This window comes from Sus scrofa, chromosome Y, assembly GCF_000003025.6.
Source record: "Sus scrofa isolate TJ Tabasco breed Duroc chromosome Y, Sscrofa11.1, whole genome shotgun sequence".
NCBI classification, from domain to species: Eukaryota; Metazoa; Chordata; class Mammalia; order Artiodactyla; family Suidae; genus Sus; species Sus scrofa.
Window position 1 is genome coordinate 5,923,252 of NC_010462.3, and position 66,800 is coordinate 5,990,051.

Genomic DNA, 66,800 nt, shown 5'->3' on the forward strand with positions numbered 1-66,800 from the left:
TGGCTGAGTAGTATTCCATTGTGCAGATGGACCACATCTTCTTTATCCATTGCTTTGTTGATGGACACTCAGGTTGTTTGCACGTCTTGGCTACTGTAACAGTGCTGCTATTGTAACATACCAGGACCTTGTGGTGACTTCCCAGGGCAGCCCTTCCCCCACATGCTGGGCTTTTGCTCCTCTCTGAAGTGTAACATGTATCTTGTTGGAGCTTGACGGGAACAGCGTGACCTGTCCTCTGTGGGCAGCTGCACCAACACAGGATTTCTGCACGAGAAGTTTGCAACGACCAACCATTTCCCTCCCTGACCTGCCTTTAACAAGGCTTTGCAATTGTGGTCCGGGAGTTCAGGAGATGTGGGGGGCATGAGGCACCTGTCTCCTTGCCTGCCTCTGGTTTCAGTTTGTTTGACCTCCCTGTGCGTGGGGCCCATGGACTTGCAGGACTGCTGTGCACATGGGGTGAATATTGTGTTGCCATTTCTTCCCGGATGTATGGCCAGGAGTGGCGTTGCGGGATCAGATGCGATGCTGTCTTTTCCCCTAAACGAAAAGAGCAGCCACACCAAATTGCTTTAAGCCGTCTACTGTGGAGCTCAGTGAAGTCGCTGTGGGAACGTAGAAGCCATGGGGTCCCACTGGCTTAACATGCTAACTGTTTATTCCTCACTCCCCTAAATCATCCAGGGCAGGCGGCAGGGGGACAGCAAAGCTGCTTTGCTGACTGCATGAGCGTCCCTGACCAGGTGGCCAGCCCCTGGGGCCAACGGCTGGGCGCTGGGGAAAGGCTGTGGGAATCTGGGGCCTCAGGAGGAGCTTAGCTGGCCCCTGGGTGCCCGGGTTCCCCGTCCTGGCAGAGATTCCTGGGCCCCCCAGCATATGGAGGGATGCTGATTATGGCTGGAGGGGGTGGGGGGAAAGTAGAGCTGAGGGCATCTCTGATGGCTCACTTTCCTTTCTTTTTTTTTTTTGGCTGCATGGAGGCGTGCAGAAATTCCCAGGTCAGGGATCAAACCGCCACCATAGCAGCGACGAAGCCAGATCCTTAACCCACTGAGCCACCAGGGAACTCATGGACCACTTTTCAAGTCCCCTGAAAATGGAGCATGACCCAAATTCTTATGAGACTCTCGGGAGGGGAGGGACCACAGAAATAGGCAAGATTGTGTTTCCTGGTGGGTGGAGTCTAGGAGTCAGATTTAAGTTCATTTACATGGAAATTAAAAGGATGCAGCTGATGCAGAGTCCAGCCGTAACTCCAAAAGTCCACCATATACATACGAGGGGACCCAGCCATGGGTCTCCTAGGTGGAAGCACACAAGAGACAGGAAAATACATGTCCACAAAACGTGTGTGCACATGTGTATGTCATGTTCGCAGCAGCGCTGGTCACCACAGCCCCCAAACGGAAACCACCCAAATGTCCCCAGATGGATACACAGAACGGGGTCCATGCCCACAGTGGACTCTGACTCCGCCATGAAGAGGAGTGATGCTCGGACGCAGGCCGCCTCGTGGATGGACTTGAACCCACGATGCTCAGGGAGAAAAGCCAGACCCAGAAGGACACACACGGTGTGAGATTCCATGGCCAGGACACATCCAGAACAGGGACAGAAGCTGCATGGTGGCAGAGGCTGGGAGGAGAAGAGGGATTGAGGGCCAGCGGCATATCCCATTTGTAAGAAGGCTCAGTTCCGGAGTTCCCGTCGTGGCACAGTGGTTAACGAATCTGGCTAGGAATCATGAGATTGCGGGTTCGACCCCTGGCCTTGCTCACTGGGTTAAGGATCTGGCGTTGCCGTGAGCCGTGGTGTAGGTTGCAGACACTACTCGGATCCCGCGTGGCTGTTGCTCTGGTGTAGGCTGGTGGCTACGGCTCTGATTGGACCCCTTGCCTGGGAACCTCCATATGCCGCAGGAGCGGCCCTAGAAAAGGCACAAAGACAAAAAAAAAAAAAAAAAAAAGGCTCAGTTCCTACTTTGTCAAAGTGAAGGAAGCTAATTTGTTCTGGGTGGTTGACAAAAAAGAATGATATGTATTTAAGGTGCACAGCGAGAGGTTTTGATATACGGAGAAATTGACCACAGGCTAATTGGCATATCCATCACCTCAGGGAGTTACTGTGGTCTTTTGTTCCTCCTTCCCTCCTGTCTTTCTTTCCGTTTTTTTCTTTTTTTGTCCTTTTTTGTGTTTTTAGGGCCGCGCCAGGCTAGGGGTGTAATCAGAGCTGCAGCTGCCAGCCTCCACCACGGCCACAGCAACGCAGGATCCAAACCATGTCTCCAACCTATACCACAACTCAGGGCAACACCAGATCCTTAACCCACTGAGCGAGGCCAGGGATTGAACCCGCAACCTCATGGTTCCTAGTCGGATGTGTTTCTGCTGCACCACAACAGGAACTCCCTTTCTTTCTTTTCTTTATTTAAATTTTTTTTTAATTTTGTCTTTTTAGGGCCACACCCATGACATATGAAAGTTCCCAGGCTAGGGGTCGAATCAGAGCTTCAGCTGCCGGCCTGCACCACAGCCACAGCAACACCTGATCCGAGCCGCATCGGCGACCACACCGCAGCTCATGGCAATGCAGGACCCTTAACCCACGGAGCAGGGCCAGGGTTCAAACCCGCGTCCTCATGAATACTAGTCGGGTTCGTTACCGCTGAGCCACAACGGGAACTCTTCTTTCTTTCTAGAATACAGACTATCTCACAAATCCCCAGTATTACCGTAAATGCAGTGGTGTTGGCAGCAGGTCGAGGCTGTGGAGTGGATCTCGGAAGGCATTCGTCTGCCACACCCGAACCTTTGTGCCTTTGGCCAACGCTTGCCCCTCCGCCTCCCCCATTCTGCTCTCTGCCTCGATGCCTGTGGCCATCTCAGAGTCCACCCACAAGGGACAGCTTGCAGAATTTGTTTTTAACTTACTGCACTTAGCATAACGCCCTGCCGCCCTGCCCCCACCCCAGGACCGTCCACTTCGTCCCAGCTGGAGATTGTTTTTAACTTACTGCACTTAGCATAACGCCCTGCCGCCCTGCCCCCACCCCAGGACCATCCACTTCGTCCCAGCTGGAGATTTCCTTCGGGTTTAAGGCTGAGCCATATTCCATTGTATGCAGACACCACTTTTATGGGTCCATTCCTCTGTGGATGGACCCTTAGGTGGTTTCCATGGAGACCTGGTGGGTTGGTTTGCTGGGTTTCTCTTTTTTTGGCTGCCCCACGGCATAAGGGCTCCCTGGCGAGGGCGCAATGGCCACTTAAGCCACAGCTACGGCCACACTGGATCCTTTTGCTCACTGTGTGGGGCTGGGGATCGAACCTGCGTCCCAGTGCTCCAGGGACGCCGCTGATCCAGTTGTGCCACAGTAGGAACTCCTAGCCCTGGTTCTCACTCATAGGACTGCACTTAAACATTCAGGTCAGCGTGTCTTCCTTCCTGATGGCCACGCACCGCCCCCTGCAGCCCTCTGAATGGGTGCCGTGTTCCAGAGGAGACGGTGGGCCTCGTTTCTGGCTGTGTCCCCTTCTCCTTGTGGGTGACAGGTGGACAGTCAATGAGGCAGCCCCCGAGGACACCTCAGAAGCACAGCTGGAGGAGGAGGAACCAGCAAAAAAAAAAAAAAAAAACCCAGAGTTCAGGAGCCCATCTTTTCCTTGAAGGAGCTCAGACCTTGTCCCGTTTGTCCTTTTGACATGAGGTAGTGACGGTGGAACCCATGAGGGGGAGGTGTGTCCTCATGAAAGAGACCCCCATAGAGTCCCCTTGCCCCCACCGCCTCGTGAGGTCGCCGCGAGAAGACACCATCTAGGAGTTCCCGTCGTGGCGCAGTGGTTAACGAATCTGACTAGGAACCACGGGGTTGTGGGTTCGATCCCTGGCCTCGCTCAGTGGGTTAAGGATCCGGCGTTGCTGTGAGCTGTGGTGTAGGTCACAGACACGGCTCGGATCCTGCGTTGCTGTGGCTCTGGCGTGGGCTGGAGGCTACAGCTCCGATTGGACCCTTAGCCTGGGGACCTTCATATGCTGCAGTGCGGCCCTAGAAATGGCAAAAAGACAAAAAAAAAAAAAAAGACTCCATCTAGGACCCAGGAAGCAGCCTCGCCAGACACTAAATGTGCCCCCTCTAGGCCTGTGAGATATGCATTTCTACTGTTTATAAACCACCCAGTCTGGGTTATTTTTGTTGTAACAGCTTTAGTGGACAAAGGCGTCCCATTTTAGAGGCTGGGACCTGCCCAGGGTCCTTCAGCCTGAGGGTGGAGTTTGGCTTCCGGCTGCAAGAGCACATGAATTCACCCATTGAGAACAGGAACAGCAACTGGCTTCTCCAAGGTCCCCCCCCTTCCTCCCCGCCTGGAGAGGCCACAGCACCCGGGCTTTTGTTGTTTGGTTTTGGTTTTGGTTTTGTGCACTTGTGGCATGTGGATGTTCCCCGGCCGGGGATCGAACTCTCGCCCCAGCAGTGACAACACCAGATCCTTAACCCGCTGGGCCCCAGGGAGCTCCACCTCTGTGGTTTTGTGACCACCAATGCCAGCGTCGGGCAAAGACCAGATTTTTCACGCAGCACATTCTTTGCCCATTTCCAGTGGCACATTTCCCTTCCGTTCTTAGCGCTCCAGGAAGGAACACGTTGCCCCTGTGAAAACACCAAAGGCATCCCCAACCTGGCTGTGGCTCGTTTGCTTCTGGGGTTGCCGAGGGTCTACCATTGTTTTCCAGAAGAACAATCCCCTTCGCCCCTGCCCCAGCCCCCTGCGTTGTCCACACTGTGTGTGCCACGCAGCAAGGAAAAGCAGGCTCCAGCATGGATGACAGCCCGATGGGCTCACATCTGGATGGAGCTCAGGTGGCGGGGGGAGCAGGGCAATGTCCATTTCCAAAGTGCGGTGGCTCTCCTGATGGGTGTCAAAGAGCCCCTCACTTATTTTCCAAGAGATCTTTCCACAGAGGGGAACATCAGCGAATGGGTGACCTTGGGGAGGTCACCCGTTGCAGGAGGCTGACAGTTACAGCTGCAAAGTGGCGTTTCGATGTGGTTGTGGTAACAGAGGAAGCTAAGTGGTCCGGGTGGTTGTGCCTGTACGGGCGGTGTCTTTGTGGGCATTCATGAAGACGGCTCCAAGGATGGGCGATGTGGGTGTTCCAGGAGCACCGTCAATCGACAGCAGTGTCCTCAGAGGAGGGTGGATGAGTCCCAGGAGCCTTTCGCTCACGTGCTTTGCGGGCGGTAGCCACACTCCATCCTCAGGCTGGCTCCCCCGCGGCCAAGACCAGATCCCTGTGCCAGACAGCAGGACCTCATTGCTCAGCCATTCTCCGTGTCATCGTTTGCATCTGCTGATCCCAAACTCCACGTCCATCCCACTCCTTCCCCTTGGGAGTTTGAGTCTTTTGCCCGCGAGCTGCCCATACACCTTTCTTAGCATCTGCAATAAATGCGGCCCGTTTTCTCCACCACAACGCAGTGTCAGTAGATGGGCTTTCTTTGCCTGGGTGAGTGGCCCCAAGTTTGGTGCAGCCCCATTCTCTCTTGCCTCTTCTTTGAGACACTCCTTGGGGACGTCCCTCCCCCAGGCACAGCAGAGAGCTGGTGGTCATCTGCCATAACCACGACCCACTAAGGCCAGCTCTCCGAGGGGCGATGCACACACACCCCCTGAAGCTGGTGGAAAATATAAACCTTCAGAGTTGGAAATTTCTCACTCATGTTACCTGTTCAGGTGTGGTCAGCCAGATCACAGGTGCTTCTGATACTGAGATCAGACATCCTTATTCTGTGGCTACGTGGATAGGAGCAGCTATTCTCACTTTTTTTTTCCCCCGGGAAGGTAAGTCTCCCGATGACCCTGGCTTTAAATATTTAACTAGTCAGTGCTCTGAACCAACAGGAGTGTCAGAAGGAAAAATGAAAAGGAAAAGTGGCTCTCCGTTGGGTTGTTTCTCATTAATAAGTTCCCAGGGGCAGAAGATGTTCCGTCTTATATTAAAAATATAAAGAACCTCTTGACTTCTCATTAGCACCTGAAAAACATCACAGTGATTTCTGTGATATTAAAAATGCAGACGTTCAAGAGGCATCGATTGAAGGGGAGCAGAAGGAGAACAGCGCCTTAGGTTGCCTCTGGCCACGATGGCTGCCTATGGATTGAATTTTGTTTTTTAAATTATTTAAATCGTTTATTCCCTAAATGGTAAAATTCACATTCAGCATTCACTCAGGGCACTTGAGAGTTTCAGATGGTTTTCTCTGCCAGCGACGAATGCAATTAAACAGGGCACCCGCCCCCCATCTCTCCCCGGGGTAGCTGGAACACAGAAGATCTCACAGGAGCTCCTTGTTCTGTTAGTTGAGAATTCAATTTGGACTCTGACCCTTTGAGAATTAAAAGGTGTGGTGAACACCAGGCGAAAGACCACACCCTCAATGAACTGATTTAAAAGTCTTTTTCGGAGTTCCCATCGTGGCACAGTGGTTAACGAATCCGACTAGGAACCACGAGGTTGCAGGTTCGATCCCTGCCCTTGCTCAGTGGGTTAAGGATCTGGCGTTGCTGTGAGCTGTGGTGTAGGTTGCAGACACGGCTCAGATCCCGCGTTGCTGTGGCTCTGGCGTAGGCCGTTGGCTACAGCTCCGATTAGACCCCTAGCCTGGGAACCTCCATATGCCGCAGGAGCAGCCCAAAGAAATAGCAAAAAGACCAAAAAAAAAAAAAAAAAAGTCTTTTTCTAAGCAGCTCCCTTGGCGGTGGACTCTTCGCCCTTCAAGGCACCCTGTGATCTTTCACCAAGAGACGCTCTTCCTCCTCTGGGTTTTAGGTCCGCTTTCTTTTTCCAATCGCCACCTGCTGGGGACAGCTTGGGGAGGTTTGCTCCCAGAAAATTTGCCAATTAATGTCATCCATGCTCTTTGTGGTGAGTGAATGAATAAATACGGTAGAGAGAGGTCGATGCATGGGTGGATGAAGGGCTGGCGAGGTGGATGATGGATGGAGGGAGGGACAGAGGGATAGAAGGATAAACGATCGAAGGATGGACGGAGGGATACATAGAGCGTAGACGGATGGATAAAGGGAGTGATGGAGGAATAGATGATGGGTGGATGGATGGGTGGGTGGAGGGGTGGAGAGATGGTGGCTGAATGGAGAAATGATGAAAGGACTGAGGGGGAAGGGATAGAGGGTTGACCAATGAATGGATGGAGGGAGGGATAGAGAGAGAGATAAGATGATGAGTGGATGGAGAGATGAAGGGATGGAGAGATGATGAACGGATCGAGGGAGGAAGGGGTAAATAGATGATGATGGATGGATGGGGGGACAGAGGGATGGAAGGATAAATGATGGGGGGGAGGGATGGAGAGAGAGGTGATGGATGGACGGATGGAGGGAGGGGTAAAAGAGGCATAAACAGATGATGAGTGGATGGAGGAATGGAGAGATAGATGGTGGGTGGATGGATGAAGGGATAGATAGATAGATGACGGACGGGACAGATGAGAGATGGATTGATAGACAGACAGACAGACAGACATATGGCGGGCGAAGCAGCAGTCACCTGCAAAATACTCCTGACCGGAAGGCCAGCTGCCCAAGAGCCAAGAGCCAGGCCAGCCCCTCTAGGTGTGAAGACTCCCAGCGCCCCCCACCACTAACGGGGGCTAGCGCCTTGCCCTCGGAGGAGGGGACGGATATGTGGGAACTTCCTCATGAGCCCACAGAGTCCCAGGCTCCTTCCATTGACTCTGTGGAATCCTCTCCGCACCCAGGGAGGCAACCACAACCACACCCGTTGCCAGATCCATCAGAAGTCGAGGAGGTCAGGCAGAGCGGATCAGAATCCTCGCATCCGTGAGCACAGCCCGCCGGGAGGGGCAGCGTTGGGCAAAGAGTCCGCGTTTCTGAGGACCCTGGCGCCCAAGGCTCTGAGCGCACCCAGAGCCCTCGGGGAGGCGAGAGGAAGGCTCTCCCCGTGGATTCGGCCACGTTGGGACTCACTTCTCTGTGCTTCTTCCTCCGCGTCTGTGCTCCTTCCATGGTCTTCATCGTTCCAGGTCTCGGCGGACTGTTCTCAAAAGGCAGCCTGTGTTACTAAGCGGGGCAGGCAGAAAACCGAATTTACGGCAGTTTTAATGGCAAGAAAATGGACCCCCTCCCCCATAACATTAAACTTGTGCTAAGTGTTAAAAATGCTTGGAATAGCTTACACATGATTCAGCTTTTTCTTCTTCGGCCAACGCCTAAAAGATGAGTCAGATTATTTCTTGGGTGAATTCAGGCTTTCCGTGCCTGCACAGTTTCTGGTTTTGTTTCTGAAACATGCATAAAATTGTTTACCCTTCATACCATCCCCCTTCCCACCTTTACACAAGGAAAACAAAACAAACAAAAGACGTGTGTCAATTGTCCTTGTTTCCCCGCCCCGACCCCGCAAGTCCTGGGCAGACCCCGCAAGTCCTGGGCAGACCAGACGGAAAAACACCCAAGTATGAAAACCCATGTTTAGTCTCAAAATTCCATGGTGAGATGTTTTCAATCCTTGCCCTAGGGTTTCTCTCTTTCTCTCTCTCTCTGTCACACACACAGAGTCTATATGGTTTAAAACCATCAAGACGTTTTAAATCCTTGCCATAGGGCTTAACACACACACACACACACACACACACACACACACACACACACACACAACTTGAGAGTAATAGAAATTTGCTCATCTAGGTTTAGATCTGAATACACGACGTGTACTTTTGGACACAAAATATTTGTCTTTGGTTTGTCCACCTGCAGACGCATGTTTTTGGACTTTTTAAAGAACCCCCACTTCTTTTTGGAATAAGCAATGCTTGAACTGGGACATGGACCCCTGTCCTTGTGACATGAAACCACACCAAAAACTCTGTGTTTTTTTGGGTTTGTTTTTTTCTTCCAGGAAGCACGCACCCTCCCCGCTGCTTTTGCAGATGTTTGGAGGCTCCTTGAGGTCAGAGGGACGATCCCCAGAGGGGACACTTGGTTGCTAATGAAACCAGAACGCCCTGGGTGGCTCCCACCCCCACCCCAGGTGCCACACCCCGAGAGGCTTCTGGTTTCTCAAGGAGCAAAGGACACGGAGGGGGTGGGGTTCCAGGGCACGGCCGGGCTCTAACGCGTCCTGCACACCCGGTGGGGATCCTGCCCACTTCCTTCACCTTGGCCAAGGTCGCGTCCCAGCCCTGCTTGGTGTTTGAATCCCCCGTGGAGCTTAAAACACCAAAGCTGGGGGTCGCCCCCTCCCCTACCCCCCGGGCCCTGAGATTCTGGTGTTTTCTGGGCAGTCTCTTCATCGAATGCCCCCAAAGGGCTGGGCCGTAGGAAACCTGGGAGTGACAAGTCTGTGCTACACCCAAGGGCGTAAGACAACTGGCCTTTGGGCTGAATGGCCACGCAGGGCGCTAGAGATCAGAGTGGCCAGTTACAGGGTCCCAACTCCTCTCGTTTCATGATTCAGCCCCCACCTCCAGGTGGCCAGGAGGCAGGGCTCAGGGATGCAGACAAGCCCCTGGGGGGATGAAGGATGCTTTAGCCCGAGGGGGGCAGAGGCAGAAGGGGGGAGGGGGAGGGAGGGGACAGGGGCACGGCTTCATTTCCTGCCGCTGCTGTGACCGTCCCCAAGCTTGAAATGCCAAGGTCTTCTCTGACGTTTCTGGAGGCCAGAAGTCTGAGATGGGTATTGCTGGGTTAAAATGACGGCGTTGGCGGGGTCGCCGAGTCTCCCCGGAATGGCTTCCGGGGAATCCCATCCTTGTTTTGTCCACATTTCAGAGGCCACCTGCATCCCCAACCTCCATCCTCAGAGCCCGTCCCTCAGACCTCACTTTCCATCAGCACGCTTTTTTCTTTAGGGCCACACCCGCCGCGTAGGGAAGTTCCCGGGCTAGGGGTTGAACGGAGCTGCAGCGGCAGGTCTACACCACAGCCACAGCCGCACCACATCCAAGCTGCCTCTGTGACCTATGCTGCTGCTTGTGGCAACGCCGGTTTCTTAACCTACTGAGTGAGCCAGGCCAGCGATGGAACCTGCACCCGCACGGACACTACGTCTGGTCCTTAACCGGCTGAGCCACACCGGGAACTCCTCCGTCAGCCCATTTTTTCCTGGGGTCCAATCTGCCCCTTACAAGGACCTGTGCGATTCCGTGGGGATCACATCGCAAGCCCACCACTGTCTCTGCATCTGACGATGCTGCCCCTGATGCCATCAGCCACGTCTTCCTTGTCAGGGACGCTAACACCTCCGCAGGCTTCAGGGACTAGGCTCCACGCATCCTTGGGGACCGTTCTCCAGCCCACCCCGCGGGGTCCGAACAACCGATGGTCTCCGGGAGTCTGGAGAGGAGGGTCTTCCGGGCCCACATGGACCACGCTGCGGGGGCAGGGGGTCCAGGGAGGGGTCTCAGGGTGACCCCTGAAGGTAGCGGGTTAGCAGAAGGGAGGGGTCTGGCAGGGGGACCATGGGGAGATCCGGGAACAGTCAAGGGGCCCTTCCAATAAAGAGAGGGTGCCCTCTGCAGGGAAAGGGGCCTTTGGGTTTTTTTTGTTTTGTTTTGTTTTTTTATTATTTTTTTGCCTTTTTGTCTTTTGTTGTTGTTGTTGTTGTTGCTATTTCTTGGGCCGCTCCCGCGGCATATGGAGATTCCCAGGCTAGGGGTCGAATCGGAGCTGTAGCCACCGGCCTACGCCAGAGCCACAGCAACGCAGGATCCGAGCCGCGTCTGTGACCTACACCACAGCTCACGGCAACGCCGGATCCTTAACCCACTGAGCAAGGGCAGGGACCGAACCCGCAACCTCATGGTTCCTAGTCGGATTCGTTAACCACTGCGCCACGAACGGGAACTCCATTTTGGGTTTTTTTGTTTTTGTTTTTGTTTTGTCTTTTTAGGGCTGCATCCAAGGCATATGGAGGTTCCCAGGCTAGGGGTCCAATTGGAGCTGCAGCCAGCAGGCTACACCACAGCCACAGCCACAGCAACACGGGATCCAAGCCACGTCTTTGACCTACACCACAGCTCACGATGGTGTCAGATCCTTAACCCACTGAGTGAGGCCAGGGATCAAACCCACATCCTCATGGATACTAGTCGGGTTCGTAAGCCACTGAGCCACAGCGGGCACGCCAGTAGGATCCAATCTCAGCAGCTTACAAGAATGGAGAATCAGGACCTCAACCAGATGGCTGCCAGCAATACCCCTGCTTTCCTTCAAGGGCAAATGTGAATGGGGTGGGTTTTTTTTTTTTTTTTTTTCTTTTTTCCCTCCTTTGACTGTATTCTGCTTTCCTGGTTGTCTGTCAGGTACAGATGGCCTTCAGGGTGGGAAAACTATTCCAGCGAAGGATGTTATAGCCGTGAGACCACAGGGAGAGGAGCAGCTGAAAAGCCCACGCTGAGAGCAGAGAGACAGGGCTGTGGGCAGGCGGGGGGTCCAGGGGAGCAGGCTGGAGGGGGACCCTGGGAGCCTGGAAAGCAAGGATGATCCCTGGGGACATTTTCAGGATTGGGGACTGCTGTGGCCTCCGTCTGCTCACTTCACCCCCAGCCCCCACCCCCCAGACACACTTCTTTCTCTCCTCAGGCAGCCCCCACCCCATTGCCTGCTCCCCCACCCGCTCCAGCCGCAGCCCTGGCTCTCTGCTCTCTGCTGTCTTTCGATTCCTCTGTGAGCCACTGACACCCGCTTCTCCCTCTGCTGTCAGCTCCCTTCTCCCTTCCCCTCTCAGGGTCCCCGCTAAGCCCCTGCCAGACCCCCAGGCTGGACCCAGAGCCCCAGGTCCCCCCTCACTGCTGGTCACACACACCTGCTTTATACACCGTGGAAGGTCGGGCTCCCAGCCTCTCGGGCATTGCTTTTGAAGCAGCACAAACATGCGTGTCTGGTGGATCTGGGCAGACCCTGGGCATTTGATGCTTTTCATTTTTCTTTTTCCTTTTGTGGGGGGTCCCGAAGGGAGAATGACACCCCCAGCCTGTGTCATGTCTCCTGGTGTCCAGAGAAATCCCAGTACAGATGTCGCAAACCCCACGCACGGAGCCGGCTGCCTCTTGGGCCAGGCGGCCTTCACCAGATGCTTGAGCTTGTCCTGGGTTTCTGTGCCCTCCATCCACCACTGGCTTTCCAGCTTCTCCTTCTCTGTGCCACGTGGCTCTTCGGGGCCCGGCAGGGCAGGCTGGGCCCCCCTGGCCCCCGCCGGCCCACAGCCCCTGTGTGTATGGGCCACATGGGGAACTCCAGAAGGGGCTCAGGTTTCTCTGACAGGGCTGTTGTGGGAGCACCCCACCCACGAGTGCCTGCCCGTGCCCCCTCCATCTTTGCCTTCCTGCCCGCGGTGGCCACGTCCTGACACAGGCACCCTTGTTCAGAGCTTGCTGACCGGGCACCATCGGCTGAGTGGGAGCCCCGCCGGCAGGACCTTTCTGCCAAACGCGTTCAGATTCCTGGTCTTTGACATCCTGTCTGCAAAGACGTTTGTACATTCCTTCCCCCCACCCCCAGGCACACGCCTTCTTGTCCTTTCATTGTCACTGCTGGGGGAGGGGGGTGTCTGTGCTGCCCACGGGGTGGGCGGAGACATGCCCCCCACAAAAGAGGGATCAGAGCGTTTGGTGTCTCCTAGAAGCCAGGCATTGGGCATTCAGCTGCACACCAGCCGAGGTTCCGAGGGGCTGGTGGGGAAGTGGAGCTGGCAACCAATACGACAAGGCCTCGGGAGAGTGGGGGCGGGGATGGGGTGCCTTTTCCATTGTCCCCATAAATTGCATTTTCACGTTTTCGTTCTGGACGGCTCGAGCTCTTTTCCTGTCCTGAGTAGGCCGTGGGGTGTCTTGGCCTCCAACGGGTCCCCAGGATTATCACCCCACCGAGCAGTAGGAAAGATAGAACGGGGACCCAGCTTTTCAGGGCAATGAGTGTATTTTCTCCCCCAGTGGTGCCCGCAGTTGAAACTGGCATAATGATGGGGTCGCCGGCGAGAAGTATGTTCCTGCAGAGCTGGTTGCAGACTCGTCCGTTGTCGTGCTTTGTTGCTTCAGCTGTCATGGACCCAACTTCTGTTGACTTGATTGCAAAGGTGTAATAAAACATACATTGCTTACGGAAGTGTTTCTTGTTCCGTGAGAAAGAACCTTTCTCTGGGCCAGCTGTGCAACCCCGGGGTATGAGGCTCTTGAATGCCTATCAGATAGTTTGGGTTTCCCGTTAGTAAGATCTATACAACTGGCAAGGAAAAGAATTGGCAATGTCTGTCCACAGTCCAATGTTGTGAGTTTGCATCAGATGATAAAAAATACAAATAGAAACCGGACTTTTGTTTTTTCCACACGCGGAGGCAAAGGACAGAGGTATGAGCAGCTTTCCAGACCCAAGCGTGTCCCTAGAGGGTTACAATTTTCTTTTTCTTTTTCTTTTTGTCTTTTAAGGGCCGCACCCATGGCACGTGGAGGTTCCCAGGCTAGGGGTCCAATCGGAGCTGTAGCCTCCGGTCTATACCACAGCTGCAGCAACGCAGGATCTGAGCCTCATCTTTGACCTACATCACAACTCACAGCAACGCCAGATCCTTAACCCACTGAGTGAGGCCAAAGGGGTTATAATTTTTAAGAACGGGGGCGGGGGGAGAGGAAGGATTGTTGGTGCAGATGTGGAGAAATTCGAACACTCCTACCTGGCTGGTGGATAGTGAAACGGTGCAGCCTTGGTGGAAGACAGTTTGGTGATTCCTCAAAGAGTTTAACACAGGAGTATCACCTATGGGTGGCCACCCATACTTTGGTTTTTTCTTTTTTCTCTTTTTTCTTTCTTTTTTTAGGTTACCTCGGCTTTTTGGTCCATCAGGTTCTAAGAGGTACTGATAGGCTATTTTGCCCATCTGGACCCAATACCCTTCCCTGCCTCCCAACTTGGAGCCGACCTCAGGCCCTCCCAGCTGAGCCCAAAAGGGGACTAGGCGTGCAGGCTGCATTAAAGGGCTGATTGGAGACACTGAGAACTGATTGCCTTTCTGAAGAGCCACTTTACCCTGGAACAAATAGGGAGATGAGATTCTTCAAACTGTGCTCTCAAGTGAACCACTTCTCGGAAATCAGACGCTGATCAAAGATCTCAAGTTCTGCTTTACATAAAAGACCCAGACGTGTTAATACACGCTGTCAGTTCCCTGAGATTTGGAAATGCAGGGGTTTTGCGGATTTTTTTTTTTATTTTGGCTGTGCCTGCCAGCATGTAGAAATTCCCAGGCCAGGGATGGAACTCACGCCACCGCAGAGACCCACGCCACGGCAGTGACGACTCTGGATCCTTCATCCACTGAGCCACCGGGGGACGCCAGGAAATACAGTTGTAACCAAAAACAAGAAGTGCATAAACCCTGCCTCCAAACACTCTCTTCCTTTATTAATTTTGTAAGTATGGTGGATTCACAGGGGTGTGCCGAAGTCTATGGTACCGCAGGGTGACGTGGTTACACATATAGGTATATTTCTTTCTCATATCATCTTCCATCCTGGTCTATCCCAAGAGGCTGGATGGAGTTCCCCGTGCTGGACAGCGGGACCTCACTGCTTATCCATTCTCAAGGGCAAAGTTTGCATCTACGAACCCCAAACTCCCCGTCCAGCCCACTCCTTCTCCCTTGGCAACCCCACATCTGTTCTGTCTTTCGCTGAGTCTAACATCTGTTCTGCAGACAGCTTCACCTGCGGCATATTTTAGATTCCACGTAAAAGGAATATCCTATGGGATTTATCTTTCTCTGACTGGCTTCCTTTAGTGCGGCACAACCCTACAAAGCAACACTCACTAAAAAACTTGTTCAGCAAAACTCTCCATTGTCATGGCAAGCAGCTTTCAATTGGCAACCTGCTACCGAGTCAAAGAGTTTTCAGTTTCATCCCGTCTCTTAAAAAACCTGCTGCAGAACAGAAACTCTTTACTCATCTTGTACATCTCATTCTTTGTGGTTAAGGAAGCCAGATTTAGAACTGAAACAGGTCTCCATGGAGAAGGGAAAACAAACAGCGAGAAGCCAGAGTCGCAGGCACCGCTGAACACGTGTGGTCAGAAAGGGGCTGCGAGGAGGCATCGGGGCACAGTTTCTTTGCCGCTTTTGTGAGTCCGTCGCCCCATGTGGGTGTGCGTGTGTGTGTGTGTGTGTGTGTGTGTGTGTGTGTGTGTGAGAGAGAGAGAGAGAGAGAGAGAGAGAGTCAGCTTTCTGCAGGGCAAGCACAGAGCACTGCAGATTTGCTTTCTTTCGTCCAGACCTAAGAGAAGGGCACTCCTGCTAGACCCTAACAGATGTCGTTTTAAGCCCAGGCTTGGAGGGGAAAATAAAAGCAACTAGGGTTTTCCCTGAGAAATTCTCACTGCATTTACGATGAAAAGAAAATGGATTTTACCGAGGTGGAATGGATGGACAGGAGAAAATGCCTTTTTGGTGTACAACTTGGGACTCATCGTTTTCATAGATTGTAGCTCATGTATAGTTATTCTAAAATATCCTCTCTAGTCCCAGGGCTGTGCAATCTATGCGTTTGCAGCTAATTTCTTTTATCCACAGTCGTGTGTAGCTCTTCTCCCCTCCCCCCTCTCTCCCCTCCCCCTCCCCTCTTGCCACTGGGAAGCGCCACTTTATTCTCTAGATCTGAGTCTGCTTCTGTTTTGTTATATCCCCAGTCTGTTGTATTTCTTATTTGAGTTTGGTTGATTGATTTATTTTTATAGCCTCCCCCACGGCATATGGACGTTCCCAGGTTAGGGGTCAAATGGGAGCTGCAGCTGCTGGCCACAGCCACAGCCACAGGGCCAGGGATGGAACCCACATTCTCATGGACACTGTGTCGGGTTCTTCACCCACTGAGCCACGATGGGGACGCTTGTTGTATTTTTTAGATTTTACATCTACAGTATTTGCCTTTGTCTGACATTTCATTCAGCGTAATACCCTCCAAGTCTGTCTACGCTGTTGCAAATGGCACCATTTCACTCTTTTTCATGACTGAGTAATATTCCACCACAGACATGGACCACATCGTCTTTATCCATCCCTCTGTCAGTTGACCCTTATGTCGATTCTATGTCTTGGCCGTTGTGAATAAGGGCTGCTATGAACTTTGGGGTGCATGGATCTTTCCTAATTAGGGTCTTCATTTTCTTGGGATAGATGCCCAGGAATGGGATTGCTGGATCCTAGGGTAGTTCTATTTTTCGTTTTTTGAGGACCCTCCGTCCTGTTTTCCACAGTGGCTGCGCCGATGTACAGTCCCACCAACAGGGTCCAGGGGTTCCTTTTCTTCACATCCTCACCACCATGCGTTACTTGCGGTCCTTTTGATAATAACCAGAATGGCCTCTCCTTGGCCTATAACCCTAGTCATGAGCTTGTGGTCATTGGATCGTCTTTGTGGCCATGGAAGCCTACGAACACCCCTGTGTCCCGCTCACCGGCTCCCATGGAGCGGTGGGCTGGGGTTCGACTTGCCGGCTCTAGCATGGGCCCGCCCTGGATGCGGTGAAGACAGTCGTGGTTAAAGCTGTACGTGGCCGCGATGCGTTCCTTCGTCCCCCAGCGGGCGATGTTGCTTTGGGTGCCCGCTTGGTGACGGTCAGAGACCTGAACCCATGAGATTCTGGAGGACGGCAACCTCTGTAAAGTGAGCCATCCACGCAGAGTGGAGCATCAAGGAACGACTCTTCTTCTGTTCATGCTTGTTTCTCCAGCCAGAGTCCTGGAAAGGAGTGGCCGAGACAGAGGGACCAGGGTTCAGGGCACAGCGATGGACACCACGCAGGGGTTTCCGCTGAGCCCCACAGCCCGAGACGGAGACTCAGCTACAGCTCTGGCCACTCCCAGACGAGAAATCCTAAACCGGTTACTCACGTCTCACCCGGTCACTCCAGGCAGGGAATCTGCCTGAGGGACCCCGCCCTCCCCCGAGGCAAGTGACCTGCCCACAGCCAGTCCCCTGTGGGGGGAACTGCCTCCTTTCTGGTCCCTTCTGCCTGGAAACATCTTTCCTTTGCTCAGGGCATCTTTCTGCTCGATTCACGAATCATCACATGGAAGCTGCTAACACCTTTACAACTGAATTTTTTTGCTTGATTAGCACAGGTTTATTCTCCTGGATCGGGGACCGTGCAACGCTTCATCCTTTTTTTTTGGTCTTTTTTCATTTCTAGGGCCGCTTCTGCAGCATATGGAGGTTCCCAGGCGAGGGGTCCAATCGAAGCTGCAGCCACCAGCCTACACCAGAGCCACAGTAACCACAGCAATGTGGGATCTGAGCAGCGTCTGAGACCTACACCACAGCTCATGGCAACGCCCGATCCTTAACCCACGGAGCGAGGCCAGGGATCGAACCTGTGTCCTCATGGATACTTGTCGGGTTTTGTTACCGCTGAGCCACGACAGGAATTTTCTTAGGCAATAACTTTACATTCCTGAGTTGCCTCAGATGTAAAACTAACCCAAAAGAACGTGCTGACGGCCTTTTTTTGTGCGTGCCCCCCCGCCCCCGCAAATGAGGTATGTCTTACTCATCATTTCCACTTGGTGGCATTTAGCCAGGAAAAAAAAAATTACAGTTCTGACGGCAAAATATTTCCTGTGAGTTTGGGCTGTGATCGTTTTCTCCTTGGGCTTTGTTCCCCCATTTTTCCTTACCCTCCAAACCCTCTCCTGGCATCAAGAAAAACCAATATTTCAGATGAAATGAAAGGAACTCCTTGCACGAGGTCACGCAAGGTCCCCTAGTTTCTAGTCTTACGGTTGTAAAACATGTTTACCTCCTATTCAAAAATAATAAAGTGAAGAAAATGTAGAAAAGGCAAACAACAAAACGTCCCTCGCGATATAAGAAATTACCCTTACTAAAGATTTAGCGTGGGTGTGCCCTGGTGGCACAGCACTGTCACTGCTATGGCTCTGGTTACAGCTGTGGCACGGGTTCCATCCCTGCCCCGGGAACTTCCTCATGCCACAGATGCAGCCAAAGGGGAAAAAAAGATTTCGAGTGTATCCTGCTATTTTCTTTCTTTCTTCTGCTTCTGCTTCTCCTTCTCCTTCTTTTTCTTCTTCTTCTTCTTTTTTTTTTTTTTTTTGTTTGCCTTTTTAGGGCCACACTCAGGCATATGGAGGTTCCCAGGCTAGGGGTCGAGTCGGAGCTGCAGCTGCTGGCCACAGCCACAGCCACAGCCACGCCAGATCCAAATCGAGTCTCCAGCCAACACCACATCTCACAGCAATGCCGGATCCTCCTCCATCCACCAGTTGAGCCGAGGGATTGAACGTGGGTCCTCGCAGAGACTAAGCAGATTCGTTTCTGCTGAGACACAGTGGTAACTTCGATCCTGCTGTTTTCTTTCAGCCCTCTGGAGAGAGTTTCTCTAGAACAGGCCCTGGCTTAGGCTGTGCCTGTTGGATTTATGAGCATTCACACACCATTAAATGTTCTTTGACAGAGGGATGGATAAAGAAGAAGGGGTCCATATACACAATGGAATACGACTCAGCCATCAAAAAGCATGACATCCTGCCACGGGCAGCAACATGTATGGACCTAGAAATTATCGCACTAAGTGACGTAAGTCAGACCGAGAAAGCCAAATAGTGTATGAGATCCCTTGTACGTGGAATCTAAAAAAGGGACCCCAATGAATTTATTTGCAGAACAGAAATGGACCCACAGACTTTGAAAACCTTATGGTTCCCAAAGGGGACAGGTAGGGGGACAGGCAGGGGTCTGGGGGGTGGACATGGGTTTGGGATGGAAACGGACTACATTCAGAGTGTGCTGATGAGTGTACAAAAAGCCACAAAAATCAATATACATAAATTATATAAATATAATAAACTTCATTGAATAGGATTAGCAAACATCCTCCATAAAAATACCTGATTTTAAAAGACATTATAGATAATCATATAATAATACGTATATATCAATATACGAAAACCCTGTGGGGCTAAAGCTGACACCGTAGATTGAAACATCATAAATATATTTGGAGGTATTTTAACACGTGTTCTTCTGGGAGGCTCACGGGGCTGCAGTTTCCTGGAACACATCTATTTCCTATCGTCCCTACAGTGGTTGTGGTGGTGTTTGATTTTACTATTTTGCCGTTAGAAAGAAGACTCTTGATGCATGGAGGCTGTTCTGGACACAATGTTTCTGTTCCCAGACACGCATCGTGGACGACCTGCCCCCCTCCCCCGGCAAGGGGATGGTCTTAGAAGGGGGGGTCTTTGGGAAGGGATGAGGGTTGGATGAGAGGTCCAAGGATGCGGTCCCCAGGATGTCACGAGAGTCATCACCAGAAGCCGATGAGACACCAGGGCTCTCTCCCCACCTTGTGAGGTCACGGCGAGAAGGGGGCCCTCTGGAAGCCAGGAAGGCAGCCTTGCCAGGAACTGAATCTGCCCCGCTGTGAACTCGGACTTCCAGCCTCCAGGACTGTGTGACACCCGTGTTTGTTGGTGAAGCCGCCCTGTCTGGGGGATTGGATTCCAGCACCTTGAGCCAAGGCAGTGTCCCTTGCTGATGTCGCCGCACCAGAACATGGGTTGGCCATGGAGCTTCACAGTAAATACTCAACCCCAAGCTCGAGTTTCCTCCGCTCTGCAGATGGACAACTGAGGCCCGTGAGGTGGTGACAGATTGGCCAGGGCGGTGGTTCCAAAGCCAACCAACCCATGGGGCCTGGCTGGGCTCCCTGACCCCATCCCTCTGCTCCCAGAAGGAATGCTGCCCTAACTCAGTCTGTAGGAGTGTGTGTGTGTGTGTGTGTGTGTGTGTGTGTGTGTGTGTGTGTGTATACGCGCATGTGTTCAGAAGAACTATGTAAATAGACCCCGTTCTCTGGCTTGGAGAGCTGGTTATGAATGGGTCAATGTCAGGTGGGTTAATCATTACACTGAAGAGGTAGGAGTTCCCGTTGTGGCTCAGCAAATTAAAGACCTGACTAGTATCCATGAGGAGGTGGGTTCGATCCCTGGCCTTGCTCAGTGGGTTAAGGATCCTGAGTTGCTGGAAGCTGCAGCATAGCTCACAGATGCAGCTCAGGTCCCGCATTGCCATGGCTGTGAGGCAGACCTGCACTTACAGCTCAGATTAGAGCCCCAGCCTGCAAACCTCCATATGCCATGGGTGCAGCCCCAAAAAACCAAGCAACCAACCAAAGCGAAGCGTTAGACACAAGGTTCCCGGATAAGACTGGGAGCCACCAAGGGTGACACTGAAACGCAGAAGTCCTTTCTGGGTCCCTAAAAAATGCTCCAGCCTTGGTCATGTAGCCTTGTATACATGGAAGCATCATGTAGCATCAATGTTTGCCCCAGCTCCTGAACCACTAGGCCACCAGGGAACTCCAGCAGGACGCCCAGTGTTACCGACCGAAGGAGCTTTGTGTCCACAAGCCAAACGCGGAGACGCTGGGGTTTGTGGCAGAGAAGGGCTGCCTCCCGAGGCAGCCAGATGTGGAGAGAACACATCTCAAACCGCCTCTGCGAAGGCCAAGGGCTCGGGGCACTTGCAGGGCAAGGCTGAGTCACGGAGAGAGGTGGTTGCAGACCAAAAAAAAAAAAAAAAAAAAGGGACGCTCTGCAGGTGCTACGAAGGTCCTATGTCTCCACGGAAGCGTTGTCCGCAGAAGCGCACCAGCCTGAGCTCAGGGAGGGGTTTTTTGGCCCTCAGATATCAGAAGGTCACCAAGCAGACACCTGCCAATACCCAGTTGGAGGGGCCCTGGTCTTTTTGCTTTTTTTTTTTTTTTTGCTTTTTAGGGTCGCAGCCGAGGCATATGGACGTGCCCAGGCTAGGAGTCAAATTGGAGCTGCAGCTGCAAGTCTATACCACAGCCACAGCAACGCAGGATCCAACTGTGTCTGCCACCTATGCCTCAGCTTGCGGCAATGCTGGATCCTTAACTCGCTGAGCAAGGCCAGGGATAGAACCTGTGTCCTCAAGGAAGTTACACTGGGTTCTTAACCTGCTGAGCCACAATGGGAGCTTTAGGGTCTGTGGTCTCAACTGGCTTGAGCTCCAGCTGGACACTGCTGACCCCAAGTTCCTGAAAAACAACTCAGGCAAATATCTTTTTTTTAATTATTATTATTATCTTTTAAGGGCTGCACCTGAGGCATTGGAAGTTCCCAGGCCAGCCTACACCACAGCAACAACCTCATCTACCAACTACACCCCAGCTCACAGCAACGCCAGATCCTTAACCCACTGAGCAAGGCCAGGGATCAAACCCTTGCCTCAGGGAAACTAGTTGGGTTCATTACCACTGAGCCACACCCGGAACGCCTAATTTTATTTTATTTTTTTTAAACTGCAACCAGGGTGTGGGGAAGTTCCTGGGCCAGGGATGGAAGCCACACCACAGCAGTGACCTGAGCCCCTGTAGTGACAACCCCAGCTCCTGAACCACTAGGCCACCAGGGAACTCCAGCAAACATGATGCTACATGATGCTTCCATGTATACAAGGCTACATGATGCCTGGAGAACATGCAAGTTTAGGCATTGAATTTTTCTGTTTGGGCTGCCCTGCTGCATATGGAGTTCCTGGGCCAGGGGTCAGATCCCAGACTGCAGTCGGGACCTATGCTGCAGCTGGGCCAATACCATATCCTGCCGGAGGCCTGCTCCGGTGGCCAGGGAGCATGCACTTCCCGATTGGAGAGGGATGTGGCATTGGCGAATGTACAATTACGCAGACAGCCTCTTTGTCCTTCTTTCAGGGCGCTGGACTGCTTCAACTTTATTGGCAACAGTGGTTGATTCCAAAGACAGTTTTTCACTACAGATTACATTACAGTGTTACAAGTACATTGGTTAACTAGTACATGGTATAGCAGCCATGCATCCTGTTTTAAGATGTCTATCTTAACTAAGCTTAGTGAGTACTTTGAAGAGGCCATAAAACACAAGAATTTAGCATTTACAAACTTTGTTTGTAGACTGGTGCTTCTCTTCAAAGTGTTATGGCAGGGAGACCGTGTAAGTAAATATAAACCAACTTAATTAAACTAGCTATCACTAAAAAGCTTTTAAAATCAAAGACAAAACCCACAGCTAGGTTTTTTGGATAAGATATGGCTAACTTCTATGGACCTCATTAAAATCCTAACTCTAAAGTTTACTATATAACTAGTTAATAGATAAACACTATGTTTTAACTAAGTTGGATTTAAACAGGGGAAAAAATCCTTCAGGATGAAATTTTTATTACACTATTGTGGCAATTTTGTTAAGTCACAAATCACCACAGGACAATAAGAAGGGACATAAGAATAATAAGTAAATAATCAGGAAAGACTGAGGAAAACGGAATAGCAAGTGAATAACGGAAAAGACTAAGTCATCCATGGAACAACCCCCACTCAGCAACACAAAATGGAAATTATTTCCTGGGAAATTTAGTTTTCCACCTATGTCAGCAGGAAAGCCTTATTGTCCTCTGGGGCCTGTCCTCGGAACTGTGCCCTGCAGGCAGGCAACCCCTTGTTTAGGAACCTGCCCTCAGAATGGTACCGTTCAGACAGGCCCCTTTTCCTGATTAGGAGCTTGTCCTCGGAACTGCACCGTTCACGCAAGCTCCCTTCCTCGGTTTCTTGTATTTTCTTGGCTCCCGGCAATATCCTAACTCAGGGTTGCCAGGCAGGGGCTGGAACCTTCCACCCAGTGCTCCTATGACACCACTGATTCTGTTATACCATAGCGAGAATGCCATGTTTTTTTTGTTTTGTTTTGTTTTTTTGTAGCAACAATTAAAGTGATGAGTGAAGATGCATTAGGGATTCATCTATAACAGTTTCAAGTGTCTCACCCAGGACCACCCCTGGGTCTCCCACGTGGAGCAAGAGGCCTGTCCCTGCAGGCGTCCTGTCTTGCTCCTGGTCTGGCTTAGGGACTTGTCGCAGGTCCCATGGCGTCTGGATAGAACTCAGGAAGCTTTTTCAATTAACTTTATGTCCGTGCTGGACATGAGAGCTTCTCGACGCCAAAGCATCCGCATAATGTTATAGAAATTTTTTATTTTCCGCCAAGGATGGCAGCGTGTTTTTGCAAAAGCCAAGTCCTCTTACTGAATTAGAGAAGTCTTCAAAATGCCTCCATGTGGACATACATAAATAAAACCTCCAGGCCTGGCATTCAGAGAGCAAGGGTGCCCCGGGACAGGGAACAGCACCCGCATTGCTGCTGTGGCCGGAGACGGTCGCCAGGGACACCGCCCGCCCCCACCCCCACCCCCACCCCCACCCCGGGCACCGGCTGCCTTGACGCAGGAGGGGACTCGGGTCTGAATCGCGGCCTGTGCTCGGCTCCGGGCAGCTGCAGACTGACTGACTCCAGAGCGCGCGGGCTGCTGCATCCGCGGCGCCCCGGGCACCCTTGACAAGAAGCGAGGGGGGCTTCCCTCGGCCACCCAGAGAGGCCGCCCTGGGGGTCCCGGGTAGAGACAGCTGGCAGGGGGCGAGCGGCCGCTGCCGATCCCCGCGCGGCGCAGGAGTCGCAGTCCCCGCCCCTCCCCGGCGCCCGGGCTGGGAGGTCCACGGGCGGGGAGAGCTCGGGGCCCGGGGCGGGGCGACCGCGCCGCACCCTCTCCGGGTTCCACCGCCGGCCCCGCCCGTGGGGGTGTCCCTCCCGCCGCCGCCGTCCGCGCGCCACTCCAGGGACGCTCCCCGTGCGGTTCCCGGCGCACCATGGCCCGCTGGGCCGCCCTCGTGCTGCTGCTGCTCGCCCTGCTGGGCACCGTGCCGCCCACCCCGGGTGAGTGAGCGGCGGCAGTGGGGCCCGCGGGGGCGCGGGCCGGCCTTGGGGACCCGCGCGGGGACCCTGAGGAAGGGCCGCAGGGGTGCGTGCGGCGAACTCTGAGGCGACCTCCGTGTGTGGGGGACGGACTTTGGGGGTCGCACTACGGGGGGTGGACTTGGGGGGGCGCGCTGTGTGGGGGACGTAACTTGGGGGCAGGCTACTTTGGGGGTCGCCCTGTGTGTGGGTCGGGGTTTGCGCACAAGGGGGGCGCGCCGGGGACCCCCGGGCCCTGCTCCCGGGCAAGAAGGACGCGCGGTGCCAACGGGTGGCCGACGCCCCCAAGGCCGCACTCTCCCCCCCTCCGCCCCCCACTTTCTTCCTGGGCGCCTTTGGACTCACTCGGGAGGCGGAACGTCAGGGTTTGTTTTCAAGTTCACCGACCTAAAGTTGGAGGCACGGGGCGGCTCGCCGGGCAGGGAGGGAATCGGCGGCCCTCGAGGCCTCCTCCCCGCCCAGGGGTTCCCTGCGGCTTCTGGGCGCGCTTCTGCGCCCCCGCGCCCACCCCGGGTGTCCCCTGCGCGTTGGCGGGGCCCCGGGGCCGCGCCTTTGTCCCGGCGCGCGGAGGCCGCCCGGGTCGCCGCGGAGAGCCACGCCCTGCGGCCGGGGCCTAAATTTGGCCTCGGCCCGTGAGCCCGAAGGCCGGGGGAGGGGAGAGGGAGGCTGCCCTGGAAACCCCGGACACCCCTTGGCGCGTCCGGGGCGCGCGCGTTTCCGTGAGCGCGGGCGCGCGGCTCGCGTGCAGAGCGCCGCGGTCCGGAAAAGCGTCGTCTTGGCTGGTTGTCCCTGGGTCCCCGTAGATAAGTTAGAGAACGGAGGTCGCCCGGGTGCCCACACCCAGCCTGGCTGCCTTCTGATTATTGCCCGCAGTTGTCCGTCTCGCTCCTTTTACGAGGGCAATTGCAATCCCGTTTTCTAGACTCTCCTCTTAAAAGAAAAGTTGGACCTCTGCTGGGCGTGGCTTAAAAAAAAACAAAAACAGGCGTTCCCGTGGTGGCGCAGTGGTTAAGGAATCCGACTAGGAACCATGAGGTTGCGGGTTCGGTCCCTGCCCTTGCTCAGTGGGTTAACGATCCAGCGTTGCCGTGAGCTGTGGTGTGGGTTGTAGACGCGGATCGGATCCTGCGTTGCTGTGGCTCTGGCGTGGGCCGGGGGCTACAGCTCCGATTCGACCCCTAGCCTGGGAACCTCCATATGCCGCGGGAGCGGCCCAAAGAAATAGCAAAAAGACAAAAAAAAAAAAAAAAAAAAAAAAAAAAGCAGGATTATCCGGATAAGGTCGTTTTCCCTCGGGTATGTGGTTACTTTTAAGTGGACAGCCTCACAGGCCCTGACTTTTCAGGGCTTTTTCTTACAGGTGGTGGACACATTTTAGCCACCAGGCATGGGACCGAGAAGGCTTGGTGTGTCCCTGGAGATGTGTTTTTTTAGATTAAAGTAGAGTTGATTTATGGAGTTCCCGTCGTGGCGCAGTGGGAATGACTCTGACTAGGAACCATGAGGTGGCGGGGTCGATCCCTGGCCTCGCTCAGTGGGTTGAGGATCCAGCATTGCCGTGAGCTGTGGTGTAGGTCGAAGACCCGGCTTGGATCTGGCGTGGCTGTGGCTGTGGTGTAGGCCGGCAGTTATAGCTCTGGTGAGACCCCTAGCCTGGGAACCTCCATATGTCACAGGTGCAGCCCTAAAAAATACCAAAAAAAAAAAGAAAGAAAGAAAAGACAAAAAAAAAAAAAGATTATAGTTGATTTACAATGTTGTGCCAATTTCTGCTGTACAGCAAAGTGACCCAGTCAAACATATATAGACTTTATTTTTTTAGTCCTGTTTTCCATCCTGGTCTATCCCAAGAGACTGGATAGAGTTCCCTGTGCTGGACAGCAGGACCTCACGGCTCATCCATCTTAAATGTCATAGTTTTGCCTCTACTAACCCCCAAACTCCTCATTGCTCCCGCCCCGGGAAATTTCCAGCTCTGAGCTAGAATTTGAATTTTGACTCCTTCCCTCCATTCCGCCCCGCCCCTATTTTTCTGTTGCTACTTCGTGTCAGCGCTTTTAGCATCCCACGTATTCTAGAAGTTGTGCCTTCTCTTAGAGGCTTAATTTAAGCTGGATTCATGGGGACCTCTTGGGAGTTTACAGCTTGCTGGGGTGGGGCCCCGGGGGCTGGAATGAGTTTCCTGTTTCTCTCTTTGCTCCGTTAAACTGGCTTGGCTGCCCCACCACAAAGTTTTTCACAGATTTTTTTTTTTTTTGGTTGGTTGGTTGGTTGGGTTTTTTTGTTTGTTTGTTTTGCTTTTCTGCTGTGTGTGTCTGAGTCACAGCTGCTCACAAGACTTTTTCATGCATCCCTCCAGCACGCCTGCAGTCACGCTTTGTGACTTAATTCCCCACCGAGCCCCTCCCGTGTTGGGGGGGGGTGGGGGGGGGAAGATGGGATGGGTTTCGGGTCACCCAACAATGGAGCATCTCTGGGTGGAAGAGAGACAGCTCAGCAGGCCAGTAAGACCCAGGGCCAAAGAGCGGTGACGGTCACATCAGAATTCCGTGGTTTCTTTTTTTTTTTTTTTTTCTCTGTATACTCACTTTATCCTCATTTTTTTTTTTTATTACTCAAATGAACCTATCACATCTGTAGTTGTATAACAATCTTCACAATCTCATTTGCCTGGTTTCTAGGCAGGTCGTTCACCAGCCGCTCCGGCGTGGTTGGTGGTTTCAGCCAGTGGCCCCTGCGGATTGAGGGGCACTGGGGTGGCAGGGGGCGGGGAACCAGCCTGGCCCCAGCCCTCCCGGCCCGCCTGATCCTTCTGGCGGCCCCGGCAGGGAACGGGCTGTTCCCAAGACACAAATGGGGTTTTACAGGAAATTTTGTTTGGAGCTGTTTTTGAGAGCGCACGTCCCTCTAGAAATATGGGTTTGGCGTGGTTTCTCGTCTGGCTACAAAAGCCCGTTGAGTCAGGGACCAGTTCCCCCTGGGGTGCGGGATAGCTCTGGGCTGGTTTCAGACGCCTGGGGACCCAGGGTGCTGAGTTCCCAAGCCTGAAATGGAGCACGACTTCCCCTGCCACTGGGGGTGGGGCAGATGGCCAGGGATGCTGCCCCCCCCCAAATCCTCCTTCCCCAAAAAGGCTAGCAGTGCTGCAGGTGAGGCTGCCCCGCATTTGTAAGCATTAGGCAGTCTAGGTTGTCGGTCGCTGGCTGTTTTGATTGAGTATTCGTCCTCCCGTTAGAAAAATTAGGCGTTCCCCTTGCGGCTCAGAGGGTTAAGGACCTGACATTGTCTCCCTGAGAATGCGGGTTCCATCCCTGGCCCCGTTCAGTGCGTTAAGGATCTGGCGTAGTTGTGGCTGTGGTGTAGACCGGCACCTGCAGCTCCGATTGGACCCCTAGACGGAGAACTTCCATGTGCTGCCGCTGCAGCCCTAAAAAGAAAAAAAAAAGACAAGAAGCAGAAAAATCACATCCCAGGATCTAAGCCAGCAGACGCCGGGGCGACCTCAGAGAGGGCCGGCTGAGACGTGGTCCAGGACGGTGCTGAATGCATGGAGCCCACGCTGAAGGGCCACGCGTGGTTCTGGGTGGGGGAGCCCTGCGCCGTTTCGTATCCTGACTCACCAAACCCGGAAAGACCTCCAGAAACTGACGCCTGGGAGGGGGACGCCTACGGTCTGGGGGACTCCTCGCTCCCACCCCAGGCCTCTGCTGCCTACTGTCTCTCTCCCCCCCTGATGGAGGGAAGGGATGCCTGCTCCTGCCCGGCCAGCGCAGGAAGTGGGTTGCATTGTCCTGCCTGCGTGTTTGGCTCTGATAAAAGTGAACTGTGTCTCGTTTCCCGCAGTGCTTTGGCTCTGTCTCCATTCTCAGTTTATGCTGTTGCCACACTTCTGTTCATTTATTTATTTTTGCATCTGGAGCCATTAATATACTTGATGGGGGGGAGGGGGGACCTCTTCTTCATGTGGATGACATGTGAGTTGTTGAAAAAAGAACACAGCGGTTCGGATTGAGGGATTCAGCCCATCTGCCCTCCAGCCGTCCTGGTGGGACTTCGCTGATGACACCCGGAATTTTTTCCAGCTGATGTTTTTCCTTCCAGAGGAGACTGACGGCCACACAGGCGGAGCGCGAGGATTTGTCCTGACGGGCATTTTCCCATCACGGTGGGTTCTTTTAGGGCTAGAGAGTCAGGGGTGGCGTATGACTTACACACGATATTCCAACGGTACTTTTAATTTAAAAAATAAAGATGCTGTGCCATGTTTAGTGGTGTAGAGCAACACTTTAATAAGTAGAGTTGATTTACCACGTTGTGCCACGTTCTGGCACAGTTCTTTTTCTTTCTTTCTTTCTTTTTTTGTCTTTTTAGGGCCACTCCTGACGCATGTGGAAGTTCCCAGGCCAGGGGCTGAATTAGAGCTGCACCTGCCAGCCCACACCACAGCCACGGCAACACCAGATCCAAGCCACATCTGTCACCTCCACCACACCTCACTGCAACGCCGGATCCTCCACCCACTGAGCGGGGCCTGGGATTGAACCCGCGTCCTCATGGACGCTAGTCGGGTTTGTCACCCACTGAGCCCCGATGGGAACGCCCCACAATTTTTCTTTGAATTAAAACAAAAAGGATGGAGATCCAGAAAGAAAAAAAAAAATCAAACCCAGAAACCTCTCCACCAGGGAAGAACAGAAAGAAACCCATTTTATTATTGCGTAAGCGTGACGCCAGGATGTGACAAGCATCACAGGTGACCCTCGACACCTGCAAAGACACTGTGAGGTGAATGTCACCCATTATGTCCAGGTTGTCAAAACAGGCCCATTGAGCCGTTGAAAATATTGACATGCCTTTGAAAAGGACAGAGAAAGAGCTTCTCGATGCAAAGGGCAGCCTTTGGTTTGCTCGGGGCTTTTATTTTGTGTGTATAGTCACCTTTGCAGCCTTGCAGGACAAAGACCCACGTGACACGCACACATATCCATCCCCCATAGCAACCGCGAGGAACTCGGGGCATTTGCATCCTGGGAGCATCTCCAGGTTGTGCAGGATACAGAACTGGCTGGTCCGAAGGGATGCTGCTGCATTGCTTCTGGTTTTGGCTTTGCCCTTGCAGGGAGCATCTGTCCCTGGGTGTTCTTTTTTTTTTGCTTTACCCTCATCTCCTGGCTAAAAGAGGGTCGAGGAGCAGGAGTCCTGTGTGTCCTTACCTGATTCATCGACAGGCGCCCCTCGGAGATGCGGCTGGTTGGGTTGCAGACCCCTCTAATGATGCGAGGCACGCGGATTTTTTGTTTCCAGGGCATGTAAAAGTGAACTCGACTCAGAGCGCCCGTCGTGGTGCAGTGGAGACGAATCCGACTCAGACCCATGAGGAGGCAGGTTCGAGCCCTGGCCTCGATCAGTTAAGGGTTAAGGGTCTGGCGCTGCCATGAGCTGTGGTGTGGGTCAGAAATGTGGTTCGGATCCTGCATCGCTGTGGCTGTGGTGTAGGCGGGCAGCTGGAGGTCCGATTCGACCTCTAGCCTGGGAACTTCCATATGCTGCAGATGCAGCACGCCCCCCCCCCAAATGACATTGACTCTAGGTGGTAGTCTACAAACTGTGCCAAAGTGTTAGATCTGCAAAAACAAAACAAAAAAAAAAACAGTGCACATGCCTTTATTAAAAAAAATACCCTCTTGCTAACACGTGCTTGCCCTCCTCCAAGCCTCTGAGCTGTCGTGACATCCACGAGCCTGCATCCAGGGGCACCATCCCACATCATAACCTTCCGGGAAAAGGCTGAACCGTAGCAAACTGAAATGTGACATGGACACCGGCCGTGACGGAATGCTGTTTGGAAAAACGTCACCCATAAATCTGGTCAAAGCAGGGTTGCCCCGAACCCTTGATGTGTGAAAAACGCGGTGAAGCCAAACACTTCCAGCTGCTTTTTTGGCTGACGCTCATCTCTGGGTGAGAGAGGGGAACTAAACGAGTTAAGACCCAAGGTCTGCCCGTGCCTTTCACATCTGTACCTGTGCCCCTGTCCCCCGATGGGACCTTAGAGCTCCTGGTTTGGTTTTTCTTTTTTTGAATTTCTGAGTTCGGCCAGCCGTTTGGGGAGAGAGCCCACGGCTGTGTTTCTTGCAGCTTTGTCTCAGGATGACTCAGTGTGGCCGCCGTCGTGGGTCTCATATTCTTTTTTAAAAAAATCCCCTCCCCTCCACAGGAAGCCAGACAGGTGGTTTATTCCCCCTCACACCCCCACCCCCAGAGGCAGATGCCAACCCTACGAGCTGAGCTGCTGCGCTGCCAGCGGCCGTTAGGGCTGTGAATTTAGTGTGTGTCAAGCTGCCTTGAAAAGAAGAAAAGAAACCAGACCGGGGTAGAAAACACCCACGTCATCCATCCGCGTTTTGCAAAGCAAGCATCGCAGGCTTCTGGGCAGGTCCTGCGGTTCTGGGTGGCTGGCGGGGACCAGGATGGGAAATGCCTTTGTTTCCTCGGCTGGGCAGGCGAGAGAGGTTGCAATCCGTCGCCAATCGAGGCCCCTTTTCACGGTTCTGCATCCTGTCCCCGCACGTGATCTTGGTGATAGGGTCCCTTTTTTTTTTTTTTTTTTTTTTTTTTTTTATCTTGACACGTTCATTGCCTTCAAGCCAAAGACCAGCAGCTTCACACAGAGCGAGAATTAACTTTATTTCCTGCTGTTCACCGCCCTTCCTGAGCAGGCAGGGGAGGAGCCTGAGCTGCTGCCCTCCCAGGCTTGGAAAACATTAGTTGGCCTGAGACAGTGTAACCAGAGGATTCCTGCTACGTCGGTGGGTTTCCGCAGCATCAGAGCCTCCCCCTGGCCCCGGGCTGGTGGCGCTCAGCGGACCCGAAAGATGCATCAGGGCTGAAGCAACGCCCTGGACCGGAGTTACTGATGGACAGGCCGCAAGCGGATGTTGTCTGAACATGGACAGATTTTAGAAACACGGCAGGGACCCAAGCGCTGCCGGTCAGCGGCTGCGGCACTGAGCTGTCTCCTCCGCCCAAAGGGCGTGGGTCCCTGCTGGCTGGAGGTCCAGTGCCTCTCTTTCCTGCGTGGTCAGCACAAAAGGCACCTCTCTGGGTGAAAGGATGCAGGAAGGAGGGTTCTGGGTGTTGGGCACTGAGCAGCTCCGGGGCGCAGGAAGGGGGAAGGGTATGGATGGGTCCCAGAGGGAGTGGGCGATGGGTGTGACCGGGGTGTCCCCGGGGTTCTGGAGGAGTGTGGCTTGGAAGGTCAAGGGCCCCTGGGTGCTGAGGCCTTCACTTACGGACTGGTGTCCAGGCTGGAGGGAGGGAGCACGTGTTAGATGCTCTAGATGCTGGATGGATGGGTGGGTAAGAGATAGATAGGGAGTCGATAATAGGCAGGTAGGTAGGTAGAGAGATAGACAGATACAGAGATATATATGATAGAGAGAGAAATAGATTCAGAGATACGCATAATAGATATACGTAATTGATCATTGATGGGCAGATATACATAATAGATAGTTTGCTACAGAGATGGATGATGGATAGATATACACAAGAGATAGGTCGGTAGGGAGATAGGCGGGTGGATGGATGGATTGATAGAGGGATAGATGGATGGATGGGTAAGAGGTGGACAGGGAGTTGATGGATAGGCAGGTAGGTGCATAGATAGATGACAGATACAGAGATATACAGAATAGACAGACAGACATACCCGATAGGTAGTTGATAGATAGGTAATAGATTGGTAGGGGGATAGACGGATGGTGGATGGATGGATAGATGATAGATAAATAGATAGCAAGCTAGACATAATAGATAGTCAGGTTGGTAGGACAGATGGACAGATGGACTGGATGGATGGATGGATGATAAGTAGATAGATACACATAATAGGTGGATAGATAATAGATAGACAGAGATACGTAACAGACACGTAGGTAGACAGATGGATACACAGGTAGATGAGAGATAATAGATATGAAGTTCTGTTACAGACGTGATTTGCAGAAGATAATAGGTAAACAGGTTGATTGATAAATAGATATAGAGGTGATTGGTAGATAGGTACCTAAGATAGACAGAAAAATAGACAATGGAAGATTAGGCGGATAGAAGATGACAGAGGACAGATAATTTTTTTTTTCTTTTTTTGGCTGCCCCTCAGCATATGGAGCTCCCCGGGCAGGGATCAGATCTGAGCCACAGTTGGCACTTGGGCCGCACTTGCAGTGCTGCTGGATCCTTAACCCACTGGGCCGGGCTGGGGATTGAACCTGCGTCCCACTGCTCCCAAGACACTGCCAATCCTGTTGCGCCGTGGCAGGAACTCCAGGTGATAGTTGATCAAAGATCTATGGGTGGAGAGCTGGATGGCTGCAGTAAACTGTCTCCAGGGGTTTCCAGCAGGAGGGGGGTCGTTATTATCTCGATGCTCTGAAGCCACCAGCACCCAGATGCATCATCGACATTTCACCAGGCAATGGGTGAGATTCCAGCAAGACAAGGCGCTGACTCAGAGCTGGGAGGGAATCTGGGAGGGGAAAGGATGTGGGGGTGGGGGATGAGCTTGGTAGCTGCTGATAGGTCTCAGGTCCTTCTGGCCGCATCCGTTGTGTCAGCAGTGATCCACATCCTGAGTTTCTCAGGATTTTCTCCAGACTTGGGTCTCCTCCTTCATTCCTACCTTTTGTGATATGACCGTTTGCCCAGATTCTCAACCAGAACAGTCACCCTTCATTCCTGCCATTTCTCCCGTATCTGAGGGTAGTGAATTCTCTTGATTCCATATTCTCTTTCTTCATCCACGCAATGCTCCTTTCTCCATCTCTGCGTTCTTTGTGAGACCTCTCCCTGCCACCCCCAACCGACTTCCTTCCTAAATGAATACAAGAAGCCCTTAACTTCTTTCCTCCCTGGATCCTGGGACACTTTGAGGAGGCCTGGGGACTCCCTCTCATAATAATATATTTTTTAATGCCTGAGATTAAATACGTAGATATACGTTGTTTTTCTCACATTATCTTCCATCCTCTTCCATCGCTAGTGATTAGATGACGTTATAACAGGGTCACTTTTCTGGACAGAAATTGACAGAACATTGTAAATCCACTGTAATAAAAACATTTTTTGAAGAAGAGGAAATACACAGGATTGCCGAGGACACCGATTTATATTAAACCAACTACGTAGTGTGCAGGTGAACCAGACCCTGGTCCCAGCTGAGGCCGGTGGTGGAGCCTGGGCCAAGGGACCAGGAATGAGAGAGAGAAGGGACCAGCCACGGCAGCTCAGGAAGGAAAGATCTGTGGCCGGGCCTGCAGACTGGGACACACATTGGCATCCTTTAGGTGGGCCTTAGTACCCCGGTACCTGGGTCTCGGCCCCCAGAGTTTCTGATTCGATTGGCTCAGAGGCCATGCTTCTCAGACTCACTGGTGGAAAAGCTTGAGTCCTGGCTGGGAGGGATGCCAAGGGCTTTCAGGAGGAGGCAGCATCATCTCAGGGCTTTGAGGGATGAATAGGAGTTTTCCTGGCCTGGACAGAAAAGATTGGCATGGATGGCCAGGGTGCCCAAACTGTCTGAGCACACCCCCCCTTCCCAAGTCCTTCACAAGATGCTGGGGTGATGGTAAATTTTTCCTTAAGTACCCATGCCTCCTCGGGAGTCACAGACCCCCCATCTGTGCATCTGCCTTCTTGCTACCACTTACTTGTAACTCCCAAATCCAGTCTCTGAGTTCAGCGATTTGTGCAGGGCAGCAGCAGCAACAACAACAAAAGCCACTTTCAGGTCTTGGACTGTAAACAAGTGTCTTTTTTGCGGGCTGTGTAATGCCCCCTGTTTGCATTTTTGCCCTTTATGCCTGTGACTTTGCTGTTGTTTCACACAGCCCCCAAGTGCTGAAGTGCCAGGCGCTGCCTCTAAGCACAAGGAGGCTGCCCAATGCCTGGCAGAGAACGTAGGTGTGTGAGATGGGCTTTGTCCCGGCGGGAGCGATAGTGCCATGGGCATCAACGAGACGGATTCGATGAGATTAAATTAGGCAGAAACAGTCGTAAAACTGGGTTAGGTGTGGATGAGCCGATCGAGTTCCGAGAGGGTAGGCATTAACTCTGGATTTCCCCAGGAGCCACGGTTACGTGAGTGTGTTCAGCGTTTGCAGCGACTCTGGAACAAAACCCCCGCGAGTGCTATGACTCGACTCTGATTAATAACCAGAGTTGTCAGGTCTAGTTTGGGCCAGTTTCTGGAGATGCAAGGGGCTCCGGGAACGGATCGAGGCTGGGGCCCTCTGATGTTCTGTGCATCCATTCCATAATTCATCATTTTATAATTTGTTCCTATAAACGATTATACCTTATTTCCATCCTTATTTCTATTTTATTTATATAATTCATAATTTCTGGGTCTACAGTATAAATGATGTAATTTGTAGCTCCTCCAACTACATTTATATTTTATTTCTCTTCTAATTTTGCTTCTATAGCTTATTTCTGCTTATTTGTGTATATTTACTTATAAAATTTGTGTTTTGTACAAAATTACAAATTGTAGTTTGTCATTTCTGTTGTTGGCACTATTTCCTTTCTTTTCTAATTTTATTTCTACAATTAATTCCTATTTTATTTACATAGTTATTTATGTGATTTATAACTTGTATATAAAAGACGGCATAATTTGTAATTTACCTAATTACAGATTTACAATTTCTATTCTATTTTTCTTATAATTCTCATTCTATACTTTCTACTTATTTCATATAGTTACTTCCATAATTTATATATTCTATTATATAAAGTATAAATCATAGTTTGTCATTTCTGTATTATTGTAACAATATTTTCTCTTCCAATTTTATTTCTAGAATTTATTTCTATGTTATTAATTTATAAATTCTGTCTGTCAAAGATACATGACATAATTTATAATTTCCATAATTACATTTATATCTTCTTTCTCTTCTAAATCTTCTATGGCTTATTTCTCCTTATTTTTATGTATCTATATAATTTATACATCCTATATATAAGTTATAAATTATACGGCTTGTCATTTCTGTAATTATTATTACAACTACATTTTCTTTCTCGTCTAATTTCTAGAACTTATTTCTATTTTATTTACTTATGTAACTTCTAAGTTCCTTGCATAAATTATGTACTTTTTAACTTCTGTTATTGGTAGTGTCTCTGTTCTAATTTTTGGGGGTTTTTTAGCATTTTTATTTTATTTATTAGCGTATAGCTGATTTACAACGTTGTGCCAACTTCTGTTGTACAGAAAAATGACCGAGTCATATATATATATACACATTCTTTTTCTTACATTATCTTCCAGCATGTTCTGTCCCAAGAGACTGGATAGAGTTCCCTGTGCTGGACAGCAGGACCCCATTGCCTCTCCATTCTCCATGTCCTAGTTTGCATCTACTGACCCCAGCCTCCCCGTCCATCCCACGCCCTCCCCCCCAACCCCACTGGTGTGTCCTAAATTTTATTTCTGCATCAGTGCGCCATCCTGATAGGATTTTCGAGAAACCGGATCCTGGGCCCCTGCTGTGCCGTTGTCACTTGCCCAGTGTGTGGCTGTCAAATCCCAATTCGAGGTTCAGTGGGTTCGCAAGGCAGGTGCATGCACGCCCTTCCCCAGGGAGGAGCCCGGGCCCAGGGGGGCCCTGTGGTCTCGGGGTGAAGAACAGAGAACAGACAGCTGCGCAGGGAGGGTGCTGTGCGGCTGAGTCAGGCTCTGCATCCGGTGGGGCTGCCACGCCCGCCTGAGTCACCGTGGGTCCCCCGTCACAGCTGGAGGTTTGGGGGAGGGGGGCCGCTCGGAAACCCCGGAGGCTGAGCTGAGCAGGCCTCTGCTGCTGGGCTGGGCTGGGCTGCGCTGCTGGCCAGTTTAGGAGGAAGCTAAATGCTTTGCATGACGGCTCAGAGGCTGGGACCCTGCACCTGGCTCCGGCTCTGCCACGAGGGTCTGCTCCCCGCGCCCCCTGGGTCTGCGTCGGGGCCACGTGGGGTCAGCCCCGTGACCTCTCGGTGAGTGGGTGGAGCCTCTGGGAGAGTGGGTGGGGCGGGGGGTGGAGGAGGTGGGGGGCTGGGCTGGGGAGGTGCCAGGCCCTGGACACAGGGTCATCACACACTGGCACATACACTCACGGTGCCACGCAGGGCACAGGCACCCACCCACCCACTCACACAGCACTCCTGTGCATCTTTGCGCGCGCGCGTGCGCACACCCACCTGTGAGCACACACATACATGTCCACCTGCACCAGTGCCTGTGGATCTGCACGCACACGTGTACCGAGGGCGCAGGTGCAGTTCACTCAGGCTCGGTGCGCGTGCACACGGACGCCCCTGCGCACACGAATATACCCCTACACACGGATGTGTGCACACGCCTTCCGTGGAGGAGTCTTACGTGGCGGACGGTCGCTGTTGGGTTTCACCCTCCAAAGAGACTGGTGCGTTTGTTCTTTCCACATTCCCGCTTGCCCTCCAGAACTCTGCGTGGTCCCCTCCTGGAAGCCCTCTGTGTGGGGCCCTTTGTCCCAGCTGCCCGGAAGAGCCCCTGAGATGTGGGGGCGGCCCCGATGATAGGGAGGGTGGGCACCCCAGAAAGGTCGCAGCGCCCTCCCTTCCGGCAGAGAGACTGTGGAGGGCGGTGGCCCGTGTGGGTTTCTGCGCAGCCGCACAGGACCCGGCATGCGCTATATGGGCTCGGGTCTTCCCGGCTGATAAAAGCCCCGTCTGCTTTCCTGTGTGCATCACTGCTGCAGATAGAGCAGAATAACTTTGTTGGTTGGTTGGGTCTGGCACCTTCCCTGCTCCACGATGGAAAACTATGCCCCAGCATGGGGCTGGGCTGTTCCCAGAGCTGCTGCTTCTGCTGCCTGGTCTTTGTGGTTTAAGTTTGGGGCACATGTCATTCTTCATATATTGGGAGAACACCACAACACAATTCTTTACAATATTGTGTTCGCTTCAGGTGTATGGCACCGTGATTCGGTGATGTGTCTCCATATATAGTTTCAGATTCTCTTCCATGATGGGCAATTACAGGAGTTGAGTCGTTTTTCCTTGCGCTGGACAGCAGGTCCTAGTTAGAGATCTTTCATCCCAGCCGAATGTACTCCTCTCCTGCCTTTTGCCACCGTAGCTTTGTTTTCTGTCTGTGAGTCTGCCTCTGCTCTGTAGATGGGCTCATTTGTGCCAACTTTTAGACTCCACAGAGAAGTGCTCTCCTATGGTATGTGTCTTTCTCTGGCTGAGTTACTTTCCTTCGTAAGAGAATCTCTAGTTGCATCCATGTTGCTGCATGTGGCATTATTTTGTCCTTTTTGATGGCTGCGTCGTATTCCACTGTGTATATGGACCGCATCTTCTTGATCCATTCCTCTGTCGAGGGACACTTAGGTGGCTTCCCTGTCTTGGCTATTGTGACGAGTGCTGCTGCGAACATTGGGGTGCCTGTGTCTTTTTGAATTAGGAATATACTCCCCAGACGACACGCAGACACACCTCCAGATGCACACACACACAAAGCCTGCACGCCGCCTACACTAACACACACGTAGAAATCACCCACGTACCTACCCACAAAACCCCACACATACACCTCAAACCACATGGTAAACAGACACCCATGCACACACACGCAGAGGAGAGAGAATTACAGGTGACACCTGTCTGTGAAACAGTCCCTGGGACCGCACACCTGCCAGCCTTCTGCAGGTGCCTGAGAGATGGTGGCGGGTCATTCCACATCCAGCATTTCCTCAGCTGTCAGACGTGTCCCTTTTGCTTCCTAACTTGCACGACGATTGTCTGACCCGGCGTCACTGTCCTTTCGGCTGCTGACCGGAGGATCCAAGCCATCTTTTGCTTTTGCTCAATCCATCATTCATGGGATAGAACTAGCTATTCAAAGGGTTTCCGTCCCACCAGAGCAACGGGACAGAAGCGCAGTGGGGGAAAAGGCAGCGTCTCCTTCTCGGGGATCCCAGGAGCTTAAAAACAAAGTGTATGTTTTTCGGGGTTGCCTGGTGATTCTGCAAGAAGTATATTTCGGGTGTGGGCTTCCAGAGAAGTTGCTGATGCAGGGGTTTTTCTGCCCATGCTCCTCCGTCGTGTCCAGAAATTGATACTCAGTCATTTTAAAAGACCTGCTCGTGTAGAATCACGCACGTGTGGAATCCCCGTGGTTTCCGACTGTTTGAAATGCTGTAAACACTTATTATCTTCAGGTGGCTACAGCATCCATGGAGGTATTCTTACTTTCTGGTCCAAAAAGTCAGTATTTCAATGGAGAAGAGAAAACACAGCCCCTTCGGCATTTTGAAGGACGCTAAATACCACCACCATGGCAAAATCCCAAATCGTGTTTTTATTTATTTATTTATTTATTTTCTTAATTTCCCCATGGACTTTAACTTGATGTATTGCTCACTGAATTCTTTTTTTTTTCTTTCTTTTTTTTTCCTTTCAGGCCAAGACTTTGATTTATCGGATGCTATTGATGGTGAGTCCTCTGAAAAGCGTTTTATAAAATATCGTGACTGTTTTTCCTGGATCCTGGTTAATCTGGTGAAAGCCGTCTGAGGCCGATGACGAGACTCATGCACTTCCGAGGTGGCTGGAAGTGCCAGGCAGGGGTGCCAGACGTTGAGGGAGGTGGCTGGTCCCCCTGTGGGCTTGCTGACCTGGGGGCAGGGGAGGGAGGGTCCACCCTGTGGCTGGTGGCTGCCTTGCCCCAAACACTGCCTCTGCCTTCCTGGGGCCCCTTCCTGCCGGGCCTGCTTCGGGGCTTCCAGGTTGCCCTCTGATAAGGGGCCCTCGTGCCAAGCCACCGTGACAGCATCTTAACCAACATTATCTGCTAAGACTCTGCTTCCAAATGAGATCATGTTTCTGAGGTTCCTGGTGGGTGGGAATCGGGCGGGGCGGGGGGGGGGAACCCAGCCTTCAACGCAGGAGATCATTTGAACTCCTGGGGTTCCGTGCAGCAGCTGGAACCCCACGTGTGGGTGCAGCCATCTCCCCAAAAGCTGGTGGCAGTGGAGGGAATTCTCTATTATTTTTCCCCTTTTGGGCCTCCCTGCAGCATGTGGCGTTCTGGGGCCAGGGATCAGATCCCAGCCACAGTTAAGACCTAAGTCACCGATGTGGCAGTGCCGGAACCCCAACCCGCCATGCCCGCCAGGTTTGAACCTGCGTTCCAGGGCTTCCAAGATGCCGCTGGTCCTGTTGTGCTATAGCGGAAACTCCAGTGTTTTTTTTTTGTGTGTGTGTTGGTTTTGGCTGTGCCAGGAGCCTGTGGACGTTCCTGGCCAAGGATCGAGCCCGAGCCACAGCTGTAATCAGGGACTGCCACACTGGATCCTTAACCCCCGGAGCCGCTAGGGAACTCCCAGAAAGGGAACTGTCTCCAGTGTTGATTCAGTTTCCCAGCCACACGTTTTCCTGACTGGAATGTCTTTTCTCTTCAGAGGATGTCAAGAAGCCCACGTCCACCCCCAGAAAACCCAACACAGGTAAGAAGCCGATGTAGCCGGCATAGGATCACAGCCGAGGGATGGAGGTCCTGGGGCCCCGTTTTCCCTGAGCCGAGGGAGAGGGAGACAGCTCTCAACACCCGCTTATTCAGCGGCTCCGGATGGGGGCTGGTTCGTACGTGAAGTGTCACCGTGAGGTTGATGCTGCCACACGCAGCCGCGGCCGTCAGAGAACAGAATGGATGATGCGACTTCAGCCGTGGGCTTCTGGGGGTGTGCGTGGGCTTAGCCTGAGCGTCTGCTCCTGCTTTGGGATATTCGTTTCTTGGGAGAGACAGTTTTCGGGGCTGGACCCTCGTATAACCCATGAGCAAAGTCCGACCTCAGCTGCTGGGATGTGCATACCAGTTACTACCAGGGATCCTTCCAGCCAATGACAGTCGGGAAGCAGAGGAGTTCCCACTGTGGCTCAGCAGGTTAAGGACCCAACTAGTATCCGTGAGGATGCGGATTCGATCCCTGGCCTCGCTCAGTGGGTTAAGGATCTGGTGCTGCCACGAGCTGGGGCGTGGACTGGCAGCTGCAGCTCCGATGTGACCCCTCGCCTGGGAACCTCCATGTGCTGCAGGTGCAGCCCTGAAAAGCAAAAGAGCAAAGTCAGGAGGCAGAGACTGATCATGGGGTTGTCCAAAGGTCAGGTCCGTTGGTGGGTGGGCCCCCAGACTCAAATCGATGCCCAAAGTCACATAGCTGTTATTGCAGATTTGCAAAAAAAAAAGGTGCCAGCTCTGGTCCAGGACGGCACCTTAGGAGGAGTAGAGGCACAGCCTTGTTCAGACCCAGGTGTGAGCCAGGTTGACATGTGCAGGTGCCGTTCAGGAGGCTGGGTCCGTCTTTATGGAGCCCCTGAATTCCTGCCGTCCTGGCGCCCTGGGTACGTCCCACTCGTGTTTTCTGAGGGCTTGTACCTTGTACTAAGTGGGTAGACAGGCCTCCGAGGTGGAGCTGGAACTTGAAAATTCGAGTTCTTTTTCATTTGTCTGTCTTTTTTCTTTCTTTCTCTTTCTTTTTCTTTCTTTTCTTTCTTTTTCTTTCTTTCCTTCTTTCTTTCTTTCTTTCTTTCTTTCTTTCTTTCTTTCTTTCTTTCTTTCTTTCTTTCCTTCCTTCCTTCCTTCCTTCCTTCCTTCCTTCCTTCCTTCCTTCCTTCCTTCTTTCTTTCTTTCTTTCTTTCTCTTCTTTCCTTCCTTCCTTCCTTCTTTCTTAGGGCCACACCCTTGGCATATGGAGGTTCTCAGGCTAGGGGTCCCATTGGAGCTACAGCTGCCAGCCTACACCAGATCCGAGCTGCATCTGTGACCTGCACCGCAGCTCACCGCAATGCCAGATCCTTAACCCGCGCAGCGAGGCCAGGGGTGGAACCCACGTCCTTGCGGATACGCGTTGGGTTCTTAACCCACGGGGCCACGTGGGGAACTCCAGTATGAGAATTTCCGGGTCCATCCAGGTGGCTGCGATTTCTAAATTCCTTGTAGCTGGGGCGTTTCGTCCTGACTTTCATCCTTTTCGGCGGAGAGCAGAGTGAGGTCAGCATGGTCGGGAATTTAGGTTTGGGGGTGAGACCGCCATCAGGCTGATCATCGGGAAAGGCCTTGAGGGGACAGGCCCTGGAGTCTTTCCTCCGTGGTTGGGGCTGTCTTTTCTTTTGTTCCTTTTGTTCCCGACTTTTCTGTTAACCATCTGCTTTCCTTTAGATGATGGCTTCAATTTGGAAGACGCTCTCGGTGGCGGAGGAAAACGTTAAGTAGCCCCTCTTTTACCTTTTTCTGTTTTATGGTTTTCTGTTTCGGATCCTCGTCGGATTCCTGATCTTTGAGCCACCGTGGGAGCGCCACGCCTCCGTGTGTTTTCAAACTCGCCCAGTCTTTGGGGGGACAGAAGAGTCAGTGGATACCCTAGCTGGGGCTGCCCCCATGGGCACGGGGCCTCTGGGGGGCTCCCTCGAGGCCCCACCCTCGGAAGGGCTTCCCTCCTGGGTTGAAGGGTCTGTGGCTGCCCTGTGGAAATTTCTCAGACAGCTCGAGCCGTGAAATGCCACACGCAGTTCCCGCCTGCTCTGTCGCAGGTCGGTCCGCTTCGTTTTCCCCTGGAAGCACACAAAGTTCGGTAGTGCAGCTGGATGGTGATGGAGAAAGACCCACAGGGGGCTGTGTGTCCAGGAATTCCCTGCCGTGACAAGGGAGATGCCTTGGTTTTTCAGAACTAAACCATCTGTAAATCCGTGCATGCTTTGTTTTCTTTGGGGGTTTTCTTTTTGGCTTGGTTTGTTTGTTTTAATGTTTTGGGTTTTTTTTTTTTTTTTTTTTGGCTTGGTTTTTGTTTTTTATTTATTTTTAAGCCAAAGGTGATACATCTTTGTTTTTTTTTTATTGTTTTTTCCCCAATACATTATTTTTTTTTCCTACTGTGCAGCACGGTGACCCAGCTACACATACCTGTGCACAGTCTTTTTTCTCCCGTGATGAGTCTCCGTCATAAGTGACTAGACAGAGTTCCCAGTGTGACCCAGCAGGATCTCATGGCTCATCCACTCCAGAGGCAATCGTGTGCATCTCTGAACCCCAAGCTCCCCAGCCACCCCCCGGTCCCTCCCCCTCCCCCTTGGCAACCCCCGTTAATGGATTTTGAGTAGCGTTGATTGCCAGTGTTGTGCCAGTTTCTGCGGCACAGCCCGGGAACCCCGTCCTGCATAGAAAGCCATTCTTTTTCCCATGCTGTCTTCCGTCGTGGTCTCTCCCAGGAGACGGGATAGAGGTCCCCGGGCTGTAGAGCAGGAAAGTTTTGTTTTCTTGACAGCCAAGGGCTCATCATGGCCTTTCTTCTCTTTGACAGATGACCCAGTACCACCCAATCCACCCAAACCCAAACCTAAGCCGAACCAGCCTGGCTCTTCAGGTAAGTGCTGCAGCCTCTGTGGGTCCTTGGGTGTTTTTCAGAGGTTTTTCAAAACCCTGGGCCTAACGCTAACCCTAACTTCTAGCCCTCGCCCTCACCCTAAGCTGCAGTGGTTTCCGTGTCAGCTGAGGGGAGACCCTTCCAGACTGGGCACGATCTGCCTCCGAACTTTCTGTGATGCCACGTTTCCAGCCGTGGGAAACCGTGTCCCCCAGAGACGTGTCTGGTTTCGATTTGATTTTGAGGTTGGGGATCTTACTTCCTGAGTTTTCATAAAAACCTACACAAGTACCAGTGAAAACATATAGAATCAGTATGGAGAAAAAAAATACCAGCTTTTTGTGCTTTTCCGCTAGAGAAGCTGTTGTTAAACTTTTTGTATGTTTCATTTTAAAACATTTTTTCAGGTTTTGATTTTTTCTGCTAGAGGGGATATACGTTGTTCTGTTCAGCTTTCTTTAAATTGGCGTTGATTTCCAAGGTTCTGTTAAGTTCTGCTGTGCAGCAGAGTGATTCCGTTTTATGCGTCTTCAGTGTTCTGTGGAAATAGCGTTTTTGATTATGGTTTATCACAGGGCCTTGAATATAGGTCTCTGTGCCTGACGGGACAAGCCGTTTTGTAAAAGGCTTCGTACCTTCTTTCCTGGCACATGTCAGGCTCGTCTCATAGTTTCACGAGCACGGTTTCTGCATCGCATGGCTGCGGCACGTTCAGATGTCGAGTGGGCTTTTTTGTGTGTTTATGGATTTGTTTCAGTTGTCACCCAGGAAAAGGAGAAGGATGCTCCTCTCCTGCCACGGGGATCGTTTGCGTGGTTTTTCTCTGTGGCCTTTTACATCGATTTATTCCTTTATTTTTGGTCTTTTCAGGGCTGCCCCTGTGGCACAGGGAAGCTCCAAGGCTAGGGGTCGCATCCGAGCTGCACCTGCTGGCCTACGCCAGAGCCACAGCCACGCCAGATGCTTAATGCACCGCGTAGGGTGTGGGATCAGAGCCTCATCCTCGTGGAGCCTAGTCCGGTTCATTACTGCTGAGCCACACGGGGAACTGCTCCAGCAGTGGTTTTAACAGCGTTCCTTTTCCCGACAGTATTTTTGGACAAGCATGACGTTCCCTCTGTTCTCCAGGACACCGTTTGTGCTTTTGTGGGTTCCCTGCTTTTTCGTGGCCACGTGCTTTGTTCCTTTTAACTGCAAATCTCTTTCCTGTGTCTCCCCGCTTGGGGACCATCCAACCCTCTCTGTGTTGCCATTTGAATGGGCTCCGAGTGTAAATCAATTTCTTTGCAAATGGGAGCTTTTTCCTCCCTTCCGCTCTCCGCGTGCCCCTTTCTCCTTATTATTTCTCGAAATGTGTTTCTAAATGACTTTCTCCCTCGTTTGTGTTTGTGCTGGGACGACGCTGCGCGTGCATCACTTTTCTGGTGATTTCGGGGATACAGAAACGCGTTTCATGCAGTTTTCCTCATGAGCCTTGAGTGAGAAAGGCATTCACGTTCACCGTTTTTTTTGTTCCTTAGCTTTTCTGAGAAAACGGTGGATTTCATTTCCGGACGACTTAAGGTTTTTTCTGCTTCCTCTTGTTGGCCCTTTGCTTGTATTTGTGTCACGTTGCCTTGGCAAGAAAACCTGGCATGGCATCTAGTTGGACAGAACAGACCAGGCACTTGGCGTTCCTGCTAAAGAGAGTCACCTTTTCCCAAAAGAAATCACATTTAAAAAATTTTTAAACCTAATTATGTTGGAGTTCCCTTCGTGGCTCAGCAGTAACCAGCCCGATTAGGATCCATGGGGATGCAGGTTCGATTCCTGGCCTCGATCCGTGGGTTAAGGATCTGGCGTTGCCGCGAGCTGTGTGGTGTGGGTTGCAGACGGGGCTCAGATCCTGCATGGTGGTGGCTGTGGTGTAGACCCGCAGCCACAGCTCCGATGTGACCCCTCGCCTGGGAACCTCCATATGCCGCAGGTGTGGCCCTTACACGAAAAAGAAGCAGCATAAATCAAAGGAAATATCCATTCGTCTCACACTTTCTGACTCCCCGCTGCCCTGAGTCGTTCATCAGGCGGACACATCAGGTCCTGAATCCTGCAAACATGTCACAGCCACGGTGGGGAGCGTGACGCGATAGCCGTGAGTGCAGTGATTCGATGCCAGATGCGTCCTAATCCAAGGCCGTTTCATCTAGTTGCCTCTAAAGGAGGCCCACGTCCTTTCCATGTCCCGTGTGTCGTCTTTTCCAGGTGTAGTCGCAGCGTTTGCAGTAAGGCGAACTTTAGGAGGAGTTTGAAGGGAGAGGGGACAGTCGTCCTGCGAGAGTATTTGAACAGCTAGTACCATGGTGGGGGTCCCCCAGGTCTGTGTTGTGTTGTGTTGTTTTGTTTTGTTTTTCTTTAAGCCCTTCCGTGGCTTGTTGAAATGCCCTGTCCAGGGCTCAAACCCGCAACACAGCAGTGATCCGAGCCCCCGTAGCGACCATCCCAGATCCTTAACCTTCTGATCCACCAGGGAACTCCCCCAAGGCTGCTTTTCATTTTGATCTGTTTTCATGCACCCGGAGATACCAAGACCCTCCTGACAGTGTTTTTTTTTAATTTTTAATTAAAGTGGAGTTGGTTTATAATGTTGTGGCCATTTCTGCTGTATAGCAAAGTGACCCAGTCTCAAACATATATCCATTCCCTTTCTCATATGCTCTTCCATCCTGGTCTGTCCCAAGAGACTGGACAGAGTTCCCTGTGCTGCACAGCAGGACCTCATGGCTTCTCCATTCTCCGTGTTCTAGTTGGCATCTACGGACCCCGACCTCCCCGTCCAGCCCACTCCCTCCCCCTTCCCCCTTGGCAACCACACGTCTGTTCTCTACGTCCATGAGTCTGTTTATTTTTCTAAATTTAATTTTAAAATTAAAGCATAGTCGATATACAATGCTGTGCCCATTTTTGCTGCACAGCAAAGTGACCCAGTTACACACATACATACATTCTTTTTCTCATACTCTCTTCCATCCTGGTGTATCCCAAGAGACCAGATCGAGTTCCCTGTGCTGGACAGCAGGACCTCATGGCTCATCCATTCTCAGTGTCCTAGTTTGCATCTACCAGCCCCAAACTCCCCATCCAGCCCACGCCCTCCCCCTTGGCAACCACAGGTCTGTTCTCTGCGTCTGTGAGTCTGCTTTCTGTTCTGTAGATGGTTCATTTGGGCCGTATTTTAGATGCCGCATAGAAGTGAGCTCCTGTGGTGTTTGTCCTTCTCTGTCTGTCTTCGCTCAGTACGAGAATCTCGAGTTGCATCCATGTTGCTGCGAATTACATGGTGTCCTTCTTTTTGACGGCTGAGTAATATTCTGTCGTGTATGCACCACACCTTCTTTTTTTATTATTATTAAAGTATGGTTGGTTTACAGTGTGTGCCAATTTCTGTGCTATGGCAAAGTCCTGCACCCATGTACGTTCTTTTTCTCATGTTCTCTTCCGTCCTGGTCCATCCCAAGAGACTGGAGAGAGGTCCCTGTGCTACACAGCAGGACCTTGCTGTTCCTCCTTCATGACTGCTCTTCTTTTTTTTTTCTTTTGTCTTTTTAGGGTCACACCCCACAGTATACGGAGGTTCCCAGGCTAGGGGTTGACTCAGAGCCATAGCTGCCGGCAAACACCACTGCCACAGCAATGCCAGATCCAAGCCGCGTCTGTGACCTACACCACTGCTCCCAGCAACGCCAGATCCTTAACCCAGGGAACGAGGCCAGGGATCGAACCTGCGTCCTCACGGAGACTCGTCGGGTTCGTTACAGCTGAGCCACGACCGGAGCTCCCTTGATGACAGCTCCGATGTGACTGATGTCTCTGTGTTTTTCCTTCCAGGAGGCTTTTCGGATTCTGATCTTGTTGACAGCAATTCAGGTGGAGGTGAGCTTTCCTTCCGTGTGTCTCCTTCCTTCCCGTGTCCCCAGGCGTCTGTCCCCCGGCTCTGCAGAGTCCCCGGCAGCCTGGGAAGTCTTCTCCCTCGGGCGGTCACCCTCAGCTGTTCGGAGCTCTCTTTTGAAGGTCCAGCCTTGGGCTGTATGTCCAGGGTGTGGACCGTCAGACCTGCCCCTCCAGAGGTTGGGGTGCTGGGAGTGAGCCCCGCCTTGTGCAGGTGATGGAGGCCTGGGGCGGGTCCATGACGCCCACATCCCTAAGACTGCCTCTCCTGCGTCTCCAGGGGCCACCTGCTGTGGCTGTTTCATGGTATTTAATGAACTGAGCCGTCAACAGAGGGCAGGGACTTGTCCAAATGATGCTCATGGGTTAGTGACAGGTGGAAAGTCAGATTTTTCCTTCTCTCTTTTTTCCTTTTTAAGGCCGCACCTGAGGTATAGGGAAGTTCCCAGGTACGGGTTGCCTCGGAGCTGCAGCCACCAATCTACACCACAGCCTCGTAGACACCAGATCCGAGCTGCATCTGCGACCTACACCACAGCACATGGCAACACCAGATCCTTAACCCACCGAGCGAGACCAGGGATCGAACCCGCAACCTCGTGGTTCCTCAGCGGGTTCTTAACCCACTGAGCCACAACGGGAATGCCCCATGGATGTTCATTTAAACCCACATCTCTAGGGGCAGGTCCAGACCCCGCCTCCCCCCACCTTGGAGCGTAACAGGCAGGATTCTAGTCTCATGTAGTGTCACGTGGGCTTACGCCCTGGATGTACCGGGCTGTCCCCTGGCGCTATGGCCGTGTCACATGCAGCCCTCGCTGTGAGCAGAGCAGGCAGTGTGGCTCCATAGCTGGTAACACGTAGGGCCCGTGGGAGTATCGAGAAAAGACGCGCCAGGATGGGCGTTCCGGCCGTCGTCCTGCCGTGGAAACGAATCTGACTGGGATCCATGAGGACTCAGGTTCGATCCCTGGCCTCGCTCCGTGGGGTAAGGCTCTGGCATCACCGTGAACTGGGGTAGTTTGCAGATGTGGCTCAGAGCTGGCATTGCTGAGGCTGTGGTGTAGACCTGCAGCTGCAGCTCCAATGAGACCCTTAGCCTGGGAACCTCCATAGGCTGCAGGTGTGGCCCTAAAAAAAAAATGAGACACCCGGAGTGACTGGCTGACATTCAGCAAGGCCAGAGGCCCCCCGGACAAGTTCACAGTCCCCGGGGTGAATTCCTGGGCTGTGCAATCATAAATGTGCAGATTTACACTTCACGTCCGGCGTCCTTTCCCCTTACATGCGGGGAAACCAGGTGAATTCCTGGGCTGTGCAATCATAAATGTGCAGATTTACACTTCACGTCCGGCGTCCTTTCCCCTTACATGCGGGGAAACCAGAGGCCGTGGGAGTTCCCGCTGTGGCCCAGTGGGTTAAGAACCCAACTGCAGTGGCTTGGGTCGCTGTGGAGGTGCAGGTTCAATCCCCGGTCCAGTGCAGTGGGTTAAAGGATCGGGGGCTGGCCGCCGCTGTAGGCCTGCAGCTGCAGCTGAGATTCAGTCGTTGGTCCCGGGAACCTCCATAGGCTGCAGGTGTGGCCATAAAAAAAACAGACGGGGTGGTGGGATGGCACCTTCGCTGTGGGGGAAGCATGCGTGAAGACGATACCCAGGGTCGGGCTCGTGTTTGCACCTCCCGATGCGAACATGATAAGACCAGGGGTCCACAGGGTTGTGCCTTGGATGACCTGTAGCTGTGGCAGGGGGGCAGGGGGGGCTCCAGCTCTCAGGTGGGCGCCAAGGCCCTCGCTGGACTTCTCCGCGAGCCCAGTGCTGGGGACAGGCTCCCCGGGCCAGCAGGGGTCTCCCTGGGTCTCCCGGAGCCCACCTGGGGGCAGGGATGAGTCCGGTGCTGGGTCTGGTTTTCAGTTCATGGGCGCGAGCCAGGTGGCACCGTCCACCTCGCCAGGACACCCCCATTCGGCCGTGGACAGGGCCACCCTCATGGGAAATGACCCCCAATCCGTGCTCAGTCCCACGACGTTTCTGTTCATGACCTTCGTACCCCAAGGTCGGAGGTGCTGGTCCTGGGTGTCACGTGCGCTTCCCATTCCCAACACGATGCGTCACTGGGCCTTGTTCTCTGTTGCAGGAGGTGGCGGTGGCGGCGGCGGTGGCGGCGGGGGCGGAAGCCAGAGGCATGACGACAATGAGCAAGGTATGTGCGCCTGGTTCGTCACGTCCTGGGTGGCTCCTCTGGGCTGTTGCGGAAAGACGGACGCCGTGGCCATGACCTGCCATGTAGCGCTTGCGGCGTCACCCGAACGGTGCCAGCGCCAAGCAGGGTTCTCCGTCCCTGGGCGGCGAGGCCCCGGAGGAAACCCAGGCAGACCTCGGCGAAGCTGTGCGTTGGGGCCCAGACCACAGCCGTCACGCGAGTCACACACCCTTTCAGGGGCCTCTAAAAGTGATGCCAACCCTAGGCTGTCGTCGGTTCCGTGTGCAATGTATATACTTTCATTAAAAAACCCTTTAGGGAGCTCCCGTTGTGGCTGAGCGGGTTAGGAACCTGACGAGGATCCATGAGGATGCAGGCTCGATCCCTGGCCTCACTCAGTGGGTTAAGGATCTGCGAGCTGTGGTGCAGGTTGCAGATGCGACTTGGATCTGGCATTGCTGTAGCTGTGGTGTAGACCGGCAGCTGCAGCTCTGATTCGACCCCTAGCCTGGGAACTTCCATATGCCGCAGGTGCTGCCCTAAAGAGACAAAAAAAAAAAAAAAAAAAACCCCAGCACTTCATTGCAGTTCCCCTTTGGCTCAGTGGATTAAGGATCCTGCATGGTCACTGCAATGGCTTGGATTGCTGCTATGGCGCGGGTTCAATCCCAGGCTCCGGAACTTTCACAGGCCATGGTTATGGCCAAATCAAACACCAGAACTCTTTACTGCCCCAAAAGGCTCCCCATCCCCTGAGCCTTCCTGTGTCATAGTAGCACATCGAAGCTCCCGTGTCACAGAAACCTTTGCAAACAGAATCATGATGCAGAACCTTGGAGGGTGGTGAGAATGACCAAAATGCAGCAGAGACAAGCAGGGAGCAGGGGCGGCTGGAAAAACAGCGCCCATGGACTTGCCCGAGGCCGGGAACCACGAACCGATGATGTGCAAACCACGCAGCATCCGTGCCGTGTCATAAGATGCGGTCCGCCTGCAGCGAGGTGACCGCCTGCCTCTAAAATGCTCAGAGCTGGGCGCCGATGCAGCAGCCTGCCTTTGAAGATCGGTCACTGTCCCCAAGGGCCCTAAGAAGGAGCGTGCCGGTGCCTCCGAGTGCTCCAGGGAAAGGACCACTCGGCTGTAGGGACATACAGAGAAAGTCATTTACGAGAAGGAGTTGGCTCCCGTGCTCATGGAAGTTGAGACGTGCCACGCCCTGCTGCATGCCCACCAGGGATTTGGCACAGTGGCTGCTGTGGGTCCCTCTCGGTGCTAAACACTGAGAAGCAGCAGAAGCAACGGTGTTAGATCCAGCCTGAGCCCAGAGTCCCCAGGACCGGGCGCATCCGTGTCCGAGGGCAGGAAGGGGGTGTTCCCCCTCTGCATGGAGAGCAAAGTGTGCCTTAGAATCGCATCAGGTTGTCACAGGTTGGACGATGTGTGTCCAGCCTGGGTACGGAAGCCTGCGTCACTCAACCTATGGCTTCAGAGGTTAAGCTTTTTCTGAAGACCCCCCACCTGGACACACCCAGAATAATGGGGGTGGGCAGTTCTTTTTTTTTGGCCATGCCCATGGCAGGCGGAAGTTCCCAGGTCAGGGATCAGACACCATCCACGGCGGCGACGATGCCGAGTCCTTAACCCCTGGGCCGCCAGGGAACTCCATGCCTAGGGATTTCGTAGCCAGTCAAGCTGACATGTATGACGAACCCTCCCATCGTCCTTGGGTTTTCTGCCTGGGGCAGAATGTCTGGTGCACCTGCCCTGCCATGAAAACGGCTGTCACCGTGGGACAGGTGCAGGAATTGGGGGATTGGGGACAGCGGATGGAAATCCCATCACAGTACGTCCAGGGGAAGGCATTGTGATGGACAGACTTACCGAAGAGGTCGGTGGCTTTGATTTTCTTAGAAGATTTGGGAATCTGACTGCCTGAGGTCTCACGGCCTCCCAGTGGTCCCAGCTGGGCACCTCCCACCCTGCCCGGGAGTGCCTGCTTTGAGCTGGGAGGAGCCCTGAGCTGGTCTCTGGGCGGGCGAGGAGGTGGGGAGCCGGTTATTGGCACGGAAACGACGCCTGGAGCAAAATGAACATCCTTCTCGGTGTGACTCTAGGGGGCTCAGGAGGGGGCCCCTTTGGCATCTCCGCGGTCAGCCCCATCCACTGCCCCTGGGCAGGGCTGCCGGCCCCCTGCCTCGTGGGCTCTCCGGGCGTGCCACCTGTCCCCCCATCACGGCGCCCTGTGCTTGCTCCCACAGGCGACTCCCCCGGGGTGGTGCCTGGCATCGTGGGCGCCGTAGTCGTCGCCGTGGCCGGTGCCATCTCCAGCTTCATCGCCTACCAGAAGAAGAAGCTCTGCTTCAAAGAGAACGGTGAGTCCTTCCATCCCCGCTTCCTGGCCATGGCGCCCGGCCCCCCGGAAGCTGTGCTTTCTTCAGAACGAGCGCTGGAAGGAGCCGGTTGGCAGGGAGCACGCGGAGGGGGCTGAGGCTGCCTGACACCGCCGGACCCCTGGGGTCTGACCTGGGGGCTTCTGTCCCAGGGCTTGCTGCGTTTCGTTGTGTGAGCTTGTGTGGTGGTAACGACGCCCCTTTGGGGGGGTTACATAAAGCGGGGAGACGGTGGGCTATGCTTTCCAATTTTGATAAAGATCAGACTGTGTGTGCAAGGCTCTCCAGGTTGCCTGGCAGAGCGCGAGGGCTGAACAAACCTTATAGCTTGTTTGTCTTTTTTTTTTTTTTTTTTTTGCTTTTTAGGGCCGTACCTGCGGCATATGGAGGTTCCCAGGCTAGGGGTTGAATCACAGCAGCAGCTGCCGGTCTACACCACAGCCACAGCAACACCAGATCCAAGTTGCATCTGCGACCTACCCCGCAGCTCACAGCAACGGCCGATCCTTAACCCGTGGAGCGAGGGTAGAGATCGAACCTGCGTCCTCATGGATGCTAGTCAGATTCATTAACCGATGAGCCAGGACGGGAACTCCTAGCTTGTCCGTCTTGATTCATGTTCCCTGCCGCCCTCATCCTCTTCGTGGAAGAGCCGTGGCCGTGGGGCCGCCATATCGTCTTCCGCACCCCAGAGAATTAAAATACAAACCCTGTGCAAATTAGTCCCTTTCTGCCAGAACCCAGTACCAGCAGCTTCCCCGGGAAGGTGGGATGGGGTCATTTATAGGGGACTGTGGAGAATGCCCCAGTTACCAGCCCTGTGATGAGAACCCCAGTCCTGGCCGTTGTGGGGACCTTCTCCTAAAATGCAAAGTTACCTAGGATTTGTCCTGACGTCAGGGAATTTTGTGTGTGTGTGTCTTTTTAGGGCTGTGCTGTGGCATATGGAGGTTCCCAGGCTAGGGGTCCAATCAGAGCTATAACCACTGGCTTGCAGCACAGCCACAGCAACGTGGGATCTGAGCTGCATCTGCGACCTACACCACAGCTCACGGCAACGTCGGATCCTTAACGCACGGAGCGAGGCCAGGGATCGAACCTGCGTCCTCACAGATACGAGGTCCAATTCGTTTCTGTTGCGCCGCAAAGGGAACTCGTACGATTTGGAGCACAGCTAGTGCCCGTGCACCTCAGGAAGCCTCTATCTAGGTCTTACCTTGACGGTTACAGAACCAGGGAGGGCTGGGGTGTGATGTGGTTTGTAGGGTTTGAACGTCTCATTCTTGATGTCATTTGCCTCAGGGACCCCTCCCCGGGGCTCCTGAGAAACTCCCAGAAGAAGCCTTGAATAGGTGGAGATGGAGGCAGGGTCTCAGCCTAGGGATGGAGTTGCCCCTTCATCTCCCATCCTTCCAGAGTTTTAGGAGCACACACGCTATTTAGAGTCTGAAAGTGGAAAGTCCTGGAGTTCCCTGGTGGCTGAGGGGTTAAGGATGCAGCGTTGTCATTCCTGTGGCTCGGGTTCGAGCCCTGGGCTGGGAGCTCTCACGTGCTGCAGGCATGCAAAAAAATTTAAAAAAAAAGCAAAAGTCCTACACCGTGTTTGCCTTCAGAGCCCGAAAATAAGCTTCTATTTTTTAATCAGTCTTCTCGAAGTGGAGGGTCTCAGTGACTTCATCTTATTTCTCGCTCGTAAGTAGGCAGCTGCCCTCTGGCCACGCGCAGCAAAGCGCCATCGGCTGGCTGCGTGCCAGGCACCCAGCAGCGCCCGAACGGACAGATGAGCCCGTTCCAGGAAATGCGTGTAAAAGGTCTGCGGTTAGAACCGGGACAGGAGACAGAAGCCAGGAAAATGCTTTTCTCTTGCGTCTCTAAGAAGGAGCAAAGAGCTTCCATGGAGACGCGTTTGTGTTTCCTTTCCAAGCACATTGTCCTCCTTCGCTGAAGATGCTCCCGCCCGGAGCTTGGTGCTCCGCTAAGCGAGGAGTAAGGCTTGCTGGCCGAGGAGGCTCGGGGCGTCCTGACCCGAAGGTTTTTGCAAACACTTTGGGTGGATTCTGGAATTGCAAAGCGTCTCGGTGAGCTGGTGAGCTGGGTGTAGGAACATGCTCGTGTCAAGACGGGGCATCTGAGGAAGGGCCCAGGGGCCTTCACAGCCAGGACATGGTGCAGAATTTGCAAACGAGGTTCAGAAATGGGAGAAAGCAAGCATTGTGCATGGGACCCCACGGCACCTCTGGGTCTCGGTCGTGGGTTCAAGCGTTCTGTCTCTCGCAGGGGGCAGAGGTGGGCGTGAACACAAAAAGTTCCCCGGGTAGAGCTGGGGGCATGTACATGTTTAGAAACCAAAAGCCTGCTTTCTGGTGAACTGACTCGGGGCCGTGAATGGGATTCAGTTTATGCTCCTGGAGAGTCTGGCTGGATGCGGTGCCCTGGCGTACTGCCTGCTGTCTCTCTTCTGGACTGACGTGGCATCAGGTGCAACTTTATGTCCGGTTTCTTTGTGGTTTTCTCTCTCTCTCTCTCTCTCTCTCTCTCTCTCTCTCTCTCTCTCTCTTTTTTTTTTTTTGTCTTTTTAGGGCCGCTCCCACAGCATCTGGAGGTTCCCAGGCTAGGGGTCGAATCGGAGCTGCAGCTGCAGGTCTACACCACAGCCACAGCAACACCGGATCCGAGGTGTGTCTGCAACCTGTGCTGCAGCTTCCAACAATGCTGGATTCTTAACCCACTGAGCGAGGCCAGGGCTCGAATCTGCATCCTCATGGATACTAGTCAAGTTCCTAACCTGCGGAGCCACACTGGGAACTCCCAAATAGTTACTCTCGCTATAAACTTATTTAGGAGGGCCTCCGTGTTCCGTTTTGTCGAGAAAGTATGAAAAAACACCTACGGTCCATGAAGTTGGGCAGCTCTGTCTCTTTATCCTAAAAGCTGGATGTTGTGGTTCTTGGCATTTTATCTGGTTTTCTTCTAAGCTGTGGAGGCTGGCTTCTTCCCAGCCATTTGGGGCATGAGCACTGGATGTGTGTCTTTGTGGTTTTTTGTGGGTTGGCTTCCAGCTTGGATGGCAGCGTCGGCGTCCTGCTGCTGCTCCTGGCATGGCCAGCTGCTTCCCTCGGCCTTGGTTGCGGCGGATTCTGGAGGCAGGGGTGGCACGTCCTGTCCTGTTCCCTCTCTCTTCCTCCTCCCTTTCCCTGGACCTCCTTCCCCCTCTTAAATCCAGTGTCCACTCTGAGCCTGCCTTCCCGTCTGATCTGCCAGCCTCTCTCCCGACCGGCTTTCTAACAGCTCACTGCTGCTGCCACCGCCACCACTGCCGCCGCCGGGAGCCTGGGCAGGTGCCTGGCGCAGGAGCGTTTTCATTCTCCCTTTCCGACCTTCCATTTCAGATGAGTCCAAGATCTAGGGAGGAGCCGAGCATCCCGGGCGGGCCGCCGGAGCGTCCTTGTGATCCGTGTGTGTCCACAGAGACGCAGAGTCGAAGGCAAAACCCTTGCCGTGTGTCCTTTTCTGTAGGAAAGCTGCCGGGGCCGATGAGTTTCCCCCGGATCAGATTCCAACCCTCGCCTCCCCTGTGCTTTTGTCCTCACATCCCGTGTGGCTTTCCCCCTTCCCAAGGCACAGGCGCTTAGAACGTTCTGTTTCCACGCACGAGTAGCTTGCGAAAAACGAAGGGAAAGGCAGAGGTCTCTAGAAGCAGAAGCTAACAGAAACAAGGGGGACGTCCCTGCATGAACCAGGTCCATCCTCCATCCTTGTGGGGTGGGGGTCCAGAGGGAGGAGGGAGGGGCAGGGGTGGGCAGCCACCGTCCTCCCTGCAGTGTCCTGGGAGGAGCGCCCGCCAGGGTCAGAGGCTGGGATCCTCCCCGGGTTAACGAGGACCCGTTTAACCCTCCGGTGGCACAGCCTTCATCTCCATGAAGTGTCTCCTCTCTTCTTGCTCTGGTCCCTTTTTGCTCCAATCTGTGAATGTCCCAGTTCTCCGTGGGCCAAAAAAAAAAAGTAGTTGGCGTTTTTAGGAATCACCTAAAAATCTCGGGATGCTAGGCTTCCAGGGTGGGTGGCAGGTCGTGACGGGAGGGGTCTTGCAAAGTCTGGCATCCCCCGGCATCCCCAGAAGCCCAGACAATGCCGAGGGGCTCTTGCAGGTCAGCCCGCTTCCTCCTGGGAGGAGTTTCCCTCTTCTGACCTTGTGCAGAGGGTCCGGGGGAATGAATGCCCCTTCCTGAGACGCGATGGCGGGTGGGGACCTTGGGGGGGGTTGAGTCTCGGGAGGCGACTGTGACAGCCGTGCCCGTGGCTGTGATCAGCCTCCACGGGTCACTTCGGGGGCCGTCGGGTATGAAAAGAAGGGTCCCCGATTTCACGGTTCTTCTGCTCAAACGTCCCTGTGAGCACGGGGGTGGCTGTCAGGCGAATCTCTCGGTCCCAGGGAAGACGTGCCCAGTGTAAGGGACAGATCGGATGCTGCCGGTCAGTCGTCCACCTCCCGCCCCCACCCCCGGGGCCAGGCGCGGTCCCCAGGGCTTGCCACGTATATACATCGAGTCCCCAAGTCTAGAGACCTCCGCACCGTACCGTTGCTACGGTTCATTTCACGGGCCTCGTGCTTCCTCACCTGCAAGAGAAGCTCCCGGGTGGCGGCGCCCTTGGCCTTGTAAGGGTTGGGGGGGCGGAGGTGGGGCGAGGTACCCAGTGCAGCCCAGGCTCCCCTTAAGGGCACTTGGGGTTGGGACGGGCGCTGGGGCACTGGGACCCTGGCTCTGTCGCCCTCAGCACAAGCCTCCAGCTCAGCTCAGTGGGGCCCGCAGCCCCGGCTGAGCATCTTTTACTGAGTGACTTCATTTTTCTCTCCTTCCTCCCTCCCTTCCAGCCTCCATTCTTTCTTTTTTCTCTTTTTCTCTTTCTTTTCTTCCGTCTCTTTTTTTTTTCAGTTTCTTTCTTTCAATCTCTTCCTTCCTTTTTCTTTCTTTCTCTCTCTTTCTTTCTTTCTTTCCCTTCCTTCCTTCCTTCCTTCCTTCCTTCCTTCCTTCCTTCCTTTCTTTCTTTCTTCCTTCCTTCCTTCCGTCCTTCCTTCCTTCCTTCCTTCCTACCTTCCTTCCTTCCTTCCTTCCTTCCTTCCTTCCTTCCTTCCCTCCTTCCTTTCTCTTTTTTCTTTTTCTTTTTTTCTTGTCATCTCCTTCTGACACGAACGCCTCCTTGGGGTTTCTTGCCACAGCAGCTGGAGGATGTCCCTCAGTCAATCACCCAGCGACTTCCCTGCCAGCAGAACAGGTGCCACGCGTGGTGACGCACCTCTTTTTCCTCTTTTTTTGTGTCTCAGAGCTTTGGTCTCTGACTGCGGTCTCCGTTGGTGCTTGGGGGAGGGGGACAGCTGGCAGGACCCGCTGCCTGTGGGCGGCGCTGTGTGTTTCTGGGACCTGGGTTCAGAGCAGTGTTGGGGTCCCCGTGTGGTCCTAACCTCAGACGATGCCTCTGAAAGCTTCGAAAACGGGGAGACGGTTGTCCTAGATCCTATGAGCTGAGTCCACTTCGTGTCATATGTGCTTATGTCTCGTCCCCAGCCCTGCAGTAACGAAATAAACATGTTTTGACTGGGACTCTCTCCTGCGTTTTGAATTCTGTCTCCTCGGGCGGGGTGCTCGGAGAATGTTTCTGGGCAGGCTCCACTTTGCGATGATGGGTGTTGGAAAACTTCAAACAGCAATTTGGAAATAGGAGTTCCCGTTGTGGCTCAGCAGGTGAATTAAGGACCCGATGTTGTCTCCGTGAGGACGCGGGTTCGATCCCTGGCCTCGCGCAGTGGGTTAGGGATCCAGTGTTGCCGTGAACTGTGGTGTGAGCCACAGATGCGGCTCGGATCCTGTGTTGCTGTGGCTGTGGTGTAGGCCGGCACCTGCAGCTCCGATTGGACCCCTAGCCTGAGAACTTCCATATGCCTCAGGTGTAGCACACACACACAAAAAAAAAGTAATTTAATTTTGTCAACTAAAGTCTAGCTTCACCATATAAAGAATAAATGTTTATTTTATTTTGTCATCTTTTTAGGGCTGCACCTGCGGCATGTGGAGGTTCCCAGGCTAGGGGTCGCGTCGGAGCTGTAACCCCTGGTCTACACCACAGCCACGGCCACAGCCACACCAGATCCGAACCTCGTCGGCAACCTACACCCCAGGTCATGGCCACACTCCCTTGCGTAACCGTGAATCTGGTTTCCAAACTCTGCACATCTGTTTCGGTTTTGTAAGTTCTTTTGCTTCCGTTTTTGTTAAATTCCACGAACACATGATCTCATGTGATGAGGCTGCTTCTCTGACGCTTCAGGGGGTACGAGATGCTCGTTCCAGGTCCATTCGTGGTGCTGCAGGGAATGTGGAAATAAAAATAGACTGAAAAAACCCAGGGGCAAACGGACTGGACACCTTGAAGGGCCGTTCATGCCTCGATGACCAGGGTGGTCCTTGGCTTTGGGGGAGGGCGTGGGGGGGGGGAAGGAGGGGCCGCTTTGGCCTGAGAGGGACCCTGAGGGGGGCTTCTGTTTGTACTCACCTGGGGTGGGGGTTCTGTGCTTGCTTTCAGCTGACCAAGGCGAAGTCAACATGGAGAACCGCCAGGGCGCCAACGCCGAGCCACCAGGTGAGAAGGGACGGGGGTGTCACCGCCCCCAGCCTGTCTGTCTGACCTCCGCCCCCTGCTGTCCTCTGATTCCCGCTTCGTGGCCTGGGATGGGATCCTTTGTAGCTCAAAGCTTCCCCCGAGGGGATTCGTTCAGGAAACGAGATACATACAGAAACATTCTGGGGCTTGAGGCTTCTGATGAGACCTAAGTTGGCTTCACTTCTCTTTGCTTTTTAGGGCTGCACCTGCGGCATATGCAGGTTCCCAGGCGAGGGGTCGAATCCGAGCTACAGCTGCCGGTCTAGACCACAGCCACAGCCACAGCAACACTGGATCCAAGCCACGTCTGCAACCTACACCCCAGCTCATGGCAACGCTGGATCCTTAACCCACAGAGCGAGACCAGGGCTCGAACCTGCATCCTCATGGATGCTGTGTCAGGTTCTTAACCCGCAGAGCCGCAACAGGAATGCCTCACGTTCTCTTTAAATGTCTGTGATGGTCGTTTTCTAAGTGGCGCCTGGTGGCTGGGTGGCTGGATCCGCAGCTGGCCGTCACGTGTCTTCTGAGATGCTGCTTGGGTCACGTTCTGCCGTCGCGTTTACAAAATCCTGCCAAGCAGGTGCAGAATTGGATCAGGAGGGATAGTTTACAATTCTGGATGCTTCTCAGGGCCAGGAGCACAAGGTCTGTAATGAGGACCACTTTTGAAAATGGCAGGAAAACACAAAGTCTCTGTCTCTACACCTGTGTGTGTCTTTCTTCATTGGTGAGTCTACGTGGACACCCACTCCCTTGGCCGAGAAAGGCCACGTCTGATGAACAGGACGCCCGTGGAATTGAGCTGCGTTTTGAATAAAATGCTAAAATAGTTCGAATGCCAACATTGGAGCCTTTTAAAAAGGTCCTGCCTGGCTCTCTGCCCTTTCAAACAAGGCAAAGATGTATACATTGAGTTTGTCAGGACCCCAAAACGCCACATAGACCTCGAAAACCTAAATGCACTGCTCGGAACATCAGCCTCCACCCCCCCTCCCTGGCCATGGTTGTAAATTAACAAAGCCGGCGTACCCCCATTTGGAAAATTATTCCTTCTGGAATTGGGTACCTTTCTGACCATGTCCGAGACGTCCCTGGTACAGCGTGACTTCTCTGCACGTTTCTTTCACTTTTCCCAAAGAATTTATTCTTTTTTTCTAGGTACCGTTGCATGGGCGCAGGCCATGTATTGAATTTTTTGCCCCCTAGCCCTTCGATGTCGTTTTTGCTTTTTTTCCATGAGATTCTGAGCCCATTGATTCTTTTTTTTAAAAAAGAACTTTTTATTTATTATTTATTTATTTATTTAGTCTTTTGAGGGCCGCACCCGTGGCATATGGAGGTTCCCAGGATCTAATCAGAGCTGTAGCTGCTGGCCTGCGCCAGAGCCACAGCAACGCGGGATCCGAGCTGCGTTTGTGACCTACACCACAGCTCATGGCAATGCCAGATCCTTAACCCACTGAGAGAGGTCAGGGATCGAACCTGCAACCTCATGGTTCCTAGTTGGACTCCTTAACCACTGCGCCACGATGGGAACTCCCCATTGATCTTTTACAGGGATAGAGTCACCCGCCTCTGGGGCTTTGCAGGTGCAGGTTTGCGCGGGCGCGTGGAGGGGGCGCCGGGGACCCCGCGTGCATGTACATTGTGCTGTTGTCTCGCCCTGGCAGTGCAACAGACGCTTCTGGAGAAATAGAAGACGGGCAGCTAAGCAGCCGCGTTGGCAGCAGGATCGCCAGCTTGCCTGCTGGGCGCCTCCCGACGGCCTGCCTGCGGGGGGCTGAGCAGCCCCGCCAGGAACAAGCCCCGGCGAGTTCGTGCCTTTGCCCAAGGGGATGCCACGTTTTAACCCTGAGACGCGTCCGCCACCACCGTGCCCGGGGGGATGCGTTCCGCCGAGGTCCGCATCCAGAGAGCACAGGACGCTCACCTTCGCCACGGCGCTGCAGGATTCCCTGGGGAATGTGAAGGGCTCAGCCCCTGTCACCAGGTCGCCGTCGTTCGAATAGCCGCCCCGCTCAAGTCCCCGCAGACCGGAACGCTGCGCTGTTCACCCATCGCTGTATTAAATGCGCCTGAACCTCCCCGCATCCGGGCCTTTTGTAGAACGAGGGAAGCCTTTGGTTAGTTTCCTCAAGAAAAAAAAAATAAGTTCTTTTATTGATGAGGACTCCCCCTCCCCCGCCCCAGACGAATAAAAAGAAATGAGAAACCCACGTCCTTTTTACGTGAATGTTCAGCCATGGAGGCCCTTGTAGAAAAGGCATGGAAACGATTGGGGTGGAGACCTGGGTTCTGTTTTCTGGGACCGTCGGACCGATGATCCCCCTAAGTGCTGGCTCCTTTGTGGGCTTTTCTGAATCTGTTTCCTCCGGTGGTCACGTGGGGAAAGGTATTTCTTATCATTCAGATACGCTAGTCAATGAGATACTCCCCTGGGCGAGATGCTCCCCTCAGCCAGATGCTTCCCTGAATCAGATACTCCCCTCCGCGAGATGCTCCCTTCAGCCTCATTCCGCGTTTTGATGTCGTGGCTCGTTGCGTCATGATGTGTGAAAAAGAGGGCTTTTGAAAATCATTTGGAACTTCTCCATAAAGACGTCATGGGTTTAGAGTCCAAGGGAGTTTGCATCACCATAAAAGAATGTATTTAAGGGCTGTCAGGAGACGGTAGGGACAGCAGGGGGGTTGTTGAAAGCCTGTGTCATAACGTGTGTTTGACTAACCCCCTGGAGCTGTGGCCAAGTCTTTGCTCTCCAAATGCTGCAAGGGGTATCTTTATTTTTTTTTTAATTTTTAATATATATTATTTCAAAATGCTTTGCACCGGACTGGCACAACAATACCCATTTAATAAATGTGAACTCTCATTTTTAAAGGGGACTCAAGCATCCATATGTTATCGGGCTAGAAGCGTTTTAAGACCTCCAATCCAATGGGTTATATATTCCTCATTTCTTAAATTATTTCTCTCTACCTAAGAGTCTGTACCCAAGTTGTTTTCTTTTTTCTTCTCTTCCAGTCCTTTTTTATTTTTAAATTTGATTATTATAATTGATGTACAGTGTTCTGTCAATTTCTGCTGTACAACAGAGGGACCCAGTTATACATATATATATATATATATATATATATATATATATATATATATATATACACATTCTTTTTTGCACATAATCTTCCATCCTGTTCCATCACAAGTGATTAGATAGAGGTCCCTGAGCTGGACAGCAGGACCTTATTGCTTATCCACTCCCAGTGCAATAGTTTGGGACCCCAACCTCCCCGTCCATCCCACTCCCTCCCCTGCCTCCCCCTTGGCAACCCCAAGTCTGTTCTCCACGTCTGTGACTCTGTTTCTATTCTATAGACAGGTTCATTTGTGCCATATTTTGAATTCCAGATTTAAGTGACATCCTGTGCTATTTTTGTGTCTTTCTCTGTCTGACTTACTTCATTTAGTATGAGAATCTCTAGTTCCACCCACATTCCTGCAAATGTCATTCTTTCATTCTTTTTTACGCCTGAGTAATATTCCATTGTGTCTATGGACCACATCTTCTTGATCCATTCCTCTGTCGATGGACATTTAGGTTGTTTCCATGGCTTGGCTGTTACAAATAGTGCTGCATGGATCTTTTGCAGTGGAAAATTTTGTCTGGATAGATGCCCAGGAGTGGGATTACTAGATCCTATGGTAGTTCTATATTTAGTTTTCTGAGGTTGCAAGGAATATCCTATCCACATGATTGTGGGTCTGTGCGTTGCATTAATGCCCCCTGAAGTGGGTTTTGTGAGACAAAAAAGCATGTGGATGTTTCATTTTTATGCCCAATCACCCCCCAGAGAAGTTGTGCAAATTTGGAGTCTTGCCAGTCGTGGCTCAGATCTGTTTCCTTGCGGCCCTGCCAGTTTTCGGACCAATCTCTGAGTTGAAAAACCATATTGAATCCACTGCGTTTGCATTGCATTTCTCTGAACACAAGTCAGTTTGAGAATCTGTGCATGTGTAAGACCTATTTGGTTTCCATTTTTGGGAGAAGTGGATACATACCTTTTGTCCATTTTTTAGTGTTTTATTGGTCCTTTTCTTGTTGATTTGTAGGAACTCTTTACAGGTCAAAGATTTGATGGTGAAGTAGGTAGCAAATAAACTTTTTCACTTTATGCTTCACCTTTTGATTCTGAAGTGGTATTTTTCCCCATTCACTTTAAAAAAATTTTTTATTATAGCTGATGTGCAATAGTCTGTCAATTTCTGCTGTACAGCAAAGTGACCCAGTCATATATATACATTCTTTTTCTCATATTATCTTCCATCCTGTTCTGTTTTTATTCTTTTTATGCACTGAAGCTAGTGAGTGGTATTTTTTTTTTTACAAATACAATCTTTTTATTTAAAAACTAGAACTATTTCTATTTATACTTTTTTTAATTTTTAAAAATAAATTTTATTGGAGTCTGGTTGATGGTGTGGGGGCTTGCTGTCATGCCTAGAAAGGCATCAACCGCACTGATTTTTTTTTTTAAATCTTTTGTCTTCTAACACGTTAAACGTTTTCTTAATTAAAATATTTGATCCCCTAGGAATGCATGCTGGTGTCGGGAATGAGGAAGATATTCCTTGATACATAGCTTTTTAAAAACCAAAACAAAAACCTGCCATGGAAGAATGTGAAATAATTATTAAATGGTTAATGCACTTTTTCCACAGTGATTTGCAGTGCACTTGACATCACCCACGAAATTCCTGGACGTCCCAGGGGAGGAAATATTTCCTTATTCTTTTCCTTCCTATTGGGTCCTTTACAGAAGAAGCTTGGTAACACCTGCCTGAACACCTAAAATACTTCTGCCCGCGTCTCCGTCTCGCAGGGTCAGGCATGGAGGGCTCAGAGAGGGCTGTTTTGCACCTGTTTTCCATGCACAAGGATTTCCAAGGACCGCTCTCCCAACACCCATGCCTGACAGCAAACCCCTGCATCCATCATTCATCTGGTGACAGGTGCCCGGGTTCAGCCGGACATGCTCGTCCACAGGTGGTCGGGCTCAGCTCCGGCCTCAGATGGGTCCCCTGGGTCGAGGGCCACCTGCTGATGGGTCTCCTGCTCCTTTTTTTTTTTTTAAAGGCCAAAGTCAGTTTTATTTAAAAAACAAAAGCAATGGACCTCATGAAGATACTCATACGTCCTCTACTAGCTCAGCCACAAAGTCCCCGCTTACTGATGGAGCCACGGGGATGGTTCCCAGGAGTGAGATCGTGATTCCCCCTAAATTCCCAACAAAGTAGTCATCGTTACGTTTTCTGAAATAGCTTTTTTCCCCTCGTATAAGCAATGCACGTTCATTATAAAAATACTTTGAAAACTTAGGAAAGTATAAAGAACACAATGAAAGTGCCCCGTGTCACCACCCAGAGCTCAACCTGTGTGGCAGTTACGCGATTTCTCCTTCCTGCCTATCTTTCTTTCTGCCTTCCTTCCTCCTTTTTTTCCAACCGAAGTTCTCCTGCTTTTTTTTTTCTTTTTGCTTTTGAGGGCCATACCCGCGGCACATGGAAGTTCCCAGGCTAGGGGTTCCACTGGAGCTGCAGCGGCAGGTCTACACCACAGCCACAGCAACGCCAGAGTGGAGCCGCGTCTGCCACCTGTGCCACAGCTCACAGCAACCCTGGGCCCTTCACCCACTGAGCGAGACCAGGGATCATTGTGGACACTGTGTCAGGCTCTTAACCCGCAGAGCCACCACGGGAACTCCAAGGGAGCCCAGCTCTGCGGTTCATGGATTGCCGTCTGTGTCTGAGCCTCATTTTGAATAGCCGGCAAGTTGAAAGGAAGCTCGTTTCCAACAACATCCCCTGTTACATGCAGTTTTCGTTAAAGGGTTTCCCTACAAACACACACACACACACACACACACACACACACACACACACACACACGCAGGCACGCACCTTGTGCCTGGAAACGAGCCGTCTAAGCTACTTGTACCTTCATCAGCATCTTACAGGGAAAACAAAACCAAAACACCACAAATCATCAAGAGAAACGCACTTTTTTTTCTTTTTTTTTTTTTTTTGTCTCTTTGCCCTTTTCTAGGGCTGCTCCTGTGGCCCATGGAGGCTCCCAGGCTAGGGGTCGAATCAGAGCTGTAGCCGCCGGCCTACACCAGAGCCACAGCAACGCGGGATCCGAGCCGCATCTGGGAACTACGCCACAGCTCACGGCAACGCCGGATCCTCAACCCACTGAGCAAGGCCAGGGATCAAACCCGCAACCCCATGGTTCCCAGTCGGATTCGCTCACCACTGAGCCACAACGGGAACTCCAGGGCACACACGTTTTTGAGGCTTCCCCCAAAGGTGGGAGATGTTGGGTTTCGCTTCTCCTTTTAGGTCTGTTTGGCATCAAACCAGCCTGTGTGGGCAAGTCCACCCTGCGTTCCCAGCCAGGATTCCTGCATTTTTGTCTCTCCTGCACGTATTCTGTGTGTCAGAAAGAGTCGGACCTTTTGCCAGTGAATTCTTTGTTCTTCTTCACTGCTTGGAGGGGGTGGCTTGGAAGGGTTCATCCAGGGGTATTTGGATAAATGAGGCCCCCAGCCTCCAGGCACCATAATAACCACAGCAATCATAATAACAGACTTTGTGACATTCGGAAAAAGCAGCGGCCTCCATCAGCAGACTGCTTTTTTTTTTTTTTTTTTTTTTTGGTGGAACAAAGTCTGAATGAGACAATGCAGGGGGACGTTTCCTGAAATGGGCTGGAGCTTGAATGTGACTCCTGGGGATTTGCGGTATTGCCTCCAGGTTCTTGGGGCGTGGCGGGGGGCGTGCAGAGCTGGCAATGGCGTCACGTGCCATCTTGCAGGCAACGGAGTCGTCCCGGAGCCCTGGCCAAGCACCAGGACGGTAGCGGGCATTTGGTGGGACGGCCCTGCTTTGACTTCAGCTCCTCATCATTCTCTGCCTCTCGGTGACCGTGGGACCGCCTGGGACTGTGTTCCTAGGATGGCTCTGAATAAGAAGGCGTTTTTCCTGCGGCTCAGGAGATCCGCGAGCCCGGGCGGCCCCTTGGGAAAGGGCTTGCCTTCAGCTCCAACGCCATCTCAGAAACATGCAATTGTGTCTGATCCGAATCCGGATCAGAGGCAGGGGGAGAACACCTGCTCGGAAGAGGCCCGTGGGTAGTTCTGGAGAAGCGTGCTGATGCACAGAGATGGGTCACTGGTGCTCTGGCAACGAGAGCCTAGTGGTAGCGTTTCGGGGGCCGGCGAGGGGGCTATTTCTGTGCTAGAAGAAAAATGCGTTCACTTTATCAGTGGCCTTTTTCTTTCTTTCCAAGAAGGGGAGCCACGTGCGTGTCCTGTGGCTGTAACAGGTGACCACAAACTGTGGACTTGAACCCACAGCCCTCCATCCTCCCCCACCCTGGGGACCAGACGTCTGAGGTCAAGGGGTGCCAGGGCCACGCTCGCTCCAGAGGCTCCAGGGGAGGGTGCCTCCTGCCTCTTCCAGCTTCTGGGGGCTCCAGGCAGCCCTGGGCTGGTGGCTGCCTCCCTCCCGTCTCTGCCTCCGTTTTCCCGTGGCTTCTCCTCTGTGTCTGTGTCTCCTCTTCTGTCTCTCAGGAGGACACTGTCCTTGGATGGAGGGTCACTCTGATCATCAAAAACTCTACAAATGGGAGCTTCCTGGTGGTTCAGTGAGTAGAGGATCCAGCGTTGTCACTGCTAGGGCTCAGGTCGGGGCTGCAGCTCGGGGTTGACCTCTGGCACAGGGAACTTATGCATGCCCTGGGCTCAGCCAAAAACAATAAAAGGTTGCCCCCATCTGTAACCATGTCCGAGGCCCCTGGGGGTTTGTCTTCCCATAGAGTTGCTGTCCTCTGATTAACAGGAGAATCTCGCCCTCCTCCCTGCTCCCTGTAGAGCAGAACTAGCAAACTCAAGCCCCCGCCGGTTGGCATTTTCTCCCCAGGGGACCCAGCCCCAACCCAGGAGCACACGTGTCCACTCCTACCTCAAGAATATTCTCCCTTTTCCTCCAGTGACGCTCACTCTTCAGGCCTCAGCTCAACATATATATTTTTTGGCCACCCCTGGAAGTTCCTGGGCCAGGGTTTGAGTCCATGCTACAGCAGTGACCATGCCAGATCCTTAACCGCTAGGTCAGCAGGGAACTCCTCCCCTCAAAGATCTGAGATTTCCTGGTTTGGGATTTCCCAAAACACCGCGGCGGACATGAAGGGCAGATAAGGGGTTTTCTGTTTGCTTCTTTTTATTTTTTTGAACTCAGTGCATTTTATGACATTTATAGTTGTACGCTGATCATCACAGCCCATTGTCATAGCAGTTCCATCCCAAACGCCCAGCCCATTCCCCTGCCCCCAAGCTGTCACCTTTGAAAACCATCAGTTTCTCAACATCTCTGCGTCAGCATCTGTTCTGCAAAGAAGTTCATTGTGTCCTTTCGTTAGAGGCCACATGGAAGGAATAGCATATGATGTGGGTGTCTCACTGTCTGACGAGCTTCACGCAGCATGATAATTTTTGGGTCCATCCATGTGGCTGCAAATGCCATGGTTTCATTTTTTATGGCTGCGTAGTATTCCATTATGCATATATACCATGTCTTTTTTACCCACCCCTCCGTCCAGGGATATTTAGGTTGTTTCCATGTCTTGGCTATTGTATTTAGTGCTGCCATGAACAGTGGGGTGCATGTATCTTTTTGAGTCATACTTCTCTCTGGATATGTTTCTTTCTTTCTTTTTTTTTTTTTTTTTGTCTTTTTTGTCTTTTTGGCATTTCTTGGGTCACTTCTGCGGCATATGGAGGTTCCCAGGCTAGGGGTCGAATCAGAGCTGTAGCCGCCGGCCTACGCCAGAGCCACAGCGACGCAGGATCCGAGCTGCATCTGAAACCTACACCACAGCTCACGGCAACGCCGGATCCTTCACCCACTGAGCAAGGGTAGGGATCGAACCTGCAACCTCATGGTTCTTAGTCGGATTCGTTAACCACTGAGCCAAGATGGGAACTCCTGGATATGTTTCTTTTTAATCGTGTGTCACGGCAACCTTGAGTCCTCATGGCTGGAGCTGAGGACTTCCAGCCTCGTAAGCCTCCCTGTAGCCTCCAAATCACAGAACGCGGCCATCAAGGAGACCGAGGCAGCAGGTGCAAAGTGGTTTATACGTGGTCCTCTCTGGGCATCTGGTGGGGGCTGCATGAGTCAGCTTAGCTGCCATAATACATACCCTAGACGACGGGGCGGCTTCCACAATAGGCACGATGTCCCCCCCTCCCCCAGCTTCCTGGA

The 66,800-nt window shown here is 52.6% G+C and overlaps 2 long non-coding RNA genes across 5 annotated transcripts; both read left to right on the top strand.

Moving 5' to 3' along the window:
- On the top strand, positions 23,600 to 60,359 carry CD99. 4 transcript variants are annotated; one of them, XR_002340897.1, is made up of 10 exons: positions 23,600 to 23,817; positions 38,348 to 38,380; positions 39,348 to 39,392; positions 41,105 to 41,149; positions 42,243 to 42,305; positions 46,170 to 46,214; positions 48,366 to 48,431; positions 50,690 to 50,803; positions 57,401 to 57,457; positions 59,152 to 60,359. It is a non-coding gene; the product is annotated as a CD99 molecule (Xg blood group) (long non-coding RNA). The 4 variants fall into 4 exon arrangements; XR_002340895.1 differs by having other exon boundaries at positions 23,665 to 23,817; positions 48,285 to 48,431; XR_002340896.1 differs by lacking the exons at positions 57,401 to 57,457; positions 59,152 to 60,359 and adding an exon at positions 54,211 to 54,823 and having other exon boundaries at positions 23,663 to 23,817; positions 48,285 to 48,431.
- Positions 25,624 to 35,025, top strand: LOC110257870. The gene is made up of 2 exons (XR_002340899.1): positions 25,624 to 28,021; positions 29,570 to 35,025. It is a non-coding gene; the product is annotated as an uncharacterized LOC110257870 (long non-coding RNA).